General features: G+C 42.6%; 1 protein-coding gene across 1 annotated transcript; it reads left to right on the top strand.

Annotated features, from left to right (window-relative positions):
* The first annotated feature begins 2,975 nt into the window (after positions 1 to 2,975).
* Positions 2,976 to 53,717, top strand: APOB (apolipoprotein B). Its single transcript, XM_035109988.3, has 29 exons — positions 2,976 to 3,131; positions 5,060 to 5,095; positions 10,969 to 11,084; positions 13,456 to 13,601; positions 15,257 to 15,410; positions 15,598 to 15,753; positions 17,499 to 17,623; positions 17,756 to 17,838; positions 19,006 to 19,228; positions 20,779 to 21,006; positions 22,287 to 22,404; positions 22,540 to 22,686; positions 24,027 to 24,238; positions 25,102 to 25,342; positions 26,765 to 26,941; positions 27,325 to 27,516; positions 28,895 to 29,062; positions 29,973 to 30,184; positions 31,685 to 31,867; positions 32,598 to 32,719; positions 33,636 to 33,846; positions 33,981 to 34,156; positions 35,299 to 35,486; positions 36,596 to 36,735; positions 37,522 to 37,895; positions 40,040 to 47,500; positions 48,590 to 48,689; positions 49,568 to 49,751; positions 50,809 to 53,717. The coding sequence occupies exons 1-29, from the start codon at positions 3,077 to 3,079 to the stop codon at positions 52,564 to 52,566; spliced, it is 13,686 nt and encodes a 4,561-aa protein (XP_034965879.3). The 5' UTR covers positions 2,976 to 3,076; the 3' UTR covers positions 52,567 to 53,717.
* Positions 53,718 to 63,221: the final 9,504 nt, after the last annotated feature.

Genomic DNA, 63,221 nt, shown 5'->3' with positions numbered 1-63,221 from the left:
GTAATCGGGGATGTAAGGTTAAATTGAGAATAGTTATAGTTTTAAAAGTGAATGGATTTTGGAAAAATGTGAAAATATGGAGGCTTATAGAGGGAGTAAAAATTAGGCACGGGAGGATAAAATGGGAGTTTGATTTTTCAGTGATTTGAATATTAGATGAAAATGTTAACAATTGATTTATAAGTTGTATAAGATACAAAGGTGTATTTTTATAAAGTAAGAAACTGTTGCAGATGATAAAAAAGGGATGAAAACCGGGGAAGGGGGGGGAGGGGAAGCCCACAAAATATGGTTTTACAATTATGAATGTAAGAAAAAATTTTCTGTTTTGTATTGTTTTTTTCTCTTTTTTTGCCCTTTCTTTTTTCTCTTTTTTCCTATTTCTATTTTTTTTCTTTTTTTTTGGTATGACAATAGATGGTTGGATGGATGGCCTCCTGCGTACTGCCCTGGTTTGCTGGAGCTCCCTGGTGGCAGGGGGGGGGGGCTTTGGGGTCAGGGGAGGGGGAGGAGGACAGAAATCCAAGCATAAAATGGACCATCTCGGACTGTTCACATACATGGGATACTTCTGTGGCAGGGGAGGACCCATGTGGGTGGGTAGGAAGGAGGTGGAAAAGGTGTTTATGTATGTACCGTTTTTTGTATTTTGTAAAATTAATAAAAAGTATGTTGAAAAAAAAAGAAAAGTTTGCCGACCCCTGCCCTAGTAGGTGTGTTTAGGGTTGCAGACTTGGGATAGGTGGCAAGTTCCTTTCCTCCCCTCCACTGCATTTCAAGCCACATTTGCACAGTACACATCACAGAGGAGGCGGAGATGTCTTCGCCCAACATGCATGACCTTTGTGGTTTCCTTGCCCCTGCAACCACCAATACCCCACCCCTTTTCGTGAAGCTGCCATCTGTGCATGCACATCCATTTCCACATGTGTGACAGCTGTCTCAAACGTACACGCCATTCTCCAGTGCAACGTGAACATAGCTTAAGTTTGCTAGTCGGATTGAAGCTGCTTTGAGAAACAATGCATCATTCCGCAGGGTTTCCCAAGATACTGTAGGATCAATATGGATTGTGGCTAACATTGTATGAATGTGGCTTCAAAAACCAGAAGTGAAACTGCACTGGATGTAGAGTAAGTGGTAACATGAACAAACACTTAGAAAAGAAAGGGTAGACTGGTGTGGAACAAAGGATTAAAGACACTCACACACGCTATCTGCTTGTCTAAAATGAAACCCAGCTCTGAGCTCTAATGTGTGCACTTGTAAGTAACATGTAGTTAGCTGCTGAAATTTCTCCCTTTTCTTTGAAAATACAACCACTTGCAAATTAGGTTAGGTCAGGCATCCCCAAACTGCGGCCCTCCAGATGCTTTGGCCTACAACTCCCATGATCCCTAGCTAACAGGACCAGTGGTCAGGGATGGTGGGAATTGTAGTCCAAAACATCTGGAGGGCCGCATTTTGGGGATGCCTGGGTTAGGTGAACACAAAGTTGCCTTTATAAGTCGAGCATTACGATCAAATTTTAAAATAAACAAAGCTTAGGGCTCCACAATTGTGGATAGGTTTTTATTAAGGCTTCAGGAATGAGTTTGAAAATCTGGTATTGTATTTTAAATGTTCTAAGTATGTGCTGAATTCTTTTAAAAATTGAAACTGTACCAAACAGCACATCAATCTCTCTTCCACACACACATTTTATATTTTGCTTTCTTCGTGTTCTCAAAGTATAATGGAGCATTCATATAGAGAGGGGAGAGCAGGAAAGAGATTAATAATATATGCTCATAAGCTGCTTTTCTTCAAAAATAAGGCTCTGAGCTACCTACAATAAACTAAAGCAAAAATGAAATCACAACAAAGGCCCAACACTGTAGTATATGGTAAACATACAATAAAGCAGAATAATATAACTAAAACATTCTCATGTAGCAGCATTAAGGTATAACTAATGATGAATTAGTTAATAGGGATGTGGGTGGCGCTGTGGTCTAAACCACTGAACCTAGGGCTTGCCGATCAAAAGGTCAGCGGTTCGAATCCCCGCGATGGGGTGAGCTCCCGTTGCTCGGTCCCAGCTCCTGCCAACCTAGCAGTTCGAAAGCACGTCAAAATGCAAGTAGATAAATAGGTACCACTACAGCGGGAAAGTAAACAGTATTTCCATGCACTGCTCTGGTTTCGCCAGAAGCGGCTTAGTCATGTTGGCCACGTGACCAGAAAACTGTCTGCGGAAGCTGTGGGATATAAACAATAAAATTACCATTATGGAATGGGACGTCCCTATTTTTGTTGGAGATATGTTGGAGGGTATGAACTTCCTTGAATTCTGTTGAGTACTGATCTCAGTTGCAATTCTAAAGCCTTGGCCCAAACAATCTACATTAGCCTAAGGATACCTACACCTGTGATCATTTGTAGACCAGTTAGGGATAGACATGCTTAGCCCTCTAATATTAATCCCAGCCAATTCAGAGTTTTAGTTGGTGAGGATAATAATATAATAATAATTACTATATTATTTTTATGCCACCCAGACACTCTGGGTGTCTCCCAACCAAATGCTTAAAAATCAATAAAACATCAAACATTATACAAGGCTGCCTTTAGATGTTTCCTAAAAGTCAAGGATCCTAATTCCTCAAATGTAATTCTCCACTCAGTTTAGTGGGAAAGGTCCTTTGGGATGCCTAATGCTATCATATTATCTGTAAAATATATCCAACCTTGTATGCAAAAGATACCCAGGTAAACGGGTGTGTCTGTAAGATGGCATATGAATGAACCAGGAAGCTCAGGGGACTGTTTTGCCCTTTCATGCCTTTTGCACACTTCTGCTGCCTGAACCAGCCCAGATGAGCCTGCCCACAGCTCTTGCAGAGAGGATCCAGGACTCTAACCTTTGGACCTTTTGTAATTTGCTCCGAACTTCTAAACCGTTTGGCTCAGCTGCTTTCCCACGGACTATTTAAAGGCAGGTCCAAGTGGGGACGCTCAGACTCTCTTTTGACGCTGGACTGGGAGAAGAAGGAGAGGAGAGGGCAGAGCAGAGCAGAGCAGCCACAGGGTCAACATGGGGCCCCCACAGCTCTGGCTGCTTCTGCTACTCAGCAGTGCTGCCTTGGCACGTAAGTAGCTTCTGCCTTTTAGCGTGGAGGTGGAGAGGAAAGGTCTTCCCTTTTGAAAACAGCCCCTAGATATTACATTTAATAGAGAAGTGGGGAATAGACTGTCATGGCCCGTTGCTCCCATAAGAGATGGTTATCTATTGATGAGACTGTGGATCTATGAAAATCTGATCTAGACATGCGCACTCTGCTGGTACATGCCTGGTTTATTCCACATACCAGGCACTGTGTGTTTTCTGCTTACTTAGCTTTTTACCCCTTTAAGGAGGAGGTTGAGGTTTTGTCAGCTGCATAGCTGCCAAGTTATCCCTTATTTTAAGGGATTTTCCCTTATGCTGAATAGGCTTCCTCGCGAGAAAAGGGAAAACTTGGCAGCTATGGTCAGCTGCCATGTGACAAGTTAGATGGCGTTTGGTAACAGAAATATATGTCTGTTGAAAGGCTCCTTTCTGCATTCTGCTGCTGTTTTGTTTTTATACCAGAGTCTCCAGTGTGGCTTATGATCAAAAAACGTAAATGGAAAGCAACATGTGTTGGTCCATTAAAAAAAAAATTCCCATAATTGGAAAATACCTTTATTTGAAACAACCAAAATGTCACCAAATAGTGAATGAGCTTTCCAAGTTCTACTGTTTAAAAATTAAACCTGCAGTGTTACTCACTATGTAAAGCATTTGCTGTAATATGAAGCTACCATCTTGTCCCAAGGACATCACTGAGGGAACAGTCCTATGCATGTTTTCAGGACCTGTTCCAGAATTAAACATGCATGGGACTGGGCCATCAGGCTGTTGCAATCCTAAACACATTTACCAAGGTGCAAGTCCCACTAGGATCAGAATAAACATGGAAAGGATTGGGCATCAGTCCTAATGAAGGTATTGCCCAACTGTTGTTTTTGGAGAGCTTTCCCCCTGAATGAACTAAAATTGCTACCTTTGCTTTTTAAAGTCCCATTTAAGTCAGTGGCTTCAGACAAATGGAACTGGGTTCAGGATCATAGGCTGGCATCCTGATCCCAAACACATTTTCTCCAGGTGAAACCTCTGTGGATTTCAGTTGACCTCAAAGTAAGGCTACGGTCCTATGACCAATCACCTGGGAATTTCAAACACACACAATGTACTCAATGGGGCTTACTTCTGAGTAGGATTGGTCTGTCAGCATGCTCCATATTGGGTTGAAAAAGTTGCTTCAGTAGTCCCATTGTTTGGAGCCAAACGGTGATGTTGCCGCCTCTGGGTTCAGTTTCCCTTTCTGCTTGGTGGACCTGCATTCTTCACAAAGTGGGACTGCATCTAATTCCTTTGCATTCTTCTTCGCCCACTAAAGAAAATAGCACTTTAGCAGGATCAGGTTCTCCACTAGGTTTGGTATGTTAAACTGATGCTCAGTGTAACTCAATGCTTTCTCTGGATCAACAATGTGGATTCATCAGCTATTTGATATGCATGTTACGCTACACAAATGGATCTTTTCAACATTTCAGACAGAGAAGCATATGGCAAATCACATACTCATACTCATAGCCAAACAGCCTTTGGAAAGGAAGCATATTTTAGCACCACTTACCCTTTCAAAGCAGATAGTTGTCTAAGCAGCTCGAGGCAGAATGTATATTTTGATGGAGAACAGTTATTGACCAGGACAATTTGCAATAAATTCGTTTACCAGCCATGCCTCTCTTGAAGGTCTGTATTTTTCAGACCGAAGCATTATCCCTCACCAGCACAATAAATTGTCTACTTGTCAGAAAAGACAAAAAGCAGTGTCAACACAGCTTTATCATTCAATCCACAAACCGCTTGAGTGACCATTTCTGCTCAAGTTGGTCAACAGCAATAAACAGCATGTTTACAAGACTGTATTTTGTTCCTCTGGTATATAATTGGAACTGAAGTTGTCCTTTGTTTTAATTTATTTTACAGAAGATGGGCCTGAAAATTCAAATCCAGGCTGTTCAAGTAAGCAATTTTTATCTGGTCTTTTATGCTCTTCTTTTCTTCCTGGTTTCTCAAAACTTCTGCTCAATGAATTCTTGGGCTTGGGCTTCATACGATGCACACAGATATATATATATATAGCAGAGTTCTGAGTGGCAAGCCGAGAAGACATCATCGTGCACTGCTAACTGGCTAGAACTGGCTAGAAAGGGATGACAGCAGTAGCTGCTGACCATTTACCTCCCCGAAGCAGTATTTCTAGCTTTAATTGGCGCTGGGGTTTTGGGGTCAGGAAGTGGGGAGGATGTCAAATATACACAAAATGCATAAATGTGTGTGATGTGCTTCAAAAATTGTAAAGATCAACAGCCTATTCAAAACATGAAAGGGGGGTCAACAGAGACTATTGAATCAGGCAGTTATTAGGTGGTTGTGGTTTCTATTTTGATTATGTATTTTGTGGTTTTATATTCTGATTTTATTCTGTGAACCGCCCTGAGAGCTGTGGGTATAGCGCGGTATATAAATTCAATAAAATCAATCACTACTTTTTCTTTGCTGGCTCTTATACCTGCCCAATATGTTATGAAGTGGGTTTGTGTGCGTGGAGGGGGAATTACATGCATGCCTATATGCCTTCCTGATCCCTTCCTCTAAAACATCACCAGCATGGTGCCTGCAGGCACACATATGATTATCCCTGAGGCTTTCTGTGGCTCTTGCAATGCCTCCTTCCACTGCTGAAGTTAGCTTGAAAGAAGCACTTTCCCAGAGCCTACAGAATAGGTTGTTCTGTGTTCTTGGTTGTGGCGAGTGTGTGGTATACCTACAACAGTTTCTCTGCTTTGCAAGTGGGCCCATGGGACTCCTGCTGTAAAACATGACCCCAAAATGATACCATTATATTACGGGATCCTCACTTGTGCAAAACTCTTTTGCACTTAGAAACTGTAAAGGAGAAATGTAGCTTCCAACATAGTTGTGAAAGGCAGCAGTTTTGGTTCTGACTTTTAAACATGGGTTCCCTTTGTCTTGCCTCACTTCTTGTTAGCCGACTTTTTATTTCTTCATGGTGGGGTGGGGGTTACAGGTGTGGATCTGAGAAATTATGTCTATATTATCCAAGAGATACAAGTGACTGAACTCTTTGTCTGCTTCTTCGCTAGTGTTAGCCCAAATATCTGAATGTACCAACGTGTTTTGGAGAATGTCTGAAATGTGATGTGTTTTTGGCATTCATATGTAAATTCCATCAATCCCAGACAACATTTCTGAACGCCTGAAAACTCAGTGAATGTTGGCAGCCTTCTTTTGACTGTCACCATTGCCTTGCAAATGTCCCAAATCACATGTGAATTCCAGACATTCCTTAAAATGTATATAATGTTTGCTGAAAAATAAAATATAGGACCGGGTAGCCTGAAAATGACAGGGTCAAGGGATCAGGAAGTGTTTATGAGCAACCTTTGTAAAGTACTTTGTTTGCCCTGAACTCCTTGGCTAGATACTTGATGTTCATTTTGAGGGTCAAAGTATCTGATGAGTTGGTGTTTTTCTTGCTGCCCCTTGATAAGCTTTCCTTTCCTAATATGGTGTTTTAGCACCGTCTGCAGACACTCATGACTTAGGCTGCAATCATAACCCCACTTACCTGGAAGTAGGCCCCCTGGAATCCAGTAGGCCCTACCGGGGTGAACTTTGGTAATCTTTCATAATATGACGCCCTGTGCTAGGCCAAAAATTGATGCCCCCAAATGGATCTTCTCAATTACGGATCTTCACAATTTTGTGTCCTCTGGGTTTGGTGCTCTGTGCGGGAGAGCTGTCCATACTCCCTAAACCTGGTGCTTGGACGAACTTCTGGATAGACGTAGTTAGGATTGCTGCCAAACTTACTTTTTCAACCCAGCTTAGAGAACAGTTATGCATTTTGCAGCATTTCTCAGTTTTATCTTGTTTTGTGTATATATCTTCATAAAAACAAAGTTTGTACAGGTGTATCTAAATTTAATAGTACATAGGAATTAGTAAAGTAAATACTAATTCTCTACTGGATAGCTCAGTAGAGCATAGGAAACAGTTGTCTTGGGTGGCGATCAACTATGTTTTACTCAGAGTAAGCCCACTGACATTAATGGACATGACTAAGTTAGGTCCATTGATTTTAATAGGTTTACTCTGAGTAAAATTTAGCTGAGCTTGTGTGAAATGTAGGGCTCATTTAGACTTTGTTCTGTGCTGTGCTTCCCAGTGTTTTCGAGCGGGGTTTTTTTTTGGGGGGGTGTGTGTTCTTGGTTCTTTCCCATGGGAAAGCACACGTATTACCACTGAATTGGAGCAGGCGCCAATCTGCAGAAACCTAATTGCCATGTGCTCCAATTCAGTGGTAATACACGGGTTTTCCCCAGGGAAAGTACTGGGACAAAACCCCCCACAAACACTCAGACATGGAGATTTAAAGCTCAGACTTATGCCTAGAAATGTGGCACAAAAGGCAGTCTGGATGAGCCAGCTAAGCAAGATCTATTGTCATCGTATATGAGTAAATGGACTTCTACAGGACTTTTGTTGTTTAGTCGTTTAGTCGTGTCCGACTCTTCGTGACCCCATGGACCATAGCACGCCAGGCACTCCTGTCTTGCACTGCCTCCCGCAGTTTGGTCAAACTCATGTTCGTAGCTTCGAGAACACTGTCCAACCATCTTGTCCTCTGTCGTCCCCTTCTCCTAGTGCCCTCAATCTTTCCCAACATCAGGGTCTTTTCCAAGGATTCTTCTTTTCTCATGAGGTGGCCAAAGTATTGGAGCCTCAGCTTCACGATCTGTCCTTCCAGGGAGCACTCAGGGCTGATTTCCTTAAGACTAGATATAGTTAAATGTCAGTTTGGTGGCTGAAATGCTAATACTTGATTGCTTTCACTTAATCATCCATATGTACCGTATGGTTTGTTGGCGGAGGCCTGGAACCAGAGATCCTCTTACTTAACAGCGGGCTGCAGAGTAATTGCAATGAGCAAAAAAATCTGTGCAGATGAACGGTTGGAGCTGTTAGCACTGATCGCTTGTTGCAGAGAAAGGGATTGTCTGGAATGAGTTTTCCCCCAACAATTCAGCTGCACTTTTAGAACTCAGTCTGCTGACCATCTTTTCAATATTGTGTTCATGAAGCAAAAGTCCAGTGCTCACAGGTCCCGGGTGCAGTAGGTATCCTATTTTCGACCCATCCCTCGGGATCCATCCCTGAGGACCCCTGCTCATGTGAGACCACATTCAGGACCCCAGTTAACATGCAGGCGTCTGTATCTCTCTTGCTTGAAAATACTGGTTCTGTTTTGTATTATGCTAGCATGTTAACGAATTTAAACAACACACATCAGCAAATTCCAAAAGTTCAATAGGGAAAAAAAACAACAGTTACGTTTATTCACTCTAAAGGGATACCTTAACTTTGCTGTCCTTATCTCTTTATAACCATAATGAAATGGTGTTGAATTTTGTCAGGTTTCCATTTCTTGACTGATAGGGAAAGAAAGGTGCCCCGAAAGTTGTGAAGAGCACAGAACAGTGGTTTGAAATCTACAGTGGTACCTTGGTATAAGTACACAATTAGTTATGGAAGTCTGTACTTAACCTGAAGCGTACTTAACCTGAAGCAAACTTTCCCATTGAAAGTAATGGAAAGTGGATTAATCCGTTCCAGACGGGTCCGCGGAGTACTCAACCTGAAGCGTACTTATCCCGAAGTATGAGTGTAATTGGTTCTGGAAGTCCGTACTTAACCTGAAGTGAACTTAACCTGAAGTGAACTTTCCCATTGAAAGTAATGGAAAGTGGATTAATCCGTTTCAGACAGGTCCATGGAGTACTTAAACTGAAAGTACTCAAACCGAAACATACTTAAACCGAGGTATGACTATATTTGTGGATGATGTGGTGTATGCTGCCTGTAGTGTTGAGGGCTGATGGATGAGACAGTCCAAAACCAGCCCACACCTTACACAAAGGTTGTGCTGTGCCACCTACTACAGTGGTGCCTTGGTTCTCAAAGTTAGTCTGTTCCAGAAGTCCGTTCCAAAACTAAGGCTTGCTTTCCCAGAAAAAGTAATGCAAAACAGATTAACCCATTCCAGACTTTAGAAAAAACACCCTAAAACATCAATTTAACATGAATTTTACTAACGAGACCATTGATCCATAAAATGAAAGCAATAATCAATGTACTGTACTATAAAATAAATAAGACAGTATTGCAGATGATAATTTTTTTTTTCTTACCTGCACTGATGATAATCATTGTTTGGATGAGGGGCTTTTATCCATTTCAGCAGTCGCACAATCAATCAATCAATCAATCAGTAGCTGAACTGGGTTCCACACAGTCACAAAAACAAATTAACTGAAAAAAGCCTCAAAAACAAAAACGCAAATTAAATAACAAAAACAAAAGTGCCAAACTTAATCCGTTCTGGAAGTCTGTTTGACTTCCGAAATGTTCAAAAACCAAGGTGCAGCTTCTGATTAGTACAGGTGCCTCGGAAATAACAGCTGACAGCTGCATTGGACGTTCGGCTTCCCAAAAAGTTCAAAAACCGGAAACCTACTTCCGGAATTTCAGCGTTTGAGAACCAAGGTGTTTGAAGAGCAGGGTACCCCTGTATCTATATACAGTGGTACCTCGGTTTATGAACACAATTGGTTCTGGAAGTCTGTTCATAAACTAAAGTGTTCATAAACTGAAGTGAACTTTCCCATTGAAAGTAATGGAAAGTGAATTAATCTGTTCCAGACGGTCCGCAGAGTACTTAAACTGAAGCGTTCATAAACTGAAGCGAACTTTCCCATTGAAAGTAATGGAAAGTGGATTAATCCGTTCCAGACGGGTCCGCGGAGTACTCAACCTGAAGCGTACTTAACCCAAAGCATGGGTGTAATTGGTTCCGGAAGTCTGTTCATAAACTGAAGCGTTCATAAACTGAAGCGAACTTTCCTATTGAAAGTAATGGAAAGTGAATTAATCCGTTCCAGATGGGTCTGCGGCGTTCGTAAACCGAAAATTCGTAAACCGAGCTGTTCATAAACCGAGGTTCCACTGTAATGCAGTTGTTCAAAACAAAACAAAAAATTGGGGATGTGCAATAGATTTCAATCACAGAACACAAATTGGTTGCAGCATTCCAAAGTGTAATTCACTTTATAAACTGGCACAAGCAGCAAAAAGGACTGCATTTATGAAGCTTACTTGTTATTGCTTGCAGTTTCTCTAAGGAGATTGGAGGTGGTATACATAGTTCTTCTTCCATCCTATCACAATGATCCTGTGAGGTAGTTTAGGTAAAAGAGATGTTCACTGGTCCAAAGTGAGCCAGTGAGCTTAACAGCTGCATGGGATTTGAACCAGTGTCTTTCCAGTACTAATCCGACACAGTAACCACGACACGACACTTGACTATCTTTTAGTCTAATCTACCTCAGATGGCTGTTGTGAGAATAAGGGGACAAGTGGGTCACACAGTGAAAGTTCTATGGAAATTCTTATAATACTAATACTGTTGATACCTTGCTTGTTTAATTTGTCATTTCTCTGCCATATACTCTAGTTTTGGGACAATCCATCAATTAATTAAAACACTTTCACTCCGCTCCTAAAAATTGATAGCATTTTACCATAACGTCCAGAGCCCTTTAACTAATTCATAACAAAAACTGAAATGTGATACAAATAGATAAATTGTTTCCTATATCCAGCACTGATAATTTATTGCCATTTCCTCATTCAAGTTTCTGGCTGTGGTCCAAGGAGGTTTGAGTATGAAAGAGAATCCTGCAGTGTTTTTACACCTACGTAAATGTATGCAAAAATTAATAAAAATCTACTTCCTCATGTACACCTTGTAGGAGACACAACCAGATTCAAGCACTTGAGGCAATATGTCTATAACTATGAAGTGGACACAGGAAGCGGCGTAAAAGGAACGGCAGATTCACACACTGGCTCCAAAATTCAGTGTAAGGTAAGAAGGAAGAAGGAACAATGCCGATTTGAAATCTGTAACAAAGACACATGAACAATGACAAGGGTCTCTGTGGAAAAGTACATACAAATAGTACTGGGGTGAGTGGAGAGTTAGTATTTGGAGGTGAAGCCAATCGCTCCCCAAAATCTGCTTGGGAAGATGTGTGTTTAGTCGTTTAGTCGTGTCCGACTCTTCGTGACCCCATGGACCATAGCACGCCAGGCACTCCTGTCTTGCACTGCCTCCCGTAGTTTGGTCAAACTCATGTTCGTAGCTTCGAGAACACTGTCCAACCATCTTGTCCTCTGTCGTCCCCTTCTCCTAGTGCCCTCAATCTTTCCCAACATCAGGGTCTTTTCCAAGGATTCTTCTCTTCTCATGAGGTGGCCAAAGTATTGGAGCCTCAGCTTCACGATCTGTCCTTCCAGGGAGCACTCAGGGCTGATTTCCTTAAGAATGGATAGGTTTGATCTTCTAGCAGTCCATGGGACTCTCAAGAGTCTCCTCCAGCACCATAATTCAAAAGCATCAATTCTTCGGCGATCAGCCTTCTTTATGGTCCAGCTCTCACTTCCATACATCACTACTGGGAAAACCATAGCTTTAACTATACGGACCTTTGTCGGCAAGGTGATGTCTCTGCTTTTTAAGATGCTGTCTAGGTTTGTCATTGCTTTTCTCCCAAGAAGCAGGCGTCTTTTAATTTCGTGACTGCTGTCACCATCTGCAGTGATCAAGGAGCCCAAGAAAGTAAAATCTCTCACTGCCTCCATTTCTTCCCCTTCTATTTGCCAGGAGGTGATGGGACCAGTGGCCATGATCTTGGTTTTTTTGATGTTGAGCTTCAGACCATATTTTGCGCTCTCCTCTTTCACCCTCATTAAAAGGTTCTTTAATTCCTCCTCGCTTTCTGCCATCAAGGTTGTGTCATCTGCATATCTGAGGTTGTTGATATTTCTTCCGGCAATCTTAATTCCTGCTTGGGATTCATCTAGTCCAGCCTTTCGCATGATGAATTCTGCATATAAGTTAAATAAGCAGGGAGACAATATACAACCTTGTCGTACTCCTTTCCCAATTTTGAACCAATCAGTTGTTCCATATCCAGTTCTAACTGTAGCTTCTTGTCCCACGTAGAGATTTCTAAGGAGACAGATGAGGTGATCAGGCACTCCCATTTCTTTAAGAACTTGCCATAGTTTGCTGTGGTCGACACAGTCAAAGGCTTTTGCATAGTCAATGAAGCAGAAGTAGACGTTTTTCTGGAACTCTCTAGCTTTCTCCATAATCCAGCGCATGTTTGCTATTTGGTCTCTGGTTCCTCTGCCTTTTCGAAATCCAGCTTGCACTTCTGGGAGTTCTCAGTCCACATACTGCCTAAGCCTGCCTTGTAGAATTTTAAGCATAACCTTGCTAGCGTGTGAAATGAGCGCAATTGTGTGGTAGTTGGAGCATTCTTTGGCACTGCCCTTCTTTGGGATTGGGATGTAGACTGATCTTCTCCAATCCTCTGGCCATTGCTGAGTTTTCCAAACTTGCTGGCATATTGGGTGTAGCACCTTAGGAAGATGGCTGGCTGCAGTTATTGACTCTAGGCTTTGCCTGCGTTTTTAGACAAAAACAAGCAGGTTATGTTCTTTTGTAACAAGCTTTATCTATTGGTAGAAGCCTGAGAATACTTCTGAATCTCTATTATAACAATCTCACTTATTTATTTTCTTGACCCCAGGACCTTGAATATATAGCCCCTAACACCAGTGCCTCTCATTTCCACCATCTGGGAATCACGAGGTTGCCCATTTGATTTGGATTCTAAACCAGGGTTGGCAAGGCTTACCGGCCGTGGGCCGGATCACTCCAGCGGAGATCGTCCGTGGCCCGCATGATGCCGGAATCATGTCTGCGCCTGTCCACGGCACCGGAAATCGCTTCTGCGCATGCCCAGACGCCAAAAATTGCGCCTATAGCAGAAGTGATTTTCGGTGTCTGGGCATGCGCAGAAGCAATTTCTGGCATCTACGCATGCGCAGACGCGATTTCCAGCGCCACTCTGTGAGTCCCTGCGCTGCGCTGTGCCGGTTTAGCGCAGCACGCGGGGGACTTGCCGAGTGGGTGGCTCAGTTCGGGGGCGGCTCATGGGCCGGTAAAACGGTATATGTAGGCTGGATCCCTGTTCTAAACCATTCCTGCTTATTTGCTAGTTTATTTGCCCCAAGCCACCTCCATCATTTCTGCTGACACTGCATAGCCATTCACCTGAAACTAAGAGAACATTATCACTGGTTAATAAGAATTCTTCAACCTCCAGTTTATTTGATTAGTTGCAGAAAATATCGTGCCGGCTTATATCACACTCTTTCTGTTTCAGGTTGAGCTGGAAGTCCCACAACTATGCAATTTCATCCTCAGGACAAGCCACTGCTCCCTCCGGGAGGTGTCTGGAATTGACCCTGAGGGAAGGCCTATACTGAAGAAGTCAAGGAACTTCGATAAGTTTGCTGCTGACATGTCCCAGTAAGAAAAACTGCCTTAAATGATATTTAGTGAGCATTTCTGTGCGCTGCTCTGGTTCGCCAGAAACGGCTTAGTCATGCTGGCCACATGACCCGGAAGCTGTACACCAGCTCCCTCGGCCAGTAAAGCGAGATGAGCACCGCAACCCCAGAGTCATCCGCAACTGGACCTAATGATCAGGGGTCCCTTTACCTTTACCTTTAAGAACACATAATGGTGTTCTTGTGGTGATAATGGCCAAAGGCCTATCTTCTCCAACTTCCTGTTTTCATGGTGGCCAACAAGATGCCTGGGGGAAGTCTACAAGCTGGACACGAGCATGACAGCCCTCTATCTACTTGTTAGCCTAACAAGCATTATTCAGAGGTCATAGTTCTTGTGATTTCTGCCATCTGTCAAGAATGATAGCAGCTACACAGAGCAGTGGTGTCTCCAAGATGCAACTAGAGAGTGAATTGTTAGTTTTAAAGCACAAGATCCTGGAGCAAATCTAAATGCTCACCTCTTAGTTGTCTCTTTAGGATTTTTGAAATCACATTTTTGGACACAATCACAGAGCTGTCAGGATACGCCCCTGGGGGCCCACGCAGCCCCCGGGATGAGACAAACCTCTCCGGGCATCTCCCTGGTGTCACACAGCTCTGGGACATCCATAAAGCAACAGTCCCGGGATGCTCCAGCCACACATAGCAGATGCCTATGTGCACATACACTCAGCAGAGATCAGCAGAAACGAAGTGGAGATTTGTGTGCTCATTCTAAGCTTTTATTCAGCAATATTTACAGGACAAATGATCATGGTGTCCTCTCACTCTAGCTCCGAGAGAGAACAGAAAGTAAAAAAAAAAAAAAAAGACTTTGTGGATATTTAAGTTATAATTAGAAAAATCTTAATAATTATTCATAAAGGAAACAGTTTATGAGAAGTAAATAAAGAGGCCAGAAAGAGGATAAAGGAAGTCTTTTATTTGGTTGTTTGAATTGTTGTAGGTTATGTTCACTGTATGTTCACGTTTAATGTGTATTGGGGGGTGGGGGGGTTGTGTTATGCTGTAAATAAAATTCCAATAAATTTTTTAAAAAAGTTTTTAAAAAACCACAGCAGAGCGGAAGAGATAAGGCTCGCTTCCATTCTCACGCTTTCCAACCTAGAAAATAAAGATAGACATTTTGATGTAACAATCACACACCCAGCAATGGAGGAGTGAACTGCTAACAAGAGCACATGCTAATTTCAAGCTGGGCATATTGCTGCAGTGATAATGGTGTTCAGGCACTCACGGTCAAGCGGCTGCGTCATATATATTTAGAGCTAATGCATAACCAAATGGAGCCACTAAGAAACAAGGTGGAGGTATCTGCCTGATCGGCAAAATTCCATGGTTTGCAAGAGTAGAAGTGAGGGAAATCCTTTAGGTAAAAGCTCTAATGGGCAAAGCCACCCCAAAAACAGCCCACTGAGGCTTAAGGAAGCTCAGTGGCCACATAATGCTGAATGTCCAATGGGGTAGAGGATTAAAAAATGTGAGGGGAGAGGAAATGGAATGGAGTAGAATAGAGTGTCCTAAAGTGCCACCGCAATCGAAGAAGAACATTGACAAGCTGGAACATCAGCATATCTTCCCCTAAATGATGTTTCTATTTGTTTTGCACAGGTATGCGCTGAAATTCAGTGTTCAAGACGGGAAGAATTTCCAGCTGTACCCTGAGGAGAATGAAGCTATGCACATACTCAACATCAAGAGAGGAATAATCTCGGCTCTCATGGTGCCCATGGAGACAGACGCCAATTCCCAAACGCTCTCCATGGTCAGTTGCGTAGTCATCCATCGTTTTATTTCCCTTTAATCTATGTAGTGAGACCTAGCTGAATGGCCAAGACGAAAGGACCTTTTCCCAATGGAAAAGCCAACCTTGGGTCTTCAGAGAAGTCTTTCAGTTAGGCTTCAAATGATGTCGGAGACACAAACAATAGTGTATATTTTCCTCCCCCTAGGATACTGTATATGGAAAATGCGACAGCGACATTGAAATAAGAAGCAGGAAAGGCAGCAACGCCGCAGACATTGCAGTCAGAAGAAACCTGAAATCCTGTGAAAACTTCAGCCCCATCAGAAATTATGTCAGCCCGCTTGCCCTCGTTAAAGGCTTGGTAAGGAGCATGAAATGAGAATTGACTAGCCTGTATTTCTGATGCTATCAGCCTCCAGATATTATCACCACAGGCAAAGCTTGACTTCCAGTTTATCATTATACTGGAAACCAGTCTTTCCCAAACCTGGAGCGGTAAAACAATTTTATTATATGACCAAGATTCACAATGCAAGAAGTATGTTTGTAAGTTACCATTAACTCACCCTCAGGCGGGATATTAAAAGAAAAAGAAAAGAAGGAAAGTATTTTTTTGATGTTAAATCCACTCTGTAGGTTGTTTCATTCTTAGGTAGGAGAAATGGCCCTTGCCAAAATAATGATGTGAGCCAAAGCCTTATGCAGAAAAACACAGGTTAAACTGAGGCATGATGGGTTGGGGGCATCCATTGGGGGGGGGGGAGAATCCAACTCATAGCTGTCAACCCTCCCTTCTTTTGCGGGAAGCTCCCTTATTCCAAGCCACAGCTGTCAACCTTCCCTTTTTTGCTGGAAATTCCCTTATTCCAGTGCCGTTTCCCGCTGCTATCCTGGATTGTTAGATATACCGTAGAGTCTAGACTCTAGACTGTCCCTGGGACAGGTGAAGCTGCTGATCCCTTATTTTCGAATCCGAAAGTTGACAGCTATGATCCAACCATTAGATAATTCTCCCTCTGGAATTAGATTGTGTATGTATTCTGAAACCTGGACATTTGTAAAGTGTTAACTTACTACATTGTACATGTAACTGCTTGGCTAGCTAGTGATCTGTATGATCCTGGCACGCAATGAGGGGCACTTTTGTCCCCCTTGCCACACTTAGCAGGCCAATATAGGTGGCAGTACAGCTGGAAAAAAAATGGCTACAGTGCAATTTGTTTTGTTAGGGTGAATAATAATAATAATTTATTATTTATACCCCATCCATCTGTCTGGGTTTCCCTAGCCACTCTGGGCAGCTTCCAACAAAATATTAAAATACAATAGTCCTTCAGATATTAAAAACTTCCCTAAACAGGGCTGCCATCAAATGTCTCTTAAAAGTCTGGTAGTTGTTTTTCTTTTCTTTTTTATAATTATTTTTATTAAGAATTTTCTTGGGTTACAAAGGTAGAGCAGTGTCTCATGCATCATTTTTATACATCAATTTTACTTGTTGAGACATTATGAGGAAGGGGGGGAAAGAAGTGGGTGGGATGGGGAGTTGGGTGTGATGGATTGCCAATGTTTCTGTTTTTCTTGATATGTGTAGGGGTTTGGCGTCAACGTCGTTTGTGCAGGTTCTCTGTTGTTTGTTCGTGTTTCTTTGTTGGTGAGAGAGGTCAGGATTTGTCTTAGAATGTGGTTGTTCATTCATGGTTGGCTGTGATGATCCTTAGTTTCTTGCGTGAGTGGGGAGACATCTGGTGGGAGGGCGTTCCACAGGGCGGGTGCCACTACCGAGAAGGCCCTCTGCCTGGTTCCCTGTAACTTCGTTTCTCGCAGTGAGGGAACAGCCAGAAGGCCCTCGGCGCTGGATCTCAGTGTCCGGGCAGAACGATGGGGGTGGAGATGCTCCTTCAGGTATCCAGGGCTGAGGCTGTTTAGGGCTTTAAAGGTCAGCACCAACACTTGGAATTGTGCTTGGAAACATACTGGGAGCCAAGGTAGGTATTTCAAGACCGGTGTTATGTGGTCTCGGCGGCCGCTCCCAGTCACCAGTCTAGTTGTAGTTTCTGGGTCACCTTCAAAGGTAGTTAACTCTGCCACCATTGTGTTTTGCAGAATACGCCAATGTCCACGCTGATAAGCAGCAAACAGCACTGTGAGTACACCATCGATGCAACGAAAAAGCATGTAGCTGAGGCAATCTGCACGGAAGAGCACTTGTTCCTACCTTCATCGTACAAGTAGGTTATATGTCATGTCTCTATTGACCCCTTTCCGATTGGGCTGCGGTTGAAACACACATATTGTATACAACTTTGCATTTTGACTACGCGTTTAAAAAAAGTTTCTTTCCCCCCCTTCTTGCCCACTAGACAACAGTATGGCATGATGTCCAAAGTCAAACAGCTTCTGAAACTTGAAAACACCGTTCAAACCAACAACAGAGACATAGATGGTAAGGCTTTAAGAAATCTCTCTCAGATTGATCTCTTTCCTGTGGGGCTTACGTAATGCAAGGAATTACAAATGTAGAGACAGGCTAAGCACTGGCTACGGGCAATTTCCCAATATATAAAGAAAAAAGGAGAAACCTATGCTATGTTTGTGGTGTATACAGCTGGGTGTGACAAAGGCATGTTCCTGGATTCATCTATGTTTAAAATCCCAACCTATCAGGCAAAGGGGTTTCACATATCAGTGATAATATGAATGAACTGAGACCGTACCCATCATATGAGCACCACACAATGTAGGGCTTCTGAAAAGACAATCAGGGAACTTCATGCTAACTCAAAGTTTCCATTTTCTGTAAAGTTGTTTTGTAAAGTTGTTTTGTTTCAGAAGGCCAGAAATTACTTGACATTTTGTCACAATGAGGCTATTTTTTACTGGGGAGCATGAAGGTTTTGCTCTTTCACAACCTGATAATTTGAACTCTTTGAAAATGGTAGTTATATATAAAAAAGTAACCCCATGACCAATACAAGTTGATTTTCTCAAAGAAACACTGAGGATGTATGGATGAGTTGTTTATCCAAAAATGATCATAGAATCATAGAACTGTAGAGTTGGAAAGGGACAATGAGGGTCGTCTAGCCCAACCCCCAGCAATGCAGGAAACATTTGCCCAACATGGTGCTTGAACCCGCAGCCCTGAGATTAACAGTCTCATGAATGCTCTATTGACTGAGCTATCCCAGGGGTGTATGTAAGATCAAGATGAAAGGTTGTATCCAATGGTGACTTTTCTCCAGGAGAAAGCAATGCCACTGGCACAAGACAAAGCACATAATTTTTGCCAATGGTCTCTACCTGCGCCCACCCTCCATGCCATTGCCTATAGTGATCGAGAGGGTCCTTCAACTCTGAAAAGCAGATTTTCTAAAGAGCCAAGAGATCTGCAGAAAGGACAGTAGATCAACAAAAACAGATTGCCCCATGCCAGTGCTTTCCACTGGCACTAAGTCACTGCGGGATACAGCTTAGGGCAGCATGTTTATATTTTGCAAGGCATTATTATTTTGTGTGTGTGTGTGTGTGTGTGTGTGTGTGTGTGTATGTAGAGGGTGTCCCAGAAATGCAAACGTACAGCATCCTTCTGATAACATGCATTTCTTTACAGTCAATGGCCTGGTAAAGAGAGGCTTGTCCTCGGAGAGTGTGGAGGCCAAATCCCACAGGCATGGCGATGCTGTTCTGAGAGTCCTTCAGGAACTGCAGAAATTGTCCATCTCCCAGCAGAACCAGAAAAGAGCCAACCTCTTCTATAGATTTGTGACCGGACTGAGAAGCTTACACAATGCTACTCTGGGTCCTCTGGTGCCAAAGATGATGGAAACTTCCAGGTATTTTATCAACGGGAACTGAGTAAATATGGAAGCACTCACAGTGAAAGCTCACTGTTTGTTCGGCCAAAAGATTTGTTGCAATGGTCCACTGTTCAGGTGTTGCAATGGGAAGACAGAAGTCGAGCGTATACACCATGGAAAAGTGTGGGAGAAAGAATATTGGCCAACATGATTTTTTTTGCAGAGGTCCCAAGGACAACAATTAAACATTTACCTTCCATCAGATAGTCTAATTTACTCATTGTCCTCTTCGTTGGCAAAATCTATTTATTAGCAGCTATACACCCATGAACCAGAACGAAACCTTTCTTCTTGGTATCAAAATTCAACATGCCACTGAGTTCATGACAGAGGTGAAAATAAAATTAGGGACTTCCTGATTTGGGTCAGATACCACTTATAAAGCATCTCTAATATATACTCCTAAATCAAACGCCACCGAAAATAATATCATTCTATTCCATAACTTCTCCCAAGCCGAGAATTAAATACTATGTCCAACATCTGATGCCCAGTGTATAATCACAGCCTTAGCTAGCTCATCTTTAGTTTCCCATTCTAACAAGATTTTATATAGTTTATATATTAATTTTTTGTTATTCCCCAATATGGTTTCCCCCCTCCAAATTCTGAACCATCCTCTCTCTTTGGCCTTCCTGAAAATCTCATTCACTTGAAAACACTGACACCAATCTGTAACTATTCTTGCCACTTCCCCTTTTAAAAGTCTTATACAGGGGTCAGCAAACTTTTTCAGCAGGGGGGCGGTCCACTGTCCCTCAGACCTTGTGGGGGGCCGGCCTATATTTTGAAAAAAAAATTGAACGAATTCCTATGCCCCACAAATAACCCAGAGATGGATTTTAAATACCATAAAAGGACACATTCTACTCATGTGAAAACACCAGGCAGGCCCCACAAATAACCCAGAGATGCATTTTAATAAAAGGACACATTCTACTCATGTAAAAACATGCAGATTCCCGGACTGTCCGTGAGCTGGATTTACTGTTGAAGGCCATTGGGCCGGATCCTAAACATTATAGAGGCTCTTCCTGATCACATTAATGAGGACTCCCTTGTGCACTTTAGTCTTATCCTAGTACAGGTAGCTATGCCATCCAAACACTCTGCTGTACAGTATCCTTCTTAGTACAAAATTCCTGCATTTTTCAATTCTACCCAGTCCTTCATCCGTCCCAAACACACTGCTTCTACCAAACCCCATTTCCATCAGACTGGGGAAGGTTGGATAGAGCCGAAGTGTCCCTCCATACAACACTGGCGCAGCATTCCCCGTTCCACCCACCAAATGTATTGGCGGGCATCCGCTGTGTTATGATGATTTAGTGCGTGTACACACGTGGTCATTGTTTTTCATTTATTGGCACATTTCTACAGAGTGGTGGGTTCATATAAAAGTTAATAGGAGCAGAAGTACCAGAAATAACAATAAATGGCTGTGTATGGATGACGTAATGTTGGTGGCAAGATGGTGTCAAATCCTTTGCGTTGGATTTGAAATTTGTTGGTTTGTTTCCCTTCAGTTCAATCACAATACAGGCTCTGACTCAGTGCGGTACCCCAGAGTGCTTTGGTGCGATCCTCCAAGTCCTGAGGACAGGCAACGTCGATTCACTTGTACTGGATGCCGTCACATACAGCTTGGCGCTGCTGCCTTCACCTTGCACGAAGAGGATACGGGAGATCCTCAACACAGCCCAGTATCGCCCAAGCCGAGCTTCTTTTTATGCCTTGAGTCACACCGTCAACAGGTATGTGGCAACTGGGTGTGTTTTTGACCTGAAATTGATTTTTTAAGGAATATAATGTGGTTGCAGCGTTGTCTACAAGACCTTTAGCCAACTAGCTGTTTGATAGCAGTGCTATTGTCAGGGACCGTGCTGAGGAGGGCTGCACTGAGGAGCAATGGTGGGAGCCTCCCCCCCCCTGCCCCTGATCAGGATCCCGAATCTTCCCAGGAGCAGGAGGGCAGCATAGATTTGGAACAGTGGTTTGCAGGGGGGCATAGTTCAGAAGGCAGAAGCTGGGAAACACTGGATGGGGAACAGCTTGGAGAAGAAGCACTGGGAGAGAGAGAGTTAACAGATGCACTGTCTCTGGAAAGCATTCCTCTGCTCTCCCCAAGATCGAGAAGAGCTTAGAAAGTGGCAGAACGGAAAGCACAGAGGGTACAAACTCAGGTTACAAGACATAGGAGTGATGTGGGTGACTAGGGACGTAAAGGGGTGTGATCATTAATTGGGAGCATCACCATTCCTTGGAAATGGGTTCTTTGTTCTCTCGCTGTGATCATTAAAATTTCAAACTGTTCTGCTTATCTACTGCCAAGGCGTGTGTGTGTGTGTGTGTGTGTGTGTGTGTGTGCAAATCCCTTTAGCCTGACAGCTATGGTTGCAGTGAGGAAATTCCATGGCAGAGCTACCACCCTTTCTAAGCCCAACCAGCTTGGCGCAATGGCTTTTCCTTGCTCTTCTTTTTTTTGGGGGGGGGGGTCATTTATCCCTCTCCCCTTGCAGTCAGTGGAATGGAATACATCAGCTCCATATTCACACACCATGTAAAAATAAAGAATATGTGCTTTTCCCATGAAAGCTATTGTTCATATGCAAGTTTCAGTGTATAGGTTGGGTTGATTAATTTTACTGAATTACTGATAGGCTGCCAGCCATATCAATACAGTTTGTATTTAATAGCACATATTTAACCAGATACGGCAGAAGAATCGTGATCTACAAAATCAGGGAGAAATCTGAGGCCCTCTAGAGAGGGCTTCCTCAGTGTAATGTCCCCAGAAGTTGCTAGATACACCTCCTGTCATTCCTGGTCACAATGGAGTCCAATGGCATCAACAGGCTCTTTGTTTAAGTAGGCAAAATGCAAGTCCATTATAGAAAAAGATATCTAAATGTGGGAAGTTTCTTTTTTCTTCTGGGGGGAAAATGCATTTCATTAAGGCTTGCAATTAACATCTTAGCACCCAAGTTCTCCATGGAGCTTTAAAAATCTTTGATACGATTTCCCTTTCTTCCAGATTCTACGATTACAACAGGATAGTGACAGAAGAAATAAATGATGTTGCTAATTTTATGGTGTCACAGATCAGCAACGAATGCTCTGGAGATGAGGAACTCACCTACCTGACCCTGAGGGTATTATTATTATTATTATTATGTATTTTTGTGTTTTAGTTTAAAAATGCATCATTTGCCCTTGTTTATATGCTAATATTCCCTGGCTGGGTGAGGGAAGTCCCTATATTCAACTTTTTTTTATGTGATCCACAGGCCATTGGCAATATGGGAAAAGTGATAGAAGAAGCCAATCCCAATGTGAAACAGTCTCTGAAAATGTGTATTAGAAGTAATGTGGCATCACCTGCAGTCCAGAAAGCTGCCATTCAGGCACTGAGAAAAATGAGTATCACTGCTGAGGTAAACGGAATATATTGCATGTTCGCTGCCCCTCCATAGAATTATGCTTTAAGCAATCAAACAAATCACATTTTGTTTCTTAGTAACTGTGCAGACCTTGTGTAAACTAGCATTAGTGGAATCTAATTATATATTAAATGTAGTGATGTCAAAGAATAATAATATCAATAATAATTTCATTCATTCATTCCCTGGGTTTCTTCAACCACCCAACAGAATATTAAAAACACGATAAAACATCAGACATTAAAAACTTCCCTAAACAGGGCTGCCTTCAGATGCCTTCCAAAAGTCGTTTAGTTGTTTATTTCCTTGGCATATGATGGGAGGGCGTTCCACAGGGCGGGCACCACTACCGAGAAGGCCCTCCACCTGGTGCCCTGTAACCTAACTTCTCGCAGTGAGAGAATAGCCAGAAGGCCCTCGGAGCTGGACCTCAGTGTCCGGGCTGAACGATAGGGGTGGAGACGCTCCTTCAGATATCCAGGGCTGAGCCTGTTTAGGGCTTAAAGAAATCTGTAGTAAAGCGATTGCTACTAATGAATTTCCCCTTTCCCCCTTGTTCACTCTTTGGTCAGGACTGGAATCCCTTCATATGAATGTTAGCCAACACTCCCCCCCCCCGCTTAAGAAACAAACCATTCTAGTGGTGTAGCAATAAAACTGCTAGCACATTTGCAAAGTTAAGCAGGGTCTGATTTCAAATTGCATGGGCGGTTGTGTTGAGATTCCTGCATTGCAGGGGGTTAGACTAGATGACCTTTTGTGTCACTTTAAAACTCTACAATTCTATGAATCTATGAACTATGGATTTTACATAATTAGTTATTTCGTTGATTACACAGTTCTGTGGAGTGTGCTGTGTTTTACACTTCACCTAGAGGTGAGATAGATTGAACTCCCTGTGCATCAGCCAAGGGGCCGGAGTTCAATTCCCCTTTCTGCAGGGTTTAGGTAAACCACGTAAATAAACATATGAGCTACGGGAATAGACACAGTAAAATTCCTTTGTAGCAAAAATGTGAAATGAATATGGTTGGGCACTGCAGAAAACAAAATGGAAAAAGTGAAGTGTTTGATAGTTATGTGTTGAGACAGACATTAACAAATTTGTGCACTCCTAATTAAAAGTAGGAAGCTCATTGAATCATAATGGTGATGATATTGCAGATCACCTTTACAGCTATGATTGACTTCAAACAGCATCACTCATTCTTAAAATAAACTTTGTTTCTGGAAACGAGGAGAAATGAAACTCAAATGTTTCCTAAACTAGAAGCCAAGCCATTTCTAGTTGCCATTTTTTGTTCTTTAACTTTACTTTGTTCATCTTGTTACAGGACCAAGGGGTTCTAGTCAAGGTTTTCCAAGAGGCTTCTTCACCAGTTGAAAAACGCCTGGCAGCTTATCTCATGCTGATGAGACACCCTTCCTCATCTGACATTTCCAAGGTCATTAAAAGTCTTCAGAAGGACAAGAATGAACAAGTGAAAAGCTTTGTAGCCTCCCACATTGCCAATATCTTAGACTCGACAGACCCTTACACTGAATTGTAAGTAATTGTTTTAGAATCTGTTGATGTAGCTTCAAATTTTTACCTATGATTAGTGGAATAATTGTATTAAATCAAGAGTCCATAAGGTAGATATTTACATAGGCTAGTAAGAGCCTGCTTCTTCATCTTGGGGGACCAGCCTATCCCTGACTAAGGTGCAGGGCTTTTTTTCAGCCATAGCTCACTGGAGCTCAGCTCTGGCCCCTCTCAGGTGGGCGCCATTGCCATGGCCCATGAGATTAAGAGACTACCAACTGAGCTATTGGTTTATAAGAGAACAATGGAGGAGTTCATGGTGAGTTCCGGCACTTCTTTTCCTGGAAAAATAGCACTTCTAAGGTGTGTATGAGGGCTAGAGTGCCCCCCCCTCTCCAGCCATGTCATAATCAAAGGGACAATGGCACAAATTGCTCCACAATTTTTGTTTTCTCTAAGGCTGCTGAATTAGAAGTGAACTCTCACTAAATTTCAGGTAGGGGGATCAGAGTGGGCTAGCGGGCTGCCATTTTAGCCTTTTTTTGAACCATCACCGGAATTGCAATATAATTTGGCTTATTATGAAGTTCCCAGCACCAAAACCCCATTTTATATGTGGCAAAATGTGAGAGTGCTTCATATTTTTGGTCCCGTGAAGCTGACATTTCAAGGTCTTTGTGAGATTCCTGTTAGTCCCATTGTTTTTTGCTGAGGTCAGGCACCAGAACTCTAAGCCACTAAGTATAACGTTCCCTAAAGAGATGTGAATAAAAAATATATTAAATTGAGTTTTTATGCCAGAAACCTACCCTAGCTGAATTCTACCTGAATATTGTACAAAATGTTGTATTAATAATTTTGCCACTCTATTTTAATGTCATCAGGCTCAGGGGAAAAATTAATGAGGCTCTGAAAGGAGTCCAGGTTCCACCAGCCAAGGACTTCCGAAGATTTTCGCAAAATTATCAGGCTTCCAAGACACTGTCTCTGCCATGGTCCAATGGTCCAATTTCAGGAAAACTGGAAGGAGACCTGCTGTTTGATTCAAGCAGCTACGTGCCTAAGGAATCCATGCTAAAAACTACACTGCAGTTGACTGGACTGAATCCCATAGATGTGTTTGAGGTACAACAGCTTTCTTCGCATTTATTTCAGTTTGCTTGCTATTATTGACTTCAGCATATAAATGTATGTGTACAGTGGTGCCTTGGTTTTTTAACAGAATGCGTTCTGGGAGTCCGTTCGACTCCTGGAACCATTCATAAACCAAAGTGCGGCTTCTGATTGACTGCAGGAGTGTCCTGCAGCCAATCAAAAGCCTCAGAAGCTGCACCGGACTTTCGGCTTCCAAAAACTGTTCAAAAACTGGAACACTCACTTCCAGGTTTCGATCATTCGGGAGCCGATTTGTTTGGGAGCCAAGGCGTTTAGCTTCCAAGGTATGACTGCATTATATTATGTGCTACTATTTTCTATACGATGCTTTTTCAGCCTTAAAGCAGTGTATAAAGGTTAAGAATTCAAAATAACAGCAGCTTGATGAAATTAGAAGGCAGGTGCACACTCACAAGATCTCAATTATCAAAAGGTGCAAGAAATGACAGGGTGCCAGTCATCAATTGCCGCAGGAATAAAAATGCAAAAATATGGCCAATATGCATGATGGCTGATATGTTTACCTGCATTATCAAAGGCAGTATGTCTCTGAATACACGTCACTGGAGGGAAATAGTGAAGGAGGACTATCACCCTCACAGCTGCCTTTTGAGCTTCTCACATGCAGCAGATTGGTCAAGTAGAAGCCAAGATGCTGAATTAGATAGACTTTTGCTCTCACCCTTAAAAGGGAGCTGGTGGCGCTGTGGGTTAAACCACTGAGCCTCTTGGGCTTGCTGATCGGAAGGTTGGGGGTTCGAATCCCCACGACGGGGTGAGCTCCCATTGCTCTTTCCCAGCTCCTGCCAACCTAGCAGTTCGAAAGCACGCCAGTGCAAGTAGATAAATAGGTACCACTGCGGTGGGAAGGTAAACGGCATATCTGTGCACTCTGGCGTCTGTCACAGTCCTCCGTGCGCCAGTAGCGGTTTAGTCATGCTGGCCACATGACCAAGAAAGCTGTCTGTGGACAAACGCCGGCTCCCTCGGCCTAAAAGTGAGATGAGTGCCTCAACCACATAGTCACCTTTCACTGAACTTAACTGTCCAGGGGTGCTTTACTTTTTTTTACCTTTACCTGACCCAGCAAAGCTCCTCTTATGTCTTGCTAACATCTTGATATCAGAAGACATGGCTCATGACTTAGCATAACAGCAGCACACGATTAGTGTTACGTCCAAAAACTCACAACTGAGGGGAAGTCAAGTTAAGTGACACCATTACCCCAAGCTAGACCCTTGCTTGCTCATTCAACTCTCTATTTTATGCATTTGCAGCTTGCCTGTAGAATTTCCACCCTTCCAATTAACTTGGAGTTCTCAAGTGGGGAAAAAAAAATACTCTTCTATTACTCACTCTGCTTTGTTTTTATTTTTCCCTCATTTTCTTCAGATCGGCTTGGATGGGAAAAGCTTTGAGCCAACACTAGAAGCCATGTTCGGACCGAGTGGGTTTTTCCCTGACAGTGCCACAAAGGCTTTGTATTGGGTAGATGGCAAGGTGCCAGATGAAATTTCTCAAGCGCTTTTCAAATATTTTGGGTACTCCAAGGATGGCACACAAGATCAGGTATACCACAGTTTTCTAGATGAAACGGTGCTGTTGGCTTTTAAAACAAACCCTTCAACCCTGTAGCAATGTTTAGCGGGGTGCAGTGGTTGAAAACCACATTTTATCGTAAGGCTCTACATGGAGTTGCTCTCAAAAATGAAAATGACAAGAAGCACCAAAAAACACACAAAAATATTAGTATGATTTGAGGAAATTTCTTTCCTGCTCAGAGTAAGAAATGTTGGCATCATATTGACTGCCATTTTGGACAGAGATCCCTCTTTAAGTTGAGACTGTACATTCCACATGGGCTTTGCTAGCCTTCGGTACCCCCTGTGATCCTAGAGGGTTATGACAGTGGTTGATGTTTTGCTTGTTGCCTTCTTTAAAACATTTTTCAGGATCCCATGAAAGGAATCATGCTTAATTTTGAGAAAATGGTCAGAGAAATCACCTCCAAAGAGACACCTGAAGCCAGAGCCTACCTGAGAATGTTTGGGGAAGAGCTTGGATACTTGAAACTCAGTGACTTCAAGCTACTTGGAAATCTAATTCGGAGAAGCCTCCTCACGCTTCAGACTGTGCCCGAGAAGGTATGTTTTCAAAATGCTGGAAACCATCTTGTGCATGTTTCTGTCCCCTTCATTTAAAAAGGAATTTAACTCTTGGCCTCTCCTACTGAGGTCCTGATGCAGAGTGGGGAGCCTGGCCTGCTATTTTCATTGGGACACAGACTACCATTGAATGGGAGCATTTCTTCCAAAGCATTGCACCCTGATCTGGATTAGGACTGCAGTGGGGAGAGCACCAAAGTGTTGCAGCCCCCACCAATGTATTCATCCAAATTGTGCTCCCCGGCACACTTTTTTAAAAACCAACAACAACAACATTCGTATGAGACCACTCACCCTTCTTGGTGGGTGCCATTGCGGACTGGTATTTCCTCGTTTTCCATAATCCAGCAAGGGGGGGGGCCTTGGGCAGTTTCTCAGGAAACAAAGGTGGTCCCTGGGCTGAGCTTGCTGGTGGAGAAGTAGATCCCACCTGCTCACTCAACTGGGGAATCAATTGTGAGTGGGCATGGGGACGGGCCATTCCAAGGGAGTGGGTTCAGGTACAGTATATAACAAAGGCCTGTGGCTTGCACTGCAGCCACTTCTTCATTAAATCAGATACTTGAAATACAGTGGTACCGGTACCTCTACTTACGAATTTAATGCGTTCCGAACGCACATTCGTAAGTCGGAAAAATTTGTAAGTCGAATCCCATAGGAATGCATTGGGAGAAAGAATTCGTAAGTCGAAGCAACCCTATCTAAAAATTCGTAAGTAGAAAAAATCCTATCTAAACCGCATCCAAGATGGCGGACGGAGCTCCGTTCGTAAGTAGAAACATTCGTAAGTAGAGTTATTCGTAAGTAGAGGTACCACTGTAATTTCCCATACATCTTCGATGCATTATTATTATTATTATTATTATTATTATTATTATTATTATTATTATTATACAAAGGCTGTAGCAAAGTGCCACTTGCATGAATATCACGGGACGCAGAGAGAATGATGATGATCATCTTTCCCCCCTATATTTTTTATTAAATTTTCTGTCTTACATTTTAGAATATTCACTTAAACAACCTTAAAATATCAATGACTTCCCTTCTTCTCTTTCCATAGTTCATTTTGCATAATATAAATCCCTGCATATTTCATAAGAACTAACCAGTATTCAATTACATCCATCAAAACTTATTTACACTGCTGAATTTATCTTAATACTGCCCATGTTTTCAAATGTACACAGTTCCCCCCCCCTATATTCAATAAACATTTTCCAGTATTCTTTAAACGTATGTTCTTTGAAGAACGAAAAAGATGATCATCATCTTTATCATCATCATCATCCTCCGAATTACTTTGGGAAAGTATGTGATAGTCATTTAACAAATGCTTTCATCTTTTCGCCCATAGATCGCCCAAGCCATCTCAGGGGGGATTGACAACGATCTCTTTGTTCACTACATCTTCATGGACAATGAATTTGAGTTGCCGACAGGTGCAGGATTGCCCTTAAAGGTTGCTTTCTCTGGAGTAGCCACTCCTGGAGCCAAGGCTAAAGTGAAAATTTTACAGAGGACTGTGAGTCTTAGCTTGCTTACAATTCTATTTGTGTGTCTGGTTACCTTAGTTGCAATTTCACATATGAGGATGCACAACCGCAAGTCAAACTGCAGAATAGTTTGTGAGACAACCCCCCCCTCCCGCCTGAGACTCAGGAGTTGCCCATTAGGGTAGATAATACTGGGCTGGATAAGCCAATAGTCTGGTTCTGTTTAAGGCTTCCGTAGGATGCAGGGATGGCCACCAACTTGGATTGCTTTGAAAGAGGATTTTATGGAAGAAATGGCTATCAATGGCTACTAACCACGACGACTGTGCTCTGCCTCCACATGCTTCTGAATACCAGTTGCAGGAAACCACAGGGTGGGAGTTCTATTGTGTACATAGCACTCTAGTTGCCAACAAAGACTTTATTGGAATGGACCACACAGCGTCTTTTTGCATCTTGCAGAGCTAACCTAGTAGAGAATTATACACAGGTGTGTGTGTGTGTGTGTGTGTGTCGCATGGGTGCAGCAAAGCATCTTGGCCTCATGTTGGCTCTGGTTCTTGAAATGAGTCATCAAAAAGCTGTGTTCCGAACCTGTTGATGAACAGATCATATCCACACATCCTCTAGGCATGTGGTTCCAAGCCCTGCCAACACAACTGGCTGAAAACCCATCCATCGGTGGGGAATCCTGTGTACAGAAGTAGCACGGCATGGCAAAATCATTTTGACGGCCAACCCCCATCCTCCAGTGCATTGCTTGTTTGGCCCTGCGCCCGAGGAGCCGACATTTATTTTCTAACAGACCAGTTAGGAGAATGCACTGCCAATCTGCCCATCACCAGGAATAGAAAGGGATTATTCTGATATTTACCATATCAAAAAGAAAATTTCCGTGATAGAAATTTTTAAAAATTGGGTTTTGTGTCCACCCTGTAGATGCAAGCAGAACTGGTTGCAAAACCATCCGTGGCAGTGGAATTTGTGACTCACATAGGAGTGAACATCCCTGTGTTTGCTAGAAACGGCGTGCAGATGAACACCAACATATACCATGAATCTGGAATCGAAGCCCACGTCGGACTGAAAGCGGGGCAGCTGAAGGTCAGCATTCCTGCACCAAAGACTCCAACCAAGCTCCTCAGTATCAGGTACTGTTGGAGGGATTTGAGTTCTATGAGCATGTCTGCTATTGCTCTCGAACTGTAAAACTTGTGCTGCCTTTTCCATGCTCATGAGAAAGGTAGCTGGTGGGTAGGCTTGTTATGGAAATGCCCAGCAACAATTGCTGCAGTTAGCAAGGCTCTTTTTCAAGCTGCAGCCTTCACAAAACCAGCTCCTGGCTGTAAGCATTATCCACTGGTTCAGACATTGTCTTTCTCTGCATGGAAGCATTCCCAAGGCGAAATGCATTCAGTTTAAATATTAGGGTATCTGCCGTGTAATGAACATTTCTAGTACAGTCATACTTCGGTTTAAGTACGCTTCGGTTTGAGTACTTTCAGTTTAATAACTCCGCGGACCCGTCTGAAACGGATTAATCCACTTTCCATTACTTTCAATGGGAAAGTTCGCTTCAGGTTAAGTACGCTTCAGGTTAAGTACAGACTTCTGGAACCAATTACATTCATACTTCGGGTTAAGTACGCATCAGGTTGAGTACTCCGCGGACCCGTCTGGAACGGATTAATCCACTTTCCATTACTTTCAATGGGAAAGTTCGCTTCAGGTTAAGTATGCTTCAGTATAAGTACAGACTTCCGGAACCAATTGTGTACTTAAACCGAGGTACCACTGTAGTTTTAAATTTCCCTGGTGCTAAAGCTAAATAGTTGGGATAGTAGATGAATAGGTACCACTCCAGCGGGAAGGTAAACGGCGTTTCCGTGTGCTGCTCTGGTTCGCCAGAAGCGGCTTTGTCATGCTGGCCACATGACCTGGAAGCTGTACGCCGGCTCCCTCGGCCAGTAAAGCGAGATGAGCGCCGCAACCCCAGAGTCGGTCACGACTGGACTTAATGGTCAGGGGTACCCTTTACCTTTAAGCCCTACTGAAAGGGACGTGGGTGGCACTGTGGTGTAAACCACTGAGCTTTGGGCTTGCCGATAGGAAGGTCGGCAGTTCAAATCCCCATGACGGGGTGAGCTCCTGTTGTTCGGTCCCAGCTCCTGCCAACCTAGCAGTTCAAAAGCATGTCAAAGTGTAAGTAGATAAATAGGTACCGCTCCGGTGGGAAGGTAAATGGCATTTCCATGTGCTGCTCTGGTTTCGCCAGAAGCGGCTCAGTCATGCTGGCCACATGACCCAGAAAACCTGTCTGCGGACAAACGCCAGCTCCCTCGGCCAGTAAAGCGAGATGAGCGCCGCAACCCCAGAGTCGTTCGCGACTGGACTTAACTGTCAGGGGTTTCTTTACCTTTACATTTAAGCCCTACTGAAATCCCTTTCGTCTGCTTAGACACATACAGGTTTGCACAGTGTGAAAGTTATTATTTTTTTCTTGTAAATAATAAGAATAATTTGCTTATCAGGTGCATTGCTACAGATTTCTGGTTAGATCCAAATGAACACATGTCCATATTCACAAGCTCTTCTTTTCACCCACTGCCTTGTCCTAGACCATGAAATAAACATTCCATTTTATTTTGCAGCAACGTCTTGACCTTGGTCACCCCAACCCGAACAGAAGTTATTCCTCCTCTGATTGAGAACAGAGAGTCCCGGACAACTTGCACATCTTTCTTCGCTGGTCTTAGTTACTGTACCCGAGTAGAATACTCCAATGCCAGCTCAACAGAGACAGCACCTTACTATCCACTCACTGGGGAAACCAGGTAAGTTGGTTCGCTGTACATATGCAGCACATATGCCTTCTCTTCTGCCTCAGTCTCACCCAGATCCTGCACCAAGAGAAGTCAGATTCGGTGACCATATAAAGCATGCAAATGTTCATGTATCTGTTCCTTTCACATCATTTATTCTGCTTCCAGGAGTCGTGGAAAGCTCTGTCTTTTGGCCAGCACACACACACACACACTTTGAGGTTCTTCTTTACCTTCCCGAGGGCTAGAAAGAAAGAAAATGGATATTCTTAGCATATTAAGTTATTTGTCCAACACTATATATTATATTCGCACAATGAATTTTTAGAGTACAGTGTCCTGACTACAGCTATGTTTATAGATGTGTGTGTTCGTGTGTGTGTGCTATCTTCTTTATTTCTGATTTTTTTCCAGAGGAAAGTATGATTATATATATGCAACTAACTAGTCTCTGTGCTTATATGGCTACTATTTTGCTGACTCCTAGGATATTTTTGTAACATGGCCAGAGCAATGCTAAGGAGTTTGCATGTGAGGAGGCGATTCCGTGGCGTTTTTTTTTTGTGTTGCGTTGATGTCAATGTCAAATACATCCTAATTTTTTGGGAGGAAACAAAAAACAAAACTCCTAGCGCTGAACTATTTGGCCCCAATACCTGATTAGTGAAGTGCTTTCCTCAAGTGAACTATGATTGCATTTCATTCTTTACAATGATAGATATTTCCATCTTAACATCATTAGGTATGAAATTGAACTACAGCCAACAGGGGAAGTAAAGGAATATATAGCAAGTGCTAATTATGAAGTAAACAAAGAGGAGGAGGATTTGGTTGACACCTTGAAATTCATGGCTCAAGCCGCAGGTAAGAGGCTGTGCAATTAGTGATGCAAGTGAAAGTTGCAAAGATTTGCAAAAGCGTCCAAGTCTCTTCACTGCCAAAGTTTTTTTTAAATCTCTGCCCTAGTTCCCATGCCAAAAAAAGATCTTGAAAGATCAGGAGATGAATGTTTAGGGAAGCTTTTAATGTTTAATAGATTATTTTAATATTCTGTTGGAAGCCGCCCAGAGTGGCTGGGGAAACCCAGCCAGAAGGGTAGGGTATAAATAAATTAATCATCATCATCATCATCATCACTGGAGTCTTCATCTGTTTTGATGAATTGAATACGTATTAAACAAGGTGAACTTGAGCTAGACGGCTCTTTCTAGGCTTTCTAGGGTGAATCTGTCCAAGTGATGGAAGATTTAACACCTCAGATAGAACTTTGATATAAGCCGTGTTCAGGGCTTTAAAGTTTGAGTCAGTTTATGTTGCCAGCTGTCAGTCATCAAGGATAGAGAGTGTTGTATATGCACGAGTGATTTAGCCCAGAGATTGGTTGGAAGGTAAGGGTTGTTTTAGAATTAAAAGCCACAATCCAGAGAACCACTCAGTTGCTTATTTTTTTGGAGGGGCCTAATACAGTAGTACCTCGGGTTACAGACGCTTCAGGTTACAAACACTTCAGGTTACAGTCTCCGCTAGCCCAGGAATAGTACCTCAGGTTAAGAACTTTGCTTCAGGATGAGAAGAGAAATCGTGCTCTGGCGGCGCGGAAGCAGCAGGAGGCCCCATTAGCTAAAGTGGTACCTCAGGTTAAGAACAGTTTCAGGTTAAGAACGGACCTCCGGAACGAATTAAGTTCTTAACCCGAGGTACCACTGTATTTTCAGTTGTCACGACTGCTTTACATAGCAATCTCTGTGAATTCTGTTTGTAAACTATTTGCTCGTTTCAGGTGCAAAACAATGTGAAGCCACACTGATCTTCAGATACAATCGAGGCAAAAAGATTTTAACCAGTGACCTCCAGGTTCCCAGCTTCAACGTTGATTTGGGCACCAACTTCAGACTTACTGACTACTCCACTCAGGAGAGGAGCGCTTACAGCTTTATCTTAGACATCAACAACAGGAAAATTCCTGAAGTTACTCTTACGGGACGCATAGGGTAAGGCCACAAGCTTTTCTCATTTTTGCAGATATTGTAGTGTTAGTTGGAGAAAGTTAGACTTCTGCCCCTCTGGAATTTCTAAGGGTAGATTTTTGCTAAACCAGGAGTCTTTCCGTTATGCGTTTTTCCAGATACAGCGCTGGGACAGAGTCAGCAATGGAAGCTTCCATCTCCATTCCTCGCCTGAGGACACAAGCAAAAACAGATGTATTACTGCAACAGTCGCAGAATGGGCTGACATTCCAGATTGACAGTTCGGCTACAAGTCACGGCTCCTCAATTTCGGAGAGAATTGTCTTGGGATACGGTAGGATCATGTGTCAACGTGAAACACCTTCTCCGCCACCAATGTGTGGTGAAGGATCAGAATTCCACTTGTTGTTGTTGTTGTTGTTGTTGTTGTTGTTTAGTCGTTTAGTCGTGTCCGACTCTTCGTGACCCCATGGACCATAGCACGCCAGGCACTCCTGTCTTGCACTGCCTCCCGCAGTTTGGTCAAACTCATGTTCGTAGCTTCGAGAACACTGTCCAACCATCACGTCCTCTGTCGTCCCCTTCTCCTAGTGCCCTCAATCTTTCCAAACATCAGGGTCTTTTCCAAGGATTCTTCTCTTCTCATGAGGTGGCCAAAGTATTGGAGCCTCAGCTTCACGATCTGTCCTTCCAGTGAGCACCCAGGGCTGATTTCCTTAAGAATGGATAGGTTTGATCATCTTGCAGTCCATGGGACTCTCAAGAATCTCCTCCAGCACCATAATTCAAAAGCATCAATTCTTTGGATAAGAATTCCACTCATCACACGCCAAACCCTGGGACCCTTCAGCATCCACCCACACAGGGCCAGCCTTATCAGAGTGGCAGATGCTGAGGGGGAGGGGGAGCAGCCAGAGGTATGAGTGACATGTGGCCTGCCCTGTATCCACTACAGAAGCCTGCTGCCCTCAGGTGCTGTGGAAGACGCTGTCCTTTAACAAGAGTAAGATTCAACTACCAGTCCAATTGGCCTCTGTATGTGCCTTGGAAGAAAGGGCCATTTTGCCTGTTGACTTGGGCAGCAAAATGATTTGAGGCAGCCCTGAATCAACAAGGCTACACAATTGCATAGCCATCTATGTGAATTCTCTTTGGAAGAGCCCAAACCATGCAGGCCTGAATTGTACATCCTGTATGCTGTAAAATCGCTTTGCTCAGCTGCTTTCCACGCAAAAAGCACCACTTCCTGACATGTCTATATGAACCCTGGGCAGTTGCCTCCTGAATGTGGACAATATTGAATTAGATGGACCAATGACCAGTCTCACTATAAGGAAGTTTGGGTTTTTACAGTTTGGGTTCTGTACAAGTCCCTCCACCACATGTCAGTGGAGGGTTTGGGTGTTTGTTTTTTTCCAACTTTGCAAACTGGACTCCATGGGAAATAATAAGGTGACATTTGTCATTCTTCCTTAGATAATGAGAAGTTTGAATTGCAGTGGAAATCAGGCCAGAGCGCAGCCCTGAGGAAAATGTCAGCCACCCCACCCGTAGACTTTGCAGATTATTCGAAGACTTTGCAGAAGCATGCCAATGATCTGTTGGACCACCAAGTAGCCAATACAGATATGACAGTCCGACATATATTTTCAAACTTGATAGTAGTAAGTGGAGTTATTTGTCATAGAACATACTTTTCATGTGGCTCTGAATCATGCTAGTGAGAGATGTAGATGATTCCAGTGAGAACTACCTATGAGTACACGATTAATTGGTTTGGGAGAAGCAAAGACCAGGGAAGAAAAAAAGATCCAGTAATGGAAATGCTCAGAAAGCAAGAAGGCAGCAAGTTCTGTTCCAACCTGCATTCAATCAGTGCTGTTTCTGTTCTGCTGCTGTTTGGTTTCCACCAAATACTACATTATTTGTCTCACTGTCTGGTATTTTTACGTAAGTTAATTATGCAACATACGTTCATTTCAGTGTAAAGGAAATGTCAGAATGATGTAAAAAGAGTCATCAATTAGGAATCATTTGAGAACTTTAAAAAACAATGCTATGAAGAAGTGCCAGTCATATTCGCTTGACCGATTTCCATTTCACAGATGGACATGCAAACTACAGAGATTTCGTCAGAGTTCTCTAGCAACCGTAGCAAAGACCCAGGGGGGGCGTAACTCTAGGAGCGTGGGAATCTCTGCAGCGCAGCTCTTTACTGTGCCTCCGGGGTTACAGAAAGTCAGGGGGGCCATGCCTCAGCTCTTCCCCATGCCAAGGGTATCTCAATTTCTTGAGGTACTGGCGTGAGGAGAGCAGCAATACATGCTTCAAGGATTCTCCCATAGTGTAAGGCAGTACAACCAAGCCCCCATTTACGCCTGTTCAATATGTGTGCGGCCACACACACACACATATCACGCCAAACCTGGAAGCGACACCCAAAGTCACAAAAACATCACCCAAAGGGGCAGAATGGAGCGGGGTGGAATGTGGTGCCTGCAGGCTTTTCCAATGGTGTTTCAAATACGTGCAATTTCACTGACGCCCGTGTTTGCCCGTGCCCGTATGTTTGGGTGGTGGTAGGGGTTTGATGCTACTACTGCAGCTCTAACACCACCAAGATGTGGGGCTAGAATGTGACAACAAGACTGCTTGCATTGAGTTTCAGCACTAGGGGTTCTAGGCAGGTGGGTTAGGGTGACCGAATTGCTCATTTGAACTTTTTCTGATCCCAAGGCTCTTTGTAGCTTGATATTTTACTCTGATCTTGCAGGCGACCAATACCTGGTTACAGCAGGCATCCAAGAACGTTCCTTATGCGAAAAATCTACAGGAAAAGTTAAGCAGACTCCAGGAGCTCAATTTTCAGAACATGGAATTTCTTGCCATCCCAGAGGAGCTTTTCTTAAAAAGGTAAAGCGAAAGATGACATGTCTTATTTGACACTGACAAGGACCCTTTGCAGCCTTGAAGCCTAGCCTCATTACAGTGGTACCTTGGGTTATGAACTTAATTCATTCCGGAGGTCCGTTCTTAACCTGAAACCGTTCTTAACCTGAGGCGCGGTTTCGCTAATGGGGCCTCCAGCTGCCGTTGTGCCACCGGCGCGCAATTTCCGTTCTCACCCTGGGGCAAATTTTGCAGCCTGAGGTATTACTTCCGGGTTAGCGGAGTTTGGAACCTGAAGCGTTTGTAACCCAAGGTACCACTGTACTAATGGCAAATTGTTCTTACACGAGATACACTGGTGCAAGATGCAGTTTATGACAAATGCCTGGATCAGAACCATGTTTCCTGCTTGGTAGGGGGTTGGACTGGATGGCCCTTGTGGTCTCTTCCAACTCTATGATTCTATGATTTCAGCGTAGTCCATCAACTTCACCAGCCATTCATCCTTGGTTGGGACTTTATCTTTTTTCCATCTCTGGGCCAGTAGTATTCATGTACGTGAATAATCGTTTCTGCTTCTTTGATGTCTCTGCACCTAAAATCCCTAGTAAAAAAAGCTCCTGGTTAAATTTATGTACTACCCTTCATTGCAAGATCTCAGGGCAGTTCACAGGATAAAAATACAAGGGATACAGAGGTGGATGAAGAAAAAATCCAACCTAGAATAGGGCAGCTTCCTAGGCAAAGTGCAACCATTTGTTATTTTGTGGACTTTGTGGGATCTTAATTCCGGGTAACTTTTTATTGCAGCGATGGCCAGATCAAATACATTTGGAACAAGGAGAGCGCTGTCATTACCATTCCACTGCCGTTTGGTGGCAGGTCATCCTACGATATGAGAGTGCCTAAGATTCTGGAAACATCTCAAATGGCAATGCAGTCAATGGGAGTCAACATGGCTTCTCAAGAGTACAGGCTTCCACGCTTCACCATCCCAGAGTCATACACGCTTCGGGTGCCTTTGCTGGGCACTTTCGAGATCTCTTCCAATATGTACAGCAATTACTACAACTGGTCAGGTTCCTACTCCTTGGCGAACACCACAAAGGATGTCTACAGCCTAAGAACAAACTACTTTGTGAGAGCTGACTCTGTTTTGGAACTCCTTTCATATAATGTACAAGGTAAAAACCTCTTCCAGGGTGGGGAGATTACGAGCATATTAATTAACCGTGTGTTATGTTTACTCATTGGTTCAATACTTTTTACTAGAAATATGTCACAGGCTCATTTCTCTGTGCATCAACAGTTAATATGATACATTTAATAACTCGTATTTGGCCAAGCCTCCTCTTGAGTTTGATAAAGCTCATGCTCACAAGACTCCTCGTGAATATTGTCGGGAAACAAAGAATGCTGTGCTAGATAGTAAGTCTGCAGGCCCGAGTGTACTAGTGGGTGAAACTGGCTGATGCAATACTTTCTATAGGAGTGCTGGGTCAGAATGACTCAGCAGTAATGTGCTGTCAGTTGATTGGCTGTCATCAGTTTAAAAGGGAAACCTTTCCAGCAGTGAGTGTGGTGGTGGTATTGTAGAAGGGTGTGGTCAGTGAGAGGTTTAGAGAGTGTATGAACTGCTCGTGTATGAACTGCCTGTAGATGTTTGTATATAGCTCACAATAAATATACTGCACTAAAGAACCTGGAACTCTTAACATTTCTGCTAAAGCGCCGTGAAGAAATTCGCGACAAATATATGATACCAGGGACTTACTCAATATTGTGACTGTTCATGCAAGGAATTATGGCAGCCTGATCATATTCTCCCATGTGCATTAATCTACCTAATTTGTTATACTAATCATGCAACACTATGAAGAAAAAATCCTATCCAATAGTCACATAGCAGTTTTGTTTTGCAAAGTTGTCCGCGGTCTTCTTTGTGTTTGCCTTTAGAACAATGTTGAGAGAAACAGGTCACTGTTATTCAGTTGGAGAACAGAGACTGAGAGTTAATGTCACACCCAAGGCTACTTAATGGCTGAGTTCTGATACTAAACCGCAGTTTAATATTCCATAGATGAGTTTCAGTTTCAGGAGCTTCTGTCCAGCTGTAAAAGATCAGAAACTTTTGCTTCTGTTTTCAACTGACTGTGATTTGTTATGTACAAACCTAGAACTATAGTTTAAGGCAGTATTCCCCAAACTTGGATCTCCAGCTGTTGTTGTTGTTTTTTACTACAATTCCCACCATCCCTGACCACTGGTGTTGCTAGCTAGAGATGATGGGAGTTGTAGTTCAAAAAGAGCTGGAGACACAAGTTTGGGAAACACTGGTTTAAGGCCACAAGCTGCGGTAAGAAATCACAGTCTGAAGTTGGTTTATTTTCCTAAACCAAACACTTTGCATTCAACATAAACTGTAATTAGGTGAAAATGGAAACAAAAGCTTTCAATACCCTTAGGCCAGGGGAAGGGAGTGTGTGTAAGTCTAAGCACATTCCTGTAAAGCTAAAATATGTTTTAGTAGTATGTCCAAATGCAGCCAATAGGAAAGGGGAGAGCTGGACCCAGGTACCAGAATTCAAGTCCATCCATTGTACCACACTTCAAGTCTGTAACAGTATGTTGTTGTGGTCTTTTCCCTTCCTTTACATTAAAATCTTTTCATGAAAGTGCAAAAGAGAATCCATTTGAAAGGCACAAACAATTCTATATCATCAGCAACCATTATCTAAAAAACAAACCAAGCCAAAAACAACCCCACAGCTCTGATCTGGTGAGAAAGTAAATTCTACAGTTACTTCCATCAGTAAATTCTACAGTTACTTCCATTGGTGGTGTCTACAGCCATAACTTAGTTAAATCTTAAATGCCAACTGAATGACAGCCTGGTTTGCTAAAATTGACAAAGCCCACATATCATCTGTGTCTTAAAGGCTTCAATGGAACAATCCTAAACATATCAGTACAGAAGTAAGCTATACCCAACGGAGCTCAATAAACCTTACTTTTAATGGAAGTCTTCATAGGATTACAGACTAAAATCCAAATGTTTGCTTTTAACTTTGGTGGGCTTGAAGTCCCGTTCAAGTCAATCCAACACACATTTCCGAGTAAGTTGCATCAAACGAAGCGGAACTTAACTTCTAGGTAAACATGCAGTACTGTATATTTCTTGAATTTGGCTTGCAGGACCTGTGAATGTAGAAGGGTGTGCAGGATACTCCAGCAAGGCACAGTAGTTTAAGTTATTTATTTATTTATTTAGTTGTTGTTGTTTTTTAAAAAAGCTGATTGTACTTTTCTCTTCTCTCTCCACCCCCAGGTCAGGGAGAAGCAAGTTTTGATGAGAAGAACTTTGCCTGTAATTATGAAAGTTCACTGCAACACAAACTCCTCAATTCAAATTTTAAATACAGCAAAACAGGCAATTTAGAACCCACTCCCATGAGCAGGATGGCCCTTACACTGGTAACTTCCAGCCCGCTGGGTACTCGGTTTTCCCTGTCGTATGGTGAAGATGCCAAATTGAGCAACAACCTGGTTCTTCAAAACATAAACGTAGAAGGGCAACTGAATGTCGCTTCAGCCTTTGCTAAAACCACAGGCACACTGTCAAGCACCTTTGATGTCAACAAGCATGTTTGGGCAGGGGAATCCAATCTGAAGTTTGACTCTTCCTTGCTTCAGGCTACTAACCAGATGACTGCCAGGTTTACAGGTGGCCCATGGACAGTCAAGTCCGTCTCGAATGTACAGAACGGTTTTCTGACTAACACGGCTTCCTTGAAGTATGAAAACAGCCAGCTGAAGTTTTCCTCTGAGACCGCTGGAAACCACAGAAGCTTTGCAGTTGCCAACAAGTTTGACTTCTCTGTGGACAGAAAGGGAGCTGCGCTGCGCTCCGAGTACCAGGCCAATTACGTAGAAAACCAATGCTACGCCCTGATTTCGAGCTCCGTTAACGGCCAAGGTGTCGAGCTGATTAGCCACGTGTCTGCGAAAGGTGAAAGACTCAAAGCTGAGCACAAGTCTACATTAGGTGTTAACCTGGACGGCCTGGCCAGCACTGCAACAACAATGCTGCAGTTCAATCCATTGAAACTGGAGAACGAAATGAATGCCCGAATTGGCGTCACTGGGGCTTCCGTGAAGATTAATACAGGAGGACACTTTGGGAAACACAATGCAAAATTTGATTTGGATGGAAGAGCGGCTCCCACAGAAATCGTGCTTACAAGTGTATATCAAGGCAGCATTTTGGACGCAGACAGCAAGAACACCTTAACCTTCAGAGTCAACAAAGGGGGACTGAAGTTTGCAAACAGCTTGATCGGGTCATACAAAGAAATGAAGCTGGAAAACACTCATGACCTGAACATTGTGGGCTTGTCTTTGACTTACGCTTCCAATTTAGACCACACCATCAGTCCGGGCAAGTCCCACAGACACCATTTGGACTTCCAGCTGCAACCCTATTCTCTCACAGCCAACGTGAACAATGACTTGAAATTCGGCAGTGCTGATCTAAACAACAACGCACGGTTACAACTTGAGCCCCTGAAGGTTAATCTGGATGGCAATGTGAAAGGTGCCTACAGCGGCGATGAAGTGAAGCATGCCTATACCTTCACCTATGCAGATCTGGTGGCGCATGTTAAGACCGACACAGTAGCGAGCATTCGAGGTGCAGCTCTCACCCACAGAGTCAACTTGGATGTTGCAGGTCTCTCTTCGTCGGTCGTCATCAACACAAACTGTGACTCAAAATCCCTAACCTTTTCCAATGCAATACGATCTGTTGCAGCCCCATTTACTGTCACCGTTGACATGCATACAAATGGGGATGGAAGACTCTCAGTCTTGGGAGAGCAGTCAGGACAGCTGTACAGCAAATTCCTGCTAAAAGTAGAACCCCTTGCCTTCTCGCTTTCTCATGATTATCGGGGATCCACTGGCCACAACTTCAATTCTGAGAAAAGATACAAGACACTACTGGAGAACCAAGTCACTGCCCTTTTTACGCCATCTGAGCAAAGAAGCACATGGAAAATGAAGGGCCAACTGAACAATAATGTGTACACTCAAGATTTTAGTGCTTTTAATGATGCAAAAACTATTGGGGTGGAGCTGGATGGGAAAACCTTAGCAGACCTATCTGTACTGGACTTTCCTATAACTATGCCATTCACAAACCAGGGGAGAGTCAATTTAATTGATGTTTTAGATTTAAGGGAAAATGTAGCCCAGACTCAAGAGTTTGGTCTTGCTCTTTCTGTGAAGTATGATAAGAATGAGAATATGCATGTCATCAATCTGCCCTTCTTGGAAAAGTTACCAGCTTACTATGAGCAAATGAGGCAATCCATCTTAGCTGTACTCAAATCTATTCAGAAGAACCTGAGGAGTGTAAATATAGATCAGGTTGTGAGAAAATATAGGGCAGCATTAGATAAAATCCCCCAGCAGGTCAATAACTATGTGAAGACATTCGATCTGGAAAGCAAAGTAAACAACCTGAAAGAGAAACTGGATGCATTTACAAAGGATTACAGCATAACAGTGGATGACCTTGAACTTGCTTTGGAAAATGCCAAAACTAATCTCCAGGAAGCCTTGTCTAAACTTCAGGTTTTCCTGGTAGAAACTGAAAAATACATACGGAGCAATTATGACCTAAAGGCAGCTGTTGTGCAACTTATTGAGCAGATTATTGAAAAAATGAAAGTTATAGACAGGCAATATGAAATCAGTAAAAAAATGATCGACACTATTCATCAACTGCAATCTGCCATCTCTCAATATGACTTTAACCAGATAGGAAGCAATGCTGCTGCTTGGGTTCAAAATATGGATGCTGAGTACAAAATCAAAGCTCGAGTACAAGAAAAACTAGATCAACTGAAGAAGCAGATACAGAATATAGACGCCCAACGCATTGCAGAGAGTTTGAAGCAGCAGGTGGAGGCCATTGATATTAGAACACTTATAGAGAAGCTGGACGTGTCCTTTCCTATTCAAAAACTTAATCAAATTCTGGAGCAAATTAAAGATCTTCTTCTAAATTATATGGAGGACTACAAAGTGACTGAGAAGATCAATGTACTTCAAGACAAAATGCATGAACTTATTGTGAACTATAAAGTTGATCAGCAGGTCAAAGTTCTAATGGACAAAATAGTTGAGTTGTATAACCAACAGAAAATTGGAGAAACAATCCAGAAATTAACCCTGTCTCTGAAAAAAATTGACATAAAATCATGTTTCAACCAGGTACTGAAATTCATTGATGATGCTGTTAGGCAGGTCCAATCATTTGATTACACAAATCTGGTGGATGAAGTCAACAACTTTCTTGATTTTGTTATCAAGAAGCTGAAGTCATTTGATTACAATAAATTTGTAGATGAAACAAACAATAAAATCCGGGAAACAACACAGAAAATCAATGATGAAATCAAAGCCTTGGAGCTACCTCAGAAAATGGAAGCTACAAAACAATACATCAGAGATGTCGCTGCTGTGGTTTCTCAGAACATACAGAAACTAAAAGACACTAGACTTGCCATCATTGTTAACTGGCTTAGTGATCTCCTAAGCTCAACAGCATTAAGTGAACTGAAAAGTAAAGCTTGTGAGTACCTGGAAGATGCACGTGAGAGAATTTATCAAATGGATATCCCAGTAGAAATCCGGGGATACCTTGAGAAGGTCAGCCAGCTCTACAGCACCATAATCACCTTCCTAGATGATCAGTGGAAAACTGCCTCAAAGAAGATAACCCTTTTAGCTGAGCAATACAATGTAAAAAATATGGCTGACAGTTTCAACCACTTTGTTGAAACTGGTTTTAAAGTTCCTGAAATCAGAGCAGGCATAATCAACATACCTGCTTTTGAAGTCAGCCTCCGGGTCTTGCGGGAAGCCACCTTTCAAACTCCAGATTTCCTTATTCCACTAACTGACCTGCGTGTCCCATCGTATCAGGTAAACCTCAAGAAATTGAAAGAAATCAGGATTCCAGTCAGATTTACTACTCCTGAGTTCACCATTCTAAATACATTCAAGGTGCCATCTTATACAATTGATTTGAATGACATCAAACTGAAGATTGTGAAGACGATTGACCAAATAATGTCGAGTGACTTTCAGCTGCCCACTGCTGATGTGTATTTCCAAGATCTAAAGATGAAAGATATGTATTTTTCTGACTACTCTTTCCCAGAAATGAATTTCCCTGAGCTACAAATACCTGAATTACTGATCCCAAAACTAAATTTGAATGAATTCCAGTTCCCAGATATCCAAATTCCAGAATTCCAGCTGCCCCGCATTCCACACTCTGTGATGGTCCCTACTTTTGGAACATTGTCTGGTGCTTTCAAAGTAACCTCTCCCTTCTTCACATTGACTACTAATGGTGCTTTTAAGAACACAACAGCTTTTGCCCACAGCCCAGAATTTTTGGGCTCTGTTTCAGCAGTAGCAACTTCCAAAATCAACTGCCTTGCTTTCGAAATGACTGCAGATACAAGTCTCTCAGCTCCCGAGATGAAGCAATTAATCCTAAGAGACAACCTGAAGTTCTCCCACATGTACATTGATGCTATTCATGCAGGTGAAATAACATTTTTGGGGACTTCTGTTTGGGGAAATGCAGAAACTACAGCAAAATTCCATACTGAGCGTAACTCTATAGATCTGTACAACCAATTAACAGGCAGCCTGCAGAAGAAGATTTCCATAGAGAGCAGGACAACCTACAGACACAGGCTATATATTCCAAATTTCAGCAGCCAAGCAGAATTAAGCAATGAAATAAAAACAGCATTAGAAGCAGGGCGCATATCAGCTACTTCCATTGGCAGAGGAGACTGGAAGTGGACAGCCTTTGATTACTCTGGTGAAGGAACCCATGAATCAAGTGTCAGCTTCGGTTTAGGGGGATCTATAGCTTCATTCGTAGCACAAAACAAGATAAATGATAAGTACCTGAAAGTTGACCAAAGACTGTCATATGAATATAATCTACCAAGTTCTGCAAGGCTTGAAGTTCAATCTGTAGTAGAATCTCCACAGTTGGGACGTAGTGACTTAAATGTGCAAGGCACAGGGAATCTTGCAGAGCTGAAAACAGAACTGAGGGGCACACACAATGCAAAGTTGAACGGACGCATATCTGGGACTATAAATAATGATGTGAACTTCTTGGTGCAGCCCTTTGAACTGAGCACATCAACAAATAATAACATGAATGTAAAAGTTAGCTTCCCAATGAAAATAGTTGGCAAAATTGAGCTCGTGAATAATTATATTCTGGCACTAAGTCCCTCCACTCAACAAGTCAGCTGGGCAGCAGAGGGCAGATTTAATCAATACAGATATGTCCATAACATGTCTGCTGGTAACAACGAAGAAAGTATTGAAGCTTCTGTGTCCATGAATGGTGATGCTAACTTGGAGTTCCTAAAAAATCCCCTCTCGTTTCCTGAACAATCTGTCATGGGCATCAAGACACCCCACATGCAAGGATACTCTCTGTGGGAGGACTCAGGGCTGAAGAATTTACTGAAGACTACAAAGCAATCATTTGATTTAAACCTGAAAGCTCAGTACAAGAAGAACAAAAACATGCACTCGTTTCAAATTCCTTTGGATGGAGTACATCGAGCCCTGAATCAGTACATTGCAACCTTCAACAGGCACTTTGAGGAAGGTAGAGACAACACCTTAGCATTCCTGACCAAGTCCTATAACCAAGCCAAGACCAAGTTTGACAAGTACAAAATAGATACTTCAGTTAGCAAAGTCCCACAGACATTCAGGATCCCAGGGTACACTGTTCCAGTGGTCAACATTGAGGTATCTCCTTTTACTGCTGAGCTCCCAGCTTTTGGCTATGTGATCCCTAAAGAAATGAGCACTCCAAGTTTCACTGTCCCACTTGTTGGGTTTTCAGTGCCATCCTATACATTGGTCCTTCCATCATTGGAGTTACCAGTCCTCCATGTTCCCCAAGGTCTGCAGACTCTTAAGCTTCCCAGCTATCGAGCACACTCACCTTTAAACAGAATCTACATTCCAGCCATGGGAAATATTACCTATGAATTTTCATTCAAATCTAGTGTGATTACCCTGAACACAAATGCTGGCCTTTTTAACCAATCTGATATCATTGCTCGCTTGAGTTCATCCTCCACTTCTGTGATTGATGCCCTGCAATATAAATTGGACGGAACAACCAGTCTCACAAGGAAAAGAGGGTTGAAGCTAGCGACTGCATTATCCCTGAACAACAAGTTCATAGTGGGAAACCACGACAGCACCATCAGTCTCACCAGGAAAAATATAGAAGCTTCAGTGGTTACCACTGCAAAAATCAGTATGCCAGGCTTAAACATGAATTTTGGGCAGGAGCTTAAGGGAAATGCCAAATCAAAGCCAGTCATTTCCTCAGCTATTAATCTAAACTACGTTCTTGACACTCGTGGTGCCACTGCTAAAGGAGCAGTTGACCACAAGGCCACCTTGGAAAGCATTATATCTTATATATCTGTAGATACTTCAACCAATGCTTTCATCAATGGAGAGCTTCACAAGAGAAAACCATTTTCTGGAAAGTTGGTTCATGAAGCAAATGCCTACCTAAATGCTAAAGGTGCTCGTTCCTCAGTCAAATTTGAGTCCAGCTCTGACATTGATGGATTTTGGAAGTTTGACACAAAAGAAAATGTTGCCATTGAAGCATCCACTCGTCGTCTTTATGCATTATGGGACCACAATGGAGAAAATCATCTGGAATATTCTCCAATTTTCAGAACTGAAGGACATCAGAACTGCAAAGTGACTTTAGAAGTAGAGCCCGGAAGTATGTCAGCGGGTCTTCAGATACAAGCTACCCAGCCAAATAATTTCTTTGGTGAGACTTCAGTTAATCAAGACTTTTCCATTGCCACCAACAGTGAGAATCAGAAGATTGAGTGGAAGATCGAAGGCCAAACCCTCTCCCTCTTCCTTGGACATCGCTTGCAGTTATCGAATGACAACACAGAAGCTCATTTTGACCTGTCCGGTTCTTTGGGAGGTCATGTAGCTTTCCTCAGATACCTTGTGCTCCCAGTTTATGACAAGAGCTTATGGCAAATCTTGAAATTAGATGACACCACTAGTCCTGGAGAAAGGCAATACTTAAATATGTCAACATCCTTAGTATACACAAAAAATGAAGATGGGTACTTTATCCCCATAAATGTCAACCAGCTGACGGATGGATTTACATTCACAATTCCTGAAATTAACTTACGGGATATCAAAATCCCCCAAAGACTGACCACCACGCCATTTCACATTGGATTTCCATCACTTCCAAAAATTCACTTTCCTCAGTACGAAGTAGTGACCAGCTTGAAAGAATATAAAATTCCCTACTTTGAGGTGACTATACCTGAGAAGCTATTAACTGTATCTGAATATACTCTTCCAAAGACCCTTGACCTGGGTAAAATATTTGTGGACCTCAGCGCTGCAGCCAAGAAGATAGCAGACTTTGAGTTGCCTACGATTACTATTCCTGAACAGCAGATTGAAATCCCAGCCATTAAAATCTCCTTGCCTGCTGGAATCTACATCCCCGCTTTCGGAGCTTTGGGTGTTTCTTTCAAGGTTGCTTCTCCATTGTACAGTACCACCTGGAAAACAGATTTCAAGAACGATAAAGACTCTTACAACCATTCCATTGATTTTACTGCAAGTTCACCACTGCAGTTCCTGGCGTATGATCTAAAAGGTAAGATCATATATACACGTGTGCACACACACACACACACACACACACACACACACACACACACATATAAAGTTTTAGGTGTCTTGGATCCTGAGGAAAGCTCTTTGCAAAGGATGTGTGTCCCATCCTCTCCAGCCACCTGCATTCACTCAAAATAATAACAACAACAACCTGTGAATGGAAGGTGCCTTTACTAAATTTTGGGTGATTTCACCCCTCTCCCAGCACCCCTCACCCCTCCTTCCATACTGTTCAGAAGTTGCTGCCCGAACCTTTGAGGAAGCTTTTCGGGGAACACAGGCAGCTTTTAGTAGTCAGGCCACTTTCCTTCCATAAACGTCTTCCCATTTACTTATCTTCAGATCAAAACCACTGTACCTCAGTCGAAAGGTACATGTATACCAAAAGAATGAAATAATAGAGCTACATTGCGGAAGGAAAATGAAAAGGGTGTGCTAGGAATCTAAAGTAAGCCAGTATCTGAAGTAATAGGAATTATACTTCAATTTTCAAAAGAGTTCCACCAATATTTTTAGTAATCTTTTCAGCTGTCCCATAAGGCAGGCTAACATTATTACATAATCACATATTGCTGATGGAGGTGGCCAGGGACTAAATACGAAAGCTCAACTAGGTAGTTTATGGCTAGAGGGAGATTTTGACTCATAGAGGGACATTTGAACCAGGAGCATCTATTGTTCTCCTCCGAGTCACTGTCTTTTGCATTTTCCCCTCCCTCAAAACACATTTTTGGAGAGGAAAAAGTGTGGGAATGCCATGATTCTGAGGAGCACCTCCTATGGATAACAGATGGAGGTACAGGACACTTTCTATCCCCATTAAACAACACTATAGGCGAGCCCCAAGTTTACAGATGGGTCTCTGCAGTAGATCAGCTCTCTATAATAGTTGCAGCAGATCCTGTAAAATGTAGAAACCAATGACAAAAACTTCTGCATTCAGTGCAGCAGTTTATTATTTAGTGGAAAAGTGAGACGTTGAGTACACATCATCTTAGCCCTAGACTTTCAATGCAGGCTCCATTTACGTTACCTATAATTTCACCTGTGTGGAACCTTTGCTTCATAGGTGTGTGGATCTACAAAGGTAACAACTTCGAAGGAAATAGCCACTTTGTGCATCGTGACCTGAGTGCAGAATATAACGAACTTTTCACTGTAGAAAACGGGTAAGGACTTGTTTTTGTCAACCTAAACTCTATTAGGGAATCCTAATTCAATGAGCTATGGCTGTTATAAAATGTGTGCTAAATGGTATCCTTTCACTTAGTGTGCTCCTAACAACCCTCTCTCCCCACAAAAATGGAGAAGGTAGGGATTGCCCTCTAAGGAAACATGTCTGAAGGTGCCATCTGCTCTACATTGAGATCTGAAAATGGGAGGTGATAGTCAACTAAGCCATATTCAGAGGAGATCTATTAAAAAAACAAAACAGTGGGTTTACTCCGTGTTTGACTAACATTGCCTATCACGCAAGGTCTTTTTGTGGATTCCATCACCAGACACAAGACTTTATTCCAAAGCGGGGCAGAGTCACTTCTCTAGTGTCCTGGCAGCTGGGTTTCCTGCTGCTTGCTGGGAGGGAGAGTGGGCAGTTGGCAATCACACCAACAAAGCCAATATGGTGCTTCTAACTGTGCATTTGAGTTTTTGTGAAGGGCAGGGGACAAATATTTATAATAAACAAACGAGTGCCAGGATAGATCAGCTGGTAAGAACATGGCCTGGATCACGAGAAAGTTGCAGGTTCAATCCCCGTATGGGACAGCTGCATATTCCTGCATAGCAGGGAGTTGGATTAGATGATACCAGTGCTATTTTTTTTTCTAGAAAAGAGGTGCTGGAGCTCACCATGAACCTCTCCCTTGCCAATGGCACCCACCTGAGAGGTGCCAGAGCTGAGCTCCAATTGTTGAGGTTCCCTTCCAACTCTACAATTCTACGATTCTAAGTCTTCTGAGATAGACATTCATTTAAAATCAACCGTATTTTTAAATTAATAATAATTAATAATCACATTTTCTCTGATTGATTCTGCCTGCTTTAGAACCACTGACTACAAGATATCTCTGGATGTCACCAGCCCAACCTTCACTGATGTTCAAGTGCGCTTCCATGAACAGACCGCAAGAGTTGCTACCTCAATATCTTCATCTTCAGCTGGAACCCTTGGCTCTCTCATCAGTCTGGATACTGATACTTTCAAGGGCAAGATTTTCTACCGAACTCTGGTAAGCATGCCCAGAATTAGGCGATGTGCTCTTGCTTAAAGGATCATGAACTTACTACTGGCACAGTGCCCATCTTTATAATAGATGGGTTTGAAGGCAGAAGAGGGGGAAGTCAAGTTTTATTGTGACGGCCCTGTATTGTGAGGTCCCTGTTAACTGACTCGGACTGGTTCGCACCAAGAACAGAGGTGTGGCGAGAGCAGGCTGCTCTGAGACAAAGGGATATGCCACTTCTGGGGTCTGTCTGTCCATTTGCCACAGCATAGTTGCTCTGCTTCCTTCTTTTGCCTCCTCAGCGTAAGCTGTGTTTTTCAGAATTTGAATGTGTCGCCAGACTCCTAGCAGTACCAGGAGGGGAAGACTAAGATGTATTTTTCTAATGCCACTTTTAACTTATTTGTAGATGTGAGCCTAATGCAGGCTTCTCCAACCTGTTGCCCCCCCCCCAAAGTTGTTGGACTACAATTCCCATCATCCTTGATAATTGGCCATTGGTGGTGGTGGTGGTGGTGGGGGTTTAGTTATAAATGATTACTGCAAAAAGAAGCTATATCTATACACCGGGTCATCTTCTGCCAAATTTTCATTTTACATTACTTTTTATTTCCCATATTTTAGTGTCCCTGGGCTGATTAAAATTGGGGCAAATATAATTTATTTAACAACTTAGGAAGGGTGCGGCAAACAGGCACAAGCCATAGCCGCAGATATGATAAACATTGGTGCAAAATAAGTCTATTAGTGGAAGACGTGTCTTGAGTTTTTCTTAGCAAAGTACCCTGTTTCTCATATTTTAAGGCATCCCCATAAAATAAGCCATAGCAGGATTTTTAAGCATTCAAGGAATATAAGCCATACCCCGAAAATAAGACATAGTGATAGGAGCAGCAGCAATGCCGGCCGCGGCAGGAGGAGGAGGAAAAAAATAAGACATCCCTTGAAAATAAGCCATAGTGTGTTTTTTTGAGGAAAAAATAAATATAAGACGTGTCTTATAATATGAGAAACACGGTAGTGGGTGAGTGACACTTCCTAAATATGTGTTTTACATTTGCAGGCTAACCCTCAGAAAGACGTCAATGTCTTTGAAAGCGAGATGTCATTCAGAAATCCTGAAGTGATTCAAGTCAAAGCCAACTGGAAAGAGGATGCTGCCATAGACCTACTTGAAGGCTTAAAAGAGAAGGTGCCTAAAATAGCCGGTGCTTTGTACAACTGTGTTAACAAGTATCACCATGAGCATATGGGTATTGAGATCAACACTGCCACCTTGAAGCTGAAGGACAACCTGAAACATAATGCTGACATGGCTTACAGAGATACTTTAAGCAGTATCAACGAACTGGAACAGGAGCTGCATGGCATATCTAACCAGGTCAATGGGGAATATGAAATCTTGAGGCAGAAAGCCAAGAAACTGTACAACCAAGCTGCAGATCAAGCCAACCAGATTGACTATGACCAAATCAGAGCCCAGTTTTTTGAAGCCACCATGAATATAATCACCGAATACCATAAAAGGGTAAAGCGTCTTATTGATTCTGCCATAGAATTCTTGAAGGTAACAAAATTTCAGGTGCCGGGAGTACACGGGGAGCACACTGGTGAAGAACTTTATGTGATGGCCACTGAGAAGTTAGCAAATACTGCAGAGCTCTGCATCACAAAAATGCAGGAATATTTTGATGATCTGAATGCATATGCAAATGAACTAGAGGTTAAAATTCCAATTTCCGGCCAGACCATCAAAGTTCGTGACATACTTGATGAAATTAAGGTCTTTCTAACACATGTTAGAAATACAGTCAGTAACCTATTTCTTGCCCTTGAAAAGATTGACTTCACACAATATCTAAGAGAGCTCAAAGAAGTCGCTCAGCAAGTTTTCAAAGGAGCAGAAGATCTGATCGCAAATTTGAAAGCCCAAAACTATGAACATTTAAGAGCCCAGGCAAGACAACTCTCTGCCAAGATCCGGCAAGGACTCAATGAGTTAGCAAACAATATAGGATACTTCGCTCAGCGGGTTGGAAGGTTTATCCAGCAGACTTTGCAGGTTAGTTCCGTGGAGATAGAGCGTTTGCTGCAAAGCATCAAAGTCCTGCGGGAAGAATATTTTGACCCAAGCATTGTTGGGTGGTCTGTCAAATATTACGAAGTGGAAGAGAAGGTGCTGGCTTGGCTGAAGGGTCTGATCGATGCTGTGATAGAGTCGCATGCCAAATGGATCAGTGGCGCTTCTGACATGGTTGCACACCTGACAGATCAAGTGAAAGAATTTTTGGAGAACTATGAAACTGAATTCTCCAAGTCAGCTCAGGACAAGATTCTATATTGGTCAGAAGCTGCTAAGAAGAGCGCTGCAGAACAAAACCAAAAAGTCAAGGCAAAGGTAAACGAGGCCTATGCGCACCTATCTGATTCCTATGCAAAGCTTATCGCTAACACTAAGACCCTGATAGACCTGACAATAGAAAACTACACGGCATTCCTCCAGTACCTCCAACAGCTTCTGGATCAGTTTGAACAAGCGACAGCTGACACACTGAGGCCCTATATCGTTGTCCGCCAAGGAGAGCTCAGGATAGACATCCCGAAACCATTTGACTTGCCAACCATTTATCAGATGAGCCAGCTCAGTGAGGAAGATATTAGAAAGAAACTGGAAATAACGCGTGAACTGATTCAGCAAGGTGTCGAACAAAGCTCCAAAAAATGGGAAGATCTGCAATATTTCATTGATCAGCAGATCAGCGCTGGGCAACTGACCATGCAACAGATCAAGGAAAATGTACAGAAGCGCTTGCAATCTTGAACGGACAAAGAGAAAGAAAGATAGTGCAAGTTTTAAGCATGCCATATTTAAAGCCAGCAGCAATCATTGCTCTTGGAACACCAGAAAGCTATTTGTTTGAGTTTGGCATTTGTAAATGAAAACGGAATAATTTGTGGCTTAGTCTAATGCTTTTCAAAAGCCAATAAATTAATTCTTTGTGACATTTTAGTGTCCTTTCATTGAAACCAGCTTTCTTTTAGGTCATAGGTCGTAATCCAGTATTTTTTAATGGAAGCCTTTACAGAGGCTTCAGATGGAACAGGGCCAGCCCCACATTGAGCAAAACATTTTGAAAATTGCTTCAATGGAAGATGAGAACTCAATGGAACAAGAAGTAGCATGTGATGAAAAAGTCAGCCTAAGAACTCAGCTAAAGAATGTGAACTATAAAAAAAAATTAATTAGGCAAGTAACAGGAGGAAAGTAGGCAGAAGCGTACATGTTGGGTTGGAATGTGCATTCTCCATAAAACGAAACAAACAAAGGCATCAAAATTGATCTGTCTACAAAGTTAAACATTATGTTTCTTTTGTGGCCTAAATAGTCCTCTAACCAGTCAAGGGTTAAGCACTGTACTTTCCCTTTTTCTCGTCAACCGAGTTAGTATTTTCTGGTTTGTACAACCATTATTTTTATATTTCTATTTTAATTGTTGAATATTTTATTTTTGGTTCAGTCCAAGGCCCACCATTGTTCCAGGCAATCTTCAGCTTAAACTGAGGTTGCCAGCTCCTTGTTCTGAAGCAGGCTGGTGTCCCACTGTTTTTACTCTGCCAGTACTACTTAAATAGGCAAAGTTCATTAGAGGCAGTATTTCAAGAATGAGCACTCTCTTGCTGCTCAGCTGTTGAAAGTGCAGGACCCCCCTCTGGGCAAAACCCGCAGGAAGGCCTCATGCGAATATTCCTGAGTTTGAAAATTCTGAAATTTCTGAAAGCAAAATATTTGGGCCTACTAATTTATTTGGTTTTATATTTTGCCATTAGAACGCACTGTACATATCAGAGATCAGACTAATAGGATTCCTGCCCTTTCCCGTTCCCTTCTTGCTTTTCTCAGAACAAACTTGTTTTGCAATGTCAGTAGAAAAGTTGTGTAAATGTATCCTTTAATTAAACAGTTCACTCTGCTATCTTCTGTGGTTTTTTTCCCCTTACCTTGTTAATTTGTGAAATTAGGTTTGTTCTGTTTCGTTTGCTTTGAATCATATTCTTTTTTTCTGGGACACTTTTGGGGTTCGTTACAAAGGGATCTTGCAAGTGTTTTCTAAGTCTGTCAGAGATGTCTCCCATCTTTGGAAAACGATTCTCATTATTGGAAGCTAAAACTTTGGCAGAGGAGAGGAACCAAAGAATTCCAAGAATAGTCCTATCAGCTCCATCCCATCACGGTTTCTCCATTTTGTTTATGGGGCTCTGCTCACAGGACTAGAGTCAGTGAAGAGTCTGTGACTCCGTCGGGTAGGAGGCAGCCCGTCCTTTTCACCCACTTGAAATGGTTTACATACACAAACACCAATTGTGAGGCCTACACTTTGATGAGCAACTCAATAGTCATGGGCTTACACTGCTTCCAGAAGGTCTGGGCCTGGGGAAGTCTAAAAAAAGAGAAGAGAATCAAGGCCTTGGGGTTCTGACTTAGCACACAGATAGAAAGTTGAAGAGGGCATTCCTTATTGATCTTAAATGGCTGAGATGCGGCCAGAGGCTGTTGGTCATCATTAGCACTTTGAGTTAAGCCTGGAAGGAAGTGATGCACATAGCTGCCAAGTTTTCCCTTTTCTCGCGAGGAAGCCTATTCAGCATAAGGGAAAATCCCTTAAAAAGGGGGATAACTTGGCAGCTATGGTGATGCAGATACCAGCATCTCAACGCCATGTGATCCTGGCCAACCCTTCAGGTGGGCCATACTGCAGTTTGCATTACCTGAAGCTTACAAACTGTGACCCTTGATAATTCCAACGATGTAACATGTCCTACACAGCTTTTCCAAATGTTCTGCTATTGCTTTAAGTAACGGTGTACATAAGGGACGCTCCTCGATGGGAATGAAAGCTCTCAGGTGAAATGCTTCCAGGCAGTCAGATGGTGGCACTATGCACAAAGTTCCACCGGGGGCCATTCTGAGCTCATTAAAATGTGTGTTATGCTGCTCATTGTCTCGTTCTCATTCTCTGCTCTGATTTCCCCTTGGTTACCTAGTTGGAAACTGTACCCCTGATAATTCACACACACACACACACACACGAACAACCTCTAACAAATGTTGCTAAGTGAGGAACTGCCACCTGTTAAGAATCTATGGTTTGGGGATTCACTGAAGTGTGCGGTTTTCCCACACTAGTATTTTAAAAGGTTATAGATCATGTGTGCATAATAGGCAGAACATTAGGTCACTTGTCTCACTTACAACAATAATCCATTTTGATATGGGTCAGGTTGACACAAAGAATCTACCCATACCAGGTCTATTGATGAAACTGATCTCCTTTCCCCCCAAACTAATGAAATTTTCAACTAATGGGTACTTAAGTTAATAAAGTGTGCCACACATCTGTTAGGAGCCATTTGTAAAAGAAACCATTGGGAGTTCAGCTCTGAGATCACTGATATAACGTTTGAATGGCATCCCACTGGGAAACAGCATGGTATCAAATTAAGGAAAGTAACACAATAAATGTGTGAGAAATAACATTAGTGCATAAACAGTAAGGAAGCGAAGAGAGCTTGAGGGGGGGATGACTGCCACTGGGTGTCCACAAAACTACTACTAATAAATTATCAGGGCAAATCCTTATCCCCTACTGGTGGCTTTGGCATTGACTTAAATGAATCACTTTCAGAACAAAAACCACATCAAAGTAATAATAATGAATTAATAAATGAAATAATAATAATAATAATAATAATAATAATAATAATAATAATAATTTAAACACACCTACAAAAATACATTACACTCCGCATACCCAGCATAATTCTTTGTACGTAATTATTTTACCAAACTCTACCACGAGAATATTATTCCCCAGCTTCTTCCTGCGTAATGATTGACAACCTCAAAATTTTGTTCTCCTTATCATCCAAATTTAACTTATCCCTCTTACACTCCAAACACCAGTTTAATAATCTCTCTCCAATTATTGGCAGCATTTTCACTTCACATCTCACACATCATTGTGCAGCACATAGAAATAATGCTGAGAAAAATCTATAATAATGTGTGTGTGCTTTAAAGCCCATTCATTGCTACTTATTGATCAATCAGATTCAAGACATAGATATAGATTAGATAGATAGATAGATAGATAGATAGATAGATAGATAGATAGATAGATAGATAGATGATATAGATAGATGATAGATAGATAGATAGATAGATAGATAGATTGATAGATGATAGATTATTTAATGCTGTATTGTTTTCAACACTCGATTGGGAGCCGCCCAGAGTGGCTGGGGAAACTCAGCCAGATGGGCGGGGTACAAATAAATTATTATTATTAATAATAATAATAATAATATTATAGTTGCATGCCCCCCATCTCCCAAGTGATGCAAGATTTCAAGAGTTCCAGGCCACAAACTATTAACAATATCATGATAACAATGGCAGTGCCCCAAATGAAAATGATTCACATACATTTGAGCTGACCATGTTAGAATTATAAATACAGATTTAGTTTTTGTTCCTTGCCACCATGCAGCCAAGAAGTGCCTCAAGACGTTAGGTATTAAAATAGGGAATTCAATATACAAAGAATGGCTCATCAGAGCATTCTAGTTTCTAGTAGGACATATTTTGAAAAGAGTTTGACAAGGAGTCAAACTGAACCTGAGCCAAAATCCCAGTTATATTCTCCCTCCCAAAGCAGAACAGAACTGGAACCATTCCTTCAATGTCTTCAAATAATGCATAAACTTTTTACTCTTGCCCCATCTCTCTGCTCTTGTATCCTACCCATGACTTTTGCCCCTCCAGACCCAGCACCTTCAGCCGCCCAAAGTTGCCCTACTCCCTCAAACAACTTGGTCTGTTCTTCTCTTGCTACGTGGGACCTGCCTTCCAATTTAGCTGCATGGTGCTTCCACCTCTTCAAATTGGTCCTCAAGGAAGATGTCATTGACATCATCGGGGTAATAAGAAGTTGGCTTGGCAATTCATTTGTGGGTTTCCCAGAACCCCCTAGTGGCTCTGCCACTGCAACCCAGTCTGTAACGAAGCTTCATTCAAGGTCTATTATATGGCCTACAAGGCTGGATTCGAAAGGTAGCATCTGTCACAAGCGTGTGCAGAGGCATGTTAGAGTGTGACCGTGGTGATCTAAGTCCAAAGTCTTTTGTATAAAGTCCTAGATCAGCTGCCGAGGGGCGTTGCAGCGTTTGGCTGCCCCCAGGGGTGGAGGCTGAAAAAAAACACCTTTCGTGCCAGCCCAGCCTTCACCGTCAATGCCACTGGGTGGGCACAGGGCAAGGAGGGTTCATGGGGCCACACTATGTTGCTTGCCGACGGGGGCCTTGGCAGGTGGGTGGGTGGGCGCACGTGCGCGCGCACACACACACACACACATGCTGGCTGGGCAGATATTCACCAAGGGGGCCAAGGATCCATGGCAGCAAGGAACAGGACAGACTCCAGGGCCCAGAGATCCCAGGTGGCAGGCAGGGCAGGGCAGAGATCCCTGCATGGGGGTGCCTGGTTCACACCCCCTGAAAATCATGTCCCCGGGACTACAGCCCCCCTGCCTCCCCACGCTATGCCCCTGCACCTCCCCTCTTTTTGTTAAAAGAGGTGGGGAAAGCAGAAGTATGAAACAGAAAGAAAAAAATGGAATTTTTAGTTGCAGTTCAGCTCACTTAAGCCCCACTGATTTCATAGGGGGACAATGATTTCAACACAAATCACAAACAAACAAAAAGAGAAAACTACCCCCAACCTCTTCCCTGGTTCACAAAGCAACAGCAGCAGCAGCACAGGCATCACAATTTTACATCTCTGACAAGTTAAGTTGTCAGCAAATGGAAAGCAAGTGTCTAGAGAAGTAAAAATGCATTATCTCAGAGAGCAACACAGCAATGCTGCTTTAAAAAAAATAAAGTATTAGTCCATTTTTCTTTCTTTCTTTTTGGTGCATAAGACGACAAAGAGCAGCAAAAACCAGTTAGTCTATCCCAAGGCAAGCCTGTGCTGACAGTGGAAACAGTCACGTTCTACTGCATTAGCAAAGTTAATAAACAGAAATCAAACTGATTCAAAAGCGTCCTTTGACTGCCCTCACCTTTTGTGATAATTTTTTCCAAAAGAGCAGCCTGCCACACTCTCAGATACCACAGATCTAATGTCATTCCACGAAAACCTTCCAATTGTGAGGCATGATTGTCCCTACTTCTGCCAATAAGTGACCCAGAAATTACTTATGTGTCAGTTAAAATCCCAAACTATATACCACACTTTCCCATGTATAAGACTATGTTTCTTTCTTTAAAAATCATGCTTAAAAGTGTGTGGGGGGAGGTAGTGGGTAGGGTGGACGTTTGATTGGTTGCTGCCACGGCTGTCAGTGACTATTGTGTGTGTTATTGGCCGCTGCGTCAATGGGTGGTGTTGATTGACTGACATTCCAGCAGTTGGGCATGAGATTGGCAGCTTATGCGGGCGCTGGGACAGACAGGAGGCGGATTTTGTGACACATGCAGATGAGCGATTTCCGGCAATCCCCCCTTTAAAAAGCCCAACAACTCTGTGCCATCTCCCCCCATTTTATTAAATTTGAGTTCCCCAAAATATTATACATGGGGGCATCTTATAGACAGAAAGGTACGGTATATACGTTTCACAGTGCTAACTGAAAGGAGGTTTGGACCCATTGCTCAGTGTATCGAGCTAAAGTACAAACTTGCAGCCAATTCTTGGGGGTGGAATGTGTCTGTTGACGTTTCGTGATTCTGTTAATACTCAGTCTTCAAATTCTTGTTCGTGAAGGAATCTGTGCTTTTGTCTCCGTGATTCATAAAGGCAATGTATCATTTTATAACACCCTGAAAAACTGAATTCTTGCCATAACCCTAAAAACAGCAGTTGACCACTTGATGAGTTCTGCTTAAATTATTGAGTGATCTTATTTCTTAATTCCCAAGTGAATTTGTGTTCATGTAGCATAAGTATTCTCACATCTGGCATCTTGATGGCAACATCTCAGGAGCAGAGAAAAAGGCTAGAAATATAGGCCCATCCTCTCTCCCACCCACTCCTGAGAATCCATATCTATTCAACCTGTGAGAGCTGTACCAGAGGCTGCGAAACATGTATTTATTGAATTTTTATCGCTCCCTTCCTCCCAAAAGAGTCCAGGGCAGCAAACAACCAATAAACCTATATAAACACCTTCAAAACAATTCCAATACAGATGCAGACTAGGAAAGAGCTCTACCTTTTGGAAGTGTAGGTGCCAGAACACAACAGAGGATGATAATAATAATAATAATAATAATAATAATAATAATAATAATAATAATTTATATGCTGCCCTTCATCTGAAGATCACAGTGTGGTTTACAGCATAAATATACAAAATGAAAACTTAACATACATATCCAAATCCCAATAACCCCTCCCACAAACAGATTTAAAAGGCCATTTGTTGTTTAGTCGTTTAGTCGTGTCCGACTCTTCGTGACCCCATGGACCATAGCACGCCAGGCACTCCTGTCTTCCACTGCCTCCCGCAGCTTGGTCAAACTCATGTTAGTAGCTTCGAGAACACTGTCCAACCATCTCGTCCTCTGTCGTCCCCTTCTCCTAGTGCCCTCAATCTTACCCAACACCAGGGTCTTTTCCAGGGAGTCTTCTCTTCTCATGAGGTGGCCAAAGTATTGGAGCCTCAGCTTCAGGATCTGTCCTTCCAGTGAGCACTCATTCCATTCCTTCAGAATGGATAGGTTTGATCTTCTTGCAGTCCATGGGACTCTCAAGACTCTCCTCCAGCACCATAATTCAAAAGCATCAATTCTTCAGCGATCAGCCTTCTTTATGGTCCAGCTCTCACTTCCATACATCACTACTGGGAAAACCATAGCTTTAACTATATGGACCTTTGTCAACAAGGTGATGTCTCTGCTTTTTAAGATGCTGTCTAGGTTTGTCATTGCTTTTCTCCCAAGAAGCAGGCATCTAAAAGGCCATAGATTGCTTAAAAAGCCAAAGGCCTGGTTAGCAAAAGTACATTCTGAGAAAGGCAGGTGACAGGACTGTCTTGTCCATTGAATGGAAGGGATTTGACTAGATGACCCTCGTAGTCCCTTCCATCTCAACAAGTCTGTGATTCTTACAATTAACAGTGGGTGTTTACCTGGAAATAACTCTCTGTCTTCAGTAGGACATACTTCCAAATGAGGGTCCACAACATTAAGTTTCCTTTGATTGTGTGACAGCTTTGTGAGATAAAGAACACTTTCCATATCAGCTGAATTTCTCTCTGTGTAATGGCCCTCAGTTATCACAACTTTGTTCTGCTTAACATTTATTTGGCCATTCCCACATCGAGGCTGCTGATACACGCCATATTTCACAGTAAGAATAGCTGTGTGTCCAGAAGTCTCTTACCTTTTTAAATTTATGTATTTATACAGGTATAGCTGCCTTTATTTTGTGGGGGAAATGCGGGTCCGCTCTCTACTATTCAGAAATATTTATAAATTTATAGCCAAGAGCCAATTAAATAAAACCAGTAAAAGAAAAAAAAAAGCTTTAATAACACTACTGTAATAGTGCACCAGATGAAACAACAAGAGAGATGATAAAAAAATGTAACAGCTGTTCCCTCAAGGAAATAGGGTGCTAACACTTTATCTCCAGACTTCCTTCCCAGCCTTTTCCACTCACTTCTGATCATCTTGCCAAACAGAGTGTGCCTGGTGATTATTTGCTAACACAAATATCTTGTGTGTTTGTCAAATCTATTTCACGTAACTTGTGTGTTTGCCGAATCTATTTCACGTAACGCAAGGTTTGATGTTGTTTTGCAAGTGGTGATTATTTGCTGGCATACCGCCACAGTATGTAATCAACAAATATGCATGCGCAGAATTACGTTTACATGCTTGGCCCTAATGCAATTCCACATTCTTGGTGTGCCACCGCTGGATAGGAAGCTCAAAGGAATGTCTGCACTTTGAAGAATGTTGCTGTGTTGTAAGACCACAAAAGGGCATGAGCTGGATCCAGCAGAGAAGCACTGAAGGAAAAAACCTCTGGCCTCACATTTGCCTGCTTTGTGCGATTATGGGCATTGAGGAAGCCTAAGAACTCTCTGAAGGGAGGTCTGGAGATAAACAAGACAGCCTGCTGTAAGCCAACTATTCTCTCTCTTTTAAAATTAGAGATGGCCCATTTTGGATGAAGGGGCTGCTCAAACATCAGGAAACACATCTCCTTTCTTGATAAACTGCAAACCAACAATTGGCCTTTTTTCTCCCATTCTGCTATTCACATATTGAAAAAACATTGTTATGTAGAAATAACATACTAAAGCCATGTACAGCAATACCTCATGTTGCGTTAGGTTCATGTTGCGTCTTTTCGGCTTGCAAATCCGGCAAACCCGGATACTTCTGGGTGTATACTTCCGGGTTTCACTGCGTGTGCACGCGCAGAAGCGTTCTGCACACTTAACGCATGCGCAGAACTGCTCTATTGCGCTCTGCGCTTGTGCAGAAGCGCCATTCTAGTTGCGGGCTTTTCGGGGTGCGAACAGCACCCCAGAACAGATTGTGTCTGCAACTAGAGGTACCACTGTACTAAATCCCCTGCAGAGACATTTTTGGTGGATTTTCAGGGTGTGTGAAATGGAGATGTCCACCATTTTCTTTTCCCTGAACTCCCCTTGGAGAAACAATACTATATAGCACAGGACTTTGCAGCTAAAAATTGTGTGTGTGTGTGTGTGGAAATGCTGGCTCCAACTAGAGGCCAATCACTATTTTCCTTCTTCGGGAAACCCTCAATGTTTTGACATGATGTCATGTCGCACAGTACAATGGGAAATGGCGACCACTGATGAAGGCCACCATATCCCTCACCAGAACACCATTTCCCTCAGAGAAATGCTGAGTGTGTGGCGTCAGAGTTGTTCACCCTGAAGCGTTCACTATTTGTGCATTCAAAGATCCTTACAGGAGTTTTTTTTTTTTTTTGCTACTTCAGGACAGCAGACAAAGTGAACGATGAAGAATGTTACTGAGATGACGAGGCAAGGAGAACATAAACAACATTAACTAGCATATGGAACAAAGGTTTTCGTTGCCAGTCAACACAAATGCTCTGTCTCAGCTGCTGCAGTCCCTGAATAGTAAATGAAAGGGTTCTCCCCACCCTCCAAAGGCAAATCAAGGGAAGGGATAAATGTAAGGTGGGTAGGTTTTGCAGGAAGATTTGATTGTGATGCATGTCCATCAGGTGTTCTGTGCTCTGAAGGGTTTCCTGAGCATATCTACCCTGCAGTCAATGTTCATCCGAAACCATTTCGTTCCCAGTTCTCACACATGGGCTTGTCTCCTAAAGGGAGTGAAAAGAGATAAAGCTGTATTGGAAAACAGCTACATTATCACTTTTGTAAAGGAAGGGATTTTGTAATAAACAGGGAATATTAAGGACAAATGAGAAATAGACAAGTAAAGGCCTCCCCTGCCGTGTCACTCCTTAAGTGCTTAATGAGACTTAAGGAATCCACCAATGGATTCTCCAAGCAACTGAGCATTGCTTCAGTGGAATGCGGTCAAGGTTGCATTGTATTCTCAAATCCCAGCTGTTTGGGAGCACCCAAGATTTGTGGCAATAGACCTGTGGGAGAAATTACATACCATTTGTTTAAATGTGTGGAAGAACGACAGTCACACTTTCTAGAATCAACTTTGATAGCAACTTGTATGCATTTTTCTATTCTCTGTCCTCTTCCTTACAACATTTTTTTTTTTGCCGGGGGGTGGGGCGGTAGGGGGGGTATAGTAGAATTAAATCCCAGAAATTTTCCAGAAACAAATCCCTTTGAAATTATGCACTGCTTTGTTTCTTTTTCTTTGCAGAGTACAGAGAATATAAAGATGAAATCCTTGGTTTATTCCTGTAGATCAGGGGTCAGCAAACTTTTTCAGCAGGGGGCCGGTCCACTGTCCCTCAGACCTTGTAGGGGGCTGGACTATATTTTGAAAAAAAATATGAACGAATTCCTATGCCCCACAAATAACCCAGAGATGCATTTTAAATAAAAGGACACATTCTACTCATGTAAAAACATGCTGATTCCTGGACCATCCGCGGGCCGGATTGAGAAGGCAATTGGGCCACATCTGGCCCCCGGGCCTTAGTTTGGGAACCCCTGCTGTAGATCCTCAGTTGCTCATATTCTGCATATAGCATGCATTCAAGAGCTGGCTCTCAGTTTTTCTGAGCACCAAACTAGTCTTTGTATGGATTGTCTAGCTGTAGCTAAGAATGGCAGCCATATCTTTGTCTTCCTCTCCTTCTCTATAATATCTTGTAGAGTGTTCCTGTGTTCTGATGTCATAACCAGGGCTGGATTTAGGTTTGATGAGGCCCTAAGCTACTGAAGGTAATGGGCCCTTTATATGTCTAGCTGT

This window comes from Zootoca vivipara, chromosome 3 (genome assembly GCF_965207765.1).
Source record: "Zootoca vivipara chromosome 3, rZooViv2.hap1.1, whole genome shotgun sequence".
In the NCBI taxonomy this organism is placed as follows: Eukaryota; Metazoa; Chordata; class Lepidosauria; order Squamata; family Lacertidae; genus Zootoca; species Zootoca vivipara.
The sequence above is the reverse complement of the archived record's forward strand: the minus strand, read 5'-3'. Positions and strand labels throughout refer to the sequence as shown.

Excerpts from the sequence above, each read along its gene's own strand:
- APOB (XM_035109988.3), top strand. The coding sequence starts at position 3,077 with ATGGGGCCCCCACAGCTCTGGCTGCTTCTGCTACTCAGCAGTGCTGCC. Across the intron at positions 30,185-31,684 it reads ACCAAGCTCCTCAGTATCAG|CAACGTCTTGACCTTGGTCA; the intron begins GTACTGTTGGAG and ends TTTATTTTGCAG. Across the intron at positions 37,896-40,039 it reads CCTTTCATATAATGTACAAG|GTCAGGGAGAAGCAAGTTTT; the intron begins GTAAAAACCTCT and ends CTCCACCCCCAG.